This window comes from Lagopus muta, chromosome Z, assembly GCF_023343835.1.
Source record: "Lagopus muta isolate bLagMut1 chromosome Z, bLagMut1 primary, whole genome shotgun sequence".
NCBI lineage: Eukaryota > Metazoa > Chordata > Aves > Galliformes > Phasianidae > Lagopus > Lagopus muta.
The window spans coordinates 50,785,495-50,857,583 of record NC_064472.1 but is presented as its reverse complement, the minus strand read 5'-3'; the positions used below and the strand labels follow the sequence as shown (position 1 = coordinate 50,857,583).

At 37.8% G+C, this 72,089-nt stretch overlaps 1 protein-coding gene and 2 long non-coding RNA genes across 5 annotated transcripts in view; 1 reads left to right on the top strand and 2 right to left on the bottom strand.

The window, feature by feature from the left end:
* The window catches only part of LOC125687111 (uncharacterized), a 17,265-nt gene extending 6,780 nt beyond the window's left edge, over positions 1-10,485 (bottom strand). For 2 of the 3 annotated variants that reach the window (XR_007373978.1, XR_007373979.1), the window contains exons 1-2: positions 10,442-10,485; positions 2,196-2,305 (exon numbers count right to left, since the gene is read on the bottom strand). This is a non-coding gene — a long non-coding RNA (uncharacterized LOC125687111). Of the gene's footprint in view, positions 1-2,195; positions 2,306-7,638; positions 7,718-10,441 lie in introns of those variants that run through there. The other variant, XR_007373980.1, reaches the window with a different exon arrangement.
* Positions 10,486-32,991: 22,506 nt separating this feature from the next.
* On the top strand, positions 32,992-37,537 carry LOC125687112 (uncharacterized). Its single transcript, XR_007373981.1, has 3 exons — positions 32,992-33,043; positions 35,824-35,924; positions 37,469-37,537. It is a non-coding gene; the product is annotated as an uncharacterized LOC125687112 (long non-coding RNA).
* Positions 37,538-61,450: 23,913 nt separating this feature from the next.
* The window catches only part of ISOC1 (isochorismatase domain containing 1), a 23,588-nt gene continuing 12,949 nt past the window's right edge, over positions 61,451-72,089 (bottom strand). The window contains exons 2-5 of the mRNA XM_048931933.1: positions 66,685-66,804; positions 66,324-66,527; positions 65,810-65,926; positions 61,451-62,903 (exon numbers count right to left, since the gene is read on the bottom strand). Of these exons, the coding sequence (XP_048787890.1) occupies positions 62,757-62,903; positions 65,810-65,926; positions 66,324-66,527; positions 66,685-66,804 (588 nt within the window). The 3' untranslated portion in view covers positions 61,451-62,756. The remainder of the gene's footprint in view (positions 62,904-65,809; positions 65,927-66,323; positions 66,528-66,684; positions 66,805-72,089) is intronic.

The window sequence follows — 72,089 nt, the reverse complement described above, 5'->3', positions numbered from 1 at the left end:
TATAATGTAAGACCTCTGGTGACAAATTTCACAGATTATCCAAAAAATTATTTACACAAACCAGCAAGCTTCAAGGTAAAACTGGTGGACTTTAGTCTTATTTAGTTGTCAAAAACTCTGCCCAACCATCCCAGGGTGATTTAACACTGCTGCCAAAATGCACTGGAGATAACCAGAGCATAGTATTCCAAGGGCTCTCCATATAACCACATACATTACAGTATAAGGGTTCCCAGTTTATTGTGTTCGTATGCAAGTATTTGTACATGTTTAGGCTCACATACATCATCATATGTGTTTTGGATATGTGTGCCTTTTTTGGTATATTTTAGATACTCTTACTTCCTAACAGATAAATTTTGCATATAGTTTAAATTCATAGTTTTATAGTTTGAAAACTGTTATTTGAGTGCTAGAAAGTGACTGATGAACCCAATATTTAATTTCATCATTTAAGTTGTTTTACAGCAAGGAAAAATATAGCTGGTGAAGTTTATATACACATATATGCTTCATAAAATAATTGAACCCCAGTGCCCTGCCCTACACAGCCACATCCTCATTACTGCATGATCCTCACCACAACCAACTCAAGGCTCCCATCTATGTTTTCCTGGTCTGACAGCCAAGGTAGAAATAGCATGCACTGTGACTTGGAGAAAATTGCAGCTATGCCAACTGACCAGCAGCAATCTGTGAGTTGACTGCCTGGCTGATTGTTGTTCCTTGGCTGCTGGATGAGCCTAAGCAGAGCAACTCAACTTTGATGGATGAAACAAGTCTTCACCCTGAATTATGTCCCTGGGCAACATTTTGTGCAAGCCAATTGAAAGAGCTTAACATCTTTGAAACCTCAACGTCTTCATCAAATTTTGCTGAAACTGTCTACATTTGGGCACTTAATGGCATGCAATATTGCTCAAGGATGCAATGGACAAGCTGGTGCAGCAAAGAAAAAGTCTTTCTTCAAAGAGAGACAGTTCTAAACACAAAGGCAATAAGGAAGGACATGCAGAAATATAGTCACATGGCTTGAATAATTTGGAGGAGCAACAAGAACCTATAGAATATTCCCCAGGCCTCAGTCAACATCCTCCCTGGTGTGCAGACTCCATGGATTGATTGCAACAGTAAGTCAGAATTGAATGGGTAGATTCAGCCTTCAAGTTAAAAAATGATCACCTAAATTTGCAGTTAATAGCTGCACATTTGGTTATTATTTCTTGACTTTGCTTTTGCAAAGCTGACAGGAGTTCACTCAAATTTACAGTGAAAAGTAGTAAAACCCTTTGGAAAGTGTATCCCATCCCAAATATTTCATAGTGAAGTTTATGGATTTTTTGCCCTCTTTTCTTACGTAACACCACTGGCATTTGACAAGGGGATTTACTTCATGAACTTTTTTATTTTACTTTGAAATGCATTTACTTTGGTATACATTCTCTGATACGTACCCTCACACATATGCAGATGAATGCACAAAAGGTGAAAATACTTCAATTATTTAGATATCTAGTTTATTTGATAACCTGCTGTAACTTTGTAGGTACAAATTAGATAGATTCAAGATTTGTGTATTTTTTATCTGTCAGATTATACAGGTCTCCAAAGTCTAATTTTTGTGTGATTTTTAACATACACATTGCCCTTAGGTTACTGGGAGAACAGAACCATAAAGCAATATCTCAGCAGTCCTTTCATGTTCAGTCTACATGCCAAATAAACACATTTTTTTCTTTTGTTTTTCTAGTGTACCAATTTTCACTCAGCTGAAATCCCAATCATCTGAAAATTTTATGTACAGAAATATGCTATTAAAAGGAATTCAGAAAGCACTTGCAAAAAATGTTTCCCTATCATGAGCAACCGATTCATACTTGTAACAGCAGACTTTGAAAACCAGGAGTGAAATCAAAGAATAATAAACAATAAATTATCTTCAGAGAGCAGCATATCCAAACCTGCTACTGTGATAAAAGTGCTGAAAGTTTGTACTAGTTTTGACATCAGAAATAGACAGCAGTCAATTTTTGTATTAATAACTTCTTATTAGGATGCTTAAACTGTATGCTAATATTTTATATAGAAATTTCAAATGACAAGCTTTTTTGTGGTTGCTTTTTTGTTGTTTGTTTTGTAATTACACTTCAAAAAAACCAGAAACTGAAAAGAAATATGTAAACTGCCTAACATACCGATTAATCCTTCAGAGAATATCCTGTGATTACTGCTCCTTAGGAAGAGTAGTCTGCTGATCTTTGTAGGTGTCTCTGAAAGTAAATAGTCTGAAAGATTTCCATGGAAGCTACAAGAGATAAAAAGAGCACAGAAACAATTTGACAGAGCAAATTCCTAGATACAAAGCACTATTTTTCAGCATAATCACCACCATTAGCTATGCATTTTCACCAGTGATGAACAAGAACCTGCGTGCCATGCTTGTAATTGTATAGATGTATAGAAAACTTGTCTTTCGCAGCGCTGCCACCGAAGTTGAAAGGCACCACCCACTGCCTCACTGTGCTCACATCCACTGATTGGCCTCTACAAACATTCAGCAAATGTCAACGAGTGTTAGTGGGTGCCATTTTTTCCTCATGGAAGTATTCAGTAACACAATTTTTCTTCATATGCACTTCTATGTCAGATGCTGTTGTGTCAGACTGCCCCTCTGCTGCCATCTGTCACATGGCAACAAAATGTAATGCGATACTGGGGGGAAAGATTCAATCTCTACTGTCATATCACCAACATCTGGATTAAAACATCATGGGCCAAGATAATAAAACGACAGGCACAGCTTTCAGAGCAGCCCTTATACAGTCAGATCAGTTCAGTTCCTAAGTGATAGTATTTAGATCTCTTTAATATGCAAAAGAAGGATAAAAGCAAATAAACAGTTTTACAGCACTGGTTTCTGACCTTTTCATAGCCTGAGGAATAAAAATGGTAGTTGTGTAACCATCTGCTATAAAAGAAAGGCATCACTCTACACTAAAGCTTTGTCAGGTAAAACACTGTTATCATGTTTTGGGTCTTGCTTTAATTACAGTGAAGACATAGTTATTAGAAACACCTTTTTATTTCCATCTGATTTTTCTGACCTACTCAGTAATTTAAAAGTAATTTTTCCTTGATAACATTTCTGAAGACAGTGAATTACACAGAATTTGTATTTGTATTAGCAATAGTAAATTAGTAAAGTTTCTTTCAAAATAGTAGGATCAAGGTAACAACCAAGTACATCTACACTTAAAACTCTTAATTTATATTATTTAATGCCACATACAAATTGCTTAAAGCTATAACATCAAAAACGTTAAATGTAAAGCCACTTCTTAAGTACATTTGCTAAAATGTGCTGAATAATTACTGAATTCTGTTCACTATATTTAAATGATTCCGTCAATCATTCCAGTTACAATTAACCTGATAAAATTATCTACAAACTTACGCATAAATCGGCAGTGATTGTACAATATACTTCACCAAATAAGAGATCTAAGCATCTGTGTTCCTGTGAAACACCCTATGATTCTCTTTGAAACAACCAGTAGTGACATTCATGGCTTTTATGGGTTCAGAAAGTGTCTTTCATAAAAACCCTCGATGTTGTACGCATCTTCCTACTGGATGTGGAAGACCATATACAACCGTTGAGTATTTTTTGTAGATCTCCTGAATGGTTTATGGGGAAATTACTTTTTGATGTGTAGTTTGATATTGGATATATGTATCAGGAAAGAAAGAGTGAAAAGAACTCATCACCTTCTCCATCTCTTCAGTCTATCTGAGCTAATCATTAAGTAAGCAGAATACAGTAGAATCCCTTTTTCAGCATTTTACTGCTTATAGCTTTAACTGAAATTTTGAAAACAAGATCATAAAGTATAAATATGCACATAAAAACAAAGTTACATTCCTAACGCTGTTATGGATGCACAACCAAGCTCTTACAGGACTTGGATGTTGCAGAGCATATAGACATCTGACAGACTATAAATCCAGAATATTATATGTTATGTTAACACATATACATAATGTGAAATAACTGATTTCATAACACAGTGGTGTTTCATAAACAGCAGAATAAAAGTTGTTAAACACATTTTCCCTCAAAAAAAAAAAACCTGCAACATTTTTGCAATTCATCAGAGTTTCAAGAAGTAAGCCTGAGTAGAAATTTCTAAAAATAAATAAATAAATAAATAAATAAAATGGAGACAAAACGAGATTTCTTCTGTTTCATTGCTAGCCTTTTACTCATAAATACAAACAGCTTCAATGAAAAGTTTATCAGAATAAAGACTTCAAGACAGGAACATAAAAGATATTGAGTAGTAAGGAATGCTATTAGCACAAGATTGATAAACATGACTGATCTTGTGTAGTTACACAAAGTCTCTTCTGTAAACTGGATTAATCATTGTCATGAATGTTAGTATGTACATATTTTTAAAATAGTAAATGATTTTTCTTTGGCCAGAAAAATGCAGTATTTGTAAAGGCTTCGAAGAACCCCTTAAATATACTCCAAGTATTTTTAGAGCCATCTGTTAAAGCAGGGTAAAGCAATGTTCAAAAACGTCTAGCATTTCCAGATGAAATGGTGTTCTGCAAAGAAACTGATTGTTCTCTTCACAGATTTACTGAAGAAACACTGAATAACACAAGCAAAAATTTTAAAAATTTGGAGAATGGAAATATATTATACGTGTATCATTACAAAGGATCTTTAATTGTTAATCCAAGTAATGTATTTCTATGTGCTTTACATCACTGTAATCACGTACTTGGAATAAAAGTAATTCTGGAACAAAAGTTATGTTTGTCCTCATAAAAACTTTGTGTCTCAAGTAGAAAAATAGATGATTTTTTTTTTTTAAAGAATAACAGTCACAGCAAGAGATAAGCATGCTTTCTCACATTCTTAATACTGGAATAGAAATTGAGTTTAAATTATTTAACAATGCTTTTAAAAGGTATGCATTAGAGCTAACAAATCAAGTTTTTATTCTATACTCCTGGAGGCTAAAGGACATTAATATTTTAGGTCTATTTTCCTTCTGATACATAAAATAACATGCCTGTTCTTTAGTTCCCTGGAGATCCAGTAACTATTACACAAATATTAAATGTAGCTTGGAAAGCTAGCTGCTTTTGATATTTTAATCTTTATTTATATAGATTATATATTTTATTATTATATATATAAGAAGTCTCAAATATTGACTTTAAGACAATTATGCTGTTCCATAGCATAGAATCTCAGTGTTTACTGAAGAATGAAGTCACTACTACGTTAATTCGCTCATTAACAGTCAAACAAGTGAGCCAAATCACTTCAAAAATTCATGGGCGGCACAAATAAAAATTGTATGTGCTGATGAGAGTGTTTCAAATAATACAGACTGAAATGTATGTGTGTAATTCTTTAGGAGGATATTCCTTATAGCACTTTTTATACCAAGGTTATCTTTAAAACTATTTCCAGCTCTTGCAATTGAACTCAAGAAAAACAGAACAAAATAGACAAGATGGAAAGTGTCGTAAGTTATTGTAACATGTAAGAGTTTGGTTCTTGGTAGACAGAAAGAGCAGAGGTCAAGAAGACAGAGAGAACGCTAAGTAGTAGATGATCAAACATTACAAGTGAGAGAAGTTTCTTCTTCCTCCCTTCCAGTTGCTTTTTTTCTGAGGAAATACTAACCAGTCTATACAAGAATGCTTCTCAAAATAATTCATCTGGTCTGACACATAATCCGTGTGAGTTTTCAAAGACATGTAACCCTTATTTTCATCCAATCAACTGACCCTACCAGCTCCAGAATTCCTATAATGGAAAAACAATCCTTACTTAATATCTAAGTGAGAAATTCACTCTTTTCTCAATTGAAATAATAGGTTGCACACATTTTCTTCTGTGTGGAAAAATCAAAATTGTGAAACATCTCACTCCACTTCTTCTGGCCTCAAAGGAAAATAAGAAAAAGATGATAACACAGCTTGGCATTCCTAAAAGTGAGGAGGAAAAATATGTAATTAGAGTACTGCTTCATAAAAAAAACAACCTTAAAGTCTCTCTCATTGAAGGTAACTTCTGATAATACTTTGCATATACACACACAAGCACATTAGCTAATTCTTATCAGACACATCGGGAGAATAAAACCATGACCTCAAAAATATCAGATTTGCAAGGATTGGATTTGGCCTCAAGAGAACGAGTTCAACCTCCCTGCTAAAGCAGGTACCCTACAATACATTGCACAGGTAGGTGTTCAGATGGGTCTTGATTATTTCCACAGCAGGAGATTCCATAACACCTCCGGGCAACCAGTTTCAATATTTTGTCATCCTCATTGTAAAGATGTTCTTCTACATGCTAGTACAGAACATCTTTTGTTCAAGTTTTAGGCCATTACTCCTTTTCCTATTGCTGCACATCACCAAAAAGAGCCTGGCCTCACCCATTTGCCTCCCACTTTCCCTTAGATATTTATAAATATTTATCAAATCCCCCCTCAGTTCTTCTTTTCTCCAGGCTGAACAGACCTAGGTTACTCAGCCTATCCTCACATGGGATATGTTCCAGGCCCTTTATCATCTTTGTGGCCTTCCAGTGGACTCCTTCTAGGAGATACCTGTCAGGAGACCTGGACACAGTAGTCTAAACATGGCCTCGCTAGGACAGAGGAGAGAGGGAGGATAATTTCCCTCTATCTGCCAGCTACACTCTTTTTAATGGCCCCCAGGATACAGCTGGCCTTCTTGGCCACAAGGGCACACCTTTGGCTCATGGCCAACCTCTTGTCCACCAGGACCTCCAGGTCCTTCTCTGCAAAGCTGCTCTCCAGCAGGTCATCCCTTAACCTGTACTGATGCATGCAGTTGTTACTCCCCAGGCACAACACTCTACACTTGCTCTTCTTAAACCTCATCATTTCCTGCTTGCCCAACTCTCCAGTTTGTCCAAGTCTTATTGAATGGCAGCACAGCTTTGTACCATCAGCAAACCTGGGTTGACTCTATCCCTTCATCCAGATTGCTGACAAAGTTATTGAACAAGATCAGAGCTAGTGCTGCCTCCTGGGAAGCACAGCTAATTACTCCAACCAGACTCTTTGCTGCTAGAGACAACTCTCCAAGCGCTGCCTGTGACAACAAGCTCCAAGCTGGTCAGTCAGCCAGTTCCAAATTCACCTCAACATCTGTTTATCTATCCCATGTTTTCTAATGCTTGTGCATTGTCTTCTTGCTCTGAAGTTTGACGAGCAGATCCCAGTTCAGCCATGCTGGTCTCTTGACTTTTTTCCTGACTTGTTACACTTGGGGATAAAGACCTGAGCAAAACCTCTTTAAAGATCTGCCAGTTCTGCTGTGCGCCATTGACCACAAGGGCAGTTTCCCAGGACACTTTATTCACTAACTCCCTGAAGAGCTGGAAGATAACTTTCCTAAAATTTAGGATCCTAATTTTACTCTTCGCCTGTCTCATATCCCTCTTGTGTAATCGACAAGCATACAGATGTATATTTGACAAGTATACAGAGAAGTCAGGCTGGTTTTTAGAGAGCATATAGATGAAAATACTAGCACACTGAAAAGGAATAATCAGAAATGAATGCAAAAGCTTACCCGTATCCTAAGCTTGCAGGAAAAACTCCAAGAGAACCAATTGCCAGAGAAAGATCCTTCTCCAGTGGCAGTCAGCCCTTATATGGGGAAGCCCCCTTATAAGGGGACCACCCCTTCTGGCCACACAGCTGAATTGCCTTCACCTGTGCTCCTGTGGCTGACTCATTGCTTGCCCCAGGTGATCAGGGGTTCAGGCTGTGATTCAATAGTTCCCATACACATCTGGAGCATGAACTCAACCATAGCATGGTCACTACAGCTCAGGCAGCCTCCAATCCTGATATCACTAGTCAATTTATTTTCATTGGTGAGCAACAAATCCAGTATTGCTTCCCCTCTGGTGGGGCCATCTATTACCTGAATCAGGAAGTTATTATCTATGCATTGCAGGAACCTCCTGGATTGCTTAAAGCTCACTCTGCTACTTTTCCAGCAGATTTCTGGGTGGTTGAAGTCTCCCAGCAGGAAGAGTGCTTGCAATCACAATGCCTCCTTGTAGCTGGAGGTAGAAGGCTTCATCAACAGGCTTTGCTTAATCAGATGGCCTGTAGTAGACACCAATCACAAGGTCCTCTCTCCTGCCTCAGTCTCTAATTGTAACCCATAGGCTTTCAACTTATTCATGACTATTCTTTACAGATAGCTCTTCACATTCTATTCCTTCTCTCCCACTGAGAAAGGCAAAACCCCATCCTGTGCCCACAGACTCAATGCCATGTGGTTGTCAGAAAATAAACAAAGTTCTGGCAACAGCACAAACCACAGAGATAGGTATTTAAATATAAAATCCTTTGATTTCTTTCTATGTTCTTACCGAACAGGAAACAGAGAGGAAAAGATTATTTGTGCGTTTAGATCCTTCAGCCATCATCTCCAGGCCCTATCAAAATAGTCTGACATTAGCAAATTGAACTTTGTCCTGAAAGACTTCTTCTTAGAGGGAGAAATAGAACCTTTGAAATCACAAGAAAGACTTTTGTTGGCCTCTGCAAAGTCCATGGAGAGTAAGCCTCCAGCTGCCATGTAAATGAAGAAAACCAAATCACAATGATAAACTGACATTAACAGCTGCGCAATGTTTGCAAGTGTTATTTGCTCTTTTAAGCCAAATTTTTGTGATTTTTATATAAAATTGTAACATGTGTGAATAAACAACTCTTTAATGATAAATCCTTTTATTGTTATAAATGACAGAACGCATATTTCATGCTGATATATGACCTGGTGAAACAAGAGTTCTATCATCATTTGTTTCGGCCACATGTTCTCATTCACAATATTGCTTACAGAACTAAAAAATATTTATCTTATGGGTTATAATGTTGTTTTATAGCAGATTCCACAGCATTACATGATGCTAACGGGGCAAAATCATAACAAAAATATCGTACCCTCTTTGCTAAATCTTCTCACAACTCTGGAACTAAAATCTTTCTGAAGTTCTGCTTACTTGAGTTTCTCAATCACATCATTTGTTTCTCTACAGAGAAGGACAGAGACAGAGAGAAAGGAGGACATGCAAAGACAGAAAGGAAGACAGGAGGAAAAAGAAAAGGTGCTGGGCCATTTACTTCCATTCCAGGTGTTTTTCTTTTTGTATTTGTTGGGGACTTCAGATCCCCGTCATAAGAGGCATTTCTTAGATGTTCCAGAGTGTATAAGGTCTACACTTAAAACTTTTAAGAAGTAGTAGTTCAATCCTTTTCTAGATAGTAAGTTCTCTATTTGCATGTACCTTCAAGTTGCCACCAGCTCACTGACTCTTCAGGCACCAGCTAAGAACTGATGGTAATAGTGGACCTCTTCAAATCAAAACATAAGAGATTCTCTCTGAACATCAGGAGCATTTTTGTGCTGTGTGAGTGACTGAGCACTGCTGGACGTCACCCTGAGCAGTTGTGCCATCTCCTACTCGGAGATTTTCACAAGCAGTCTGGATGTGTTCCTCACCTATCCTTCTCCTTCCAACCTCAGCTATTCTGTGATTCTGTGATCAAGGAAAGAATGAAAGAAAGACAGCTCCCCTGGATAGCTGTGCAGCTTTGCACATAGAAGTCTGTAACTGTAGAAGTTCTTCTCTAAGCTTAATGGGGTCCTACTAACATAGTGCATGCAGTTATTGCACACTACAGCCCCCTTCTCCCCACCCTCGAACTTCCAATGGCCCCAACATCTGCTAGAAACTGTAATGAAGTGTGGCTTACCTCTGCTCTGACTGCAGAGATGACTGACAAGTTATGTATCCAGCAGGTGCTAGGAAGCTTACAAATGACTAAGATGAAATAAAGCAAGTAGAACTGAATGAATACACAGCTGCTCTTGTAGTGACAGTCACCTGGTCCTGTAGTTCCTTACTTTTCACCGAGAGAAGGTTGAAGTCCCCAGGTACCCCAGGAGTGTTCAGGGCTAATCTCCATTTCTCCTTTTCCCTCTCACCACACCCAGGAACCATGAGGAAAATGGAGGTTAGCTAACCATTTTTGGAGAGACAAAGGGGAGGAAGGAGGATACTTCAGACCCTGAAGATGTCACCTCTTGATCTGTACATTAACACCCAGTTATTGGAAGGCTGGCATGCATCTATGACAGTCTCTGATGCAAAAGGTATTTTTCAGCACAAAAACAGAAACACACAGTGTCTTTGATTACCAATGCTTATCTAGTACTTGTATAACCAAGATGTTATAATCACAATACAATTGTGTATAATCAATAGATATCAAGATGTTATAATTGCAATATAATCAAAAGAGTAAGGCAAAGCAAACAAGGATCACAAAAGAGAATAAGTAAAAGAGCTTACCCTTGGGTTGAACTCACTAGAAGATACCAAAAGAGGAGGATCTCCAGAAGAGATCCTTCCCCTCTGGTAGCCAGCTCTTAAATAGGTCCAGGAGGGCTGCAGCCTGGCTCCACCCCTTCTGGCAGCACAGGTGAATTGCCTTCACCTGTGCTCCTCTGGCTGACTCATGGCTCACCTCAGGTGATTAATCAGAGGTTCAGGCCGTGACTCAGCAGTTCCCATACAAGTACTTCATTAAACAATGATATTAATATTTATAACAGTGATTCATGGCTTTGCAAATCAACATTTTGAGGTAAATCACTGAAGATGGGCTATTTTTTTCCTTAGCTCCTTTGCAAGAAGATATTGTCTGAGCAAAGGAGTGCAGTGTTAACTTCTGAAATATTTTTGTTCTTGGACATAAGGAAACAACAGGATATAATGAAGCTAATTCTGTCCCCAGGCATAAATGAATTAAAAAAAAAGAGGAAGGAAAAAACTACCAAAAAATAACCAGCGGACCATAAGACTGAGAATCTCACTCCCACAGTATACCCAAGACTAACTGCACGATATGGCAATTAAGTCAAGTAATACGGTAATTTAACACTCAATAATCTCAATCAATCAATCATTCTGCCCTTGGCAAAGATCTTTGTTGCATGCTTGGTTGTTGTTTTTGCAGTTGTTGTTCGTTTGGTTTTTTTGTTTTGCTTTTTTTTTTTCACCAAAAAAGTGAAGCAAAACTTAGACTATATTTTGCCTTTTTTTTTTTCCTTTTTCACTCTTAAGACTTGTTCTGTAGATCCCAGGTGCACAATTTGTAAACCTTAAAGAGACATTCTGTTCTGATAAAGAACCACAAAGGAACATAAATTAAAACTGACACTGAATAAAAGGTGAACAAAGACAAATCATAGCAAATAGAAATATATTCCTTTGAAATTTCCACAAACTCGAATAAAACTATTTATAAAAAATCACTTTTATTTCATATTTATGACAACTTGAAAAGAATTGATTAAATCTGATAAATTAAACTGACTAAACTGAATTTTTTAAGGTATTCAGGTACCTTAGGACACAAAAAAAAATATCTTCAGGATGGATTCTTGTTCAATTACACTTCTGCAAATTTTAAAAATCTGAACTGACAGTACAGACATACACAATCTCATTTACATCCTTAACTGATTTGTATCCTTGATTCTTTCAATGTCATCAACAGGATTAACCACGTCTGTGTAAGACAAATATTTTTCTTCGATGCTATAACACATTTAAAATCATTCTTTAAGACGGATCTAAAGATGTTATCTTCAATATATTTAATGTTACTCTTAACTATTACATAAAATAGATTTTAAAAATCCATTATTTTTATACTTTGTACAGTTTCATATCTAGGAATGAATTTCAGGAGTTTCAGGTGTAGACTGGGAGAGATGGTGACATGATAATGGTTATATAATTACACTCTTAGTCTGGATTTTCATTCAATCACAAGTGTTCGGTAGTTAGAGTTTTGGGAAAAACAAACAGATACCTCAACACTGACAAATAGAAACAAATGAACTGATAGCACTATTATATACTCAAGGTTTGTCTTTTAATCTGTTACAGAGCTGTCCCTGAATCTTCTGAGTTCCCAAAACCTTGAAGGTGCCTTTGCTGTGTCAGGGTCCTTCCTCACAGTGCTGTTCAGCCATATGCCAACTGAATGTGCAACAGTACTGCAGACAGAAAAAAAATACTTAAACAAATAAATACATATAATAAATAATAAAACAAAACCAATTATTTTTGTAGTGGATTTTTAAAATCATCACTTCTTCAAAGAAAAACATACTATACCAGTTCAGTGATTGAATACTATTCCTAATGACTATTTTCAATGGCAGGAAATAGAAAAATAGGTAAGAATAAGATTATTGTTAATTATTCCTGAATGGTTAGATACTAGCTGTATAACTGAATGCCAATCAGCACTGAGCCTAGTGCCACTAGTGCACATAGGAAATATCAACATAATGAAGAATATACATGTGCAAATTATTAAAAAATAATTGCATATATGCTTTACACTTACACTTTACTTTCTTCTATACTAAACCTAAGGAACAAACAGATTCTGAGCAATTATTTCATAGTTCTCTCCAAATGTGTCTATTATAAAGTTAAAGACAGAGAAGAAGAGAGAGAGGGAAAAAGGAATTTTGATCAAATTTCCTAACTGCTAAGTATTACCTATTACTAGGCCATGACATGTTTTATTCAATGAAAAGAACCAGCTCCACATCTGTAAACCTGTCTGCATGAATGCTAACAGCTGGGTGGTAAAATAGAAAGGAGGAGAAGAGGTGAGCAGCTCAGACTTCTTTCAGTTGTTTATGCACACAAATGCAGCAGCCGAAGGGCCTGATCCAGTATTTAAGTATGTCTGCAGTATTTCGGATTGCTCTCCATACAGCATGCTAGGAAGAGCAGTTCTGGGGCACCATAACAAGCTCAGTACCTGTCCTGAGCACTAGAAAAAGTACGTGAAAGGATGGTAGAAAAGAAATTGTATAACCATCTCTGATTCATTTGCTTGGAGGAAACAGCTGTTTTTTAACAAAACAGCTCATGTGTTTTCTTGTGGCCAGTTCAGTGTTTTTCTTCTTCTCTCTGAGCTGAGTTTCAAGGATAGAAGGAAGATACAACCACAGCACTGTACTAAGTTAATTAGTAAATAAAAGTCTGGTTGTCAAACGACAGACAATCTAACCAGCTCTAAAGTTTATAGTAAGAGAAGACAAAAAGCTATTGCCTCATTATTTATGTATTTAATTGTTAAACATTATTTCAGATTGTTGTTGGAGGTTGATAACGTCTCTGCTATCCCCATAGTCATGGCCTTGGAATCCAGGGACACTGCAGAAATAGCAATGTCTAAATTGCTTGTTCTTCCAGCAAGTGTAAATTTGCAAATGTAATAAAACAGATGTTACAGATATGTAGTCAATTTCCTTCATATTTCACATGCAATGTTCTGGTAGCCCTTTATGACAGAAGTAAAAACCTCACAGAACTTCTTCAGATCTTTCCAGAAAAAAATACAATTAGAATAATGTGAATGAAACAATTTTTGAGGGATCTTAACAAGGAGAGCACTAAGCAGAATGAAGCTACTTTTCACCTATAAAAAATTGTTGCAAGCAATAAATACATTCAAATAAATTAATGGCAGATTTTTTTTCTTTCGTAGGTGTGGAGCTTCACCAATTCACTTATTAACAGAACTTCTTTATAGCCTTATACCTCTCCTGCCTGTCCTTTGTCAGAGTGTACAACTCACCGCCTGAGGAAGCACTCAGTGATTCTTCACTCAATAGCCACAGTTTCTGCGTGTCTTCACAGATGTAAAGGTGTACCCAAACAATGCAGACAAAAAACAGGCTGCACTAAAGCAGTCACAACATAGCAGATGTGCCTGTTTTGAGGCCACTGTGATGAACACTGCAAAAGAAATCTGAGGACGGTGTGACAGCTTCCTGTCGCATGGTAAATGTGAAATAAAGTACCACTTTCAGCAACAAGAAATACCAGAATTTTGAAAGACTCCACAACTCTACAACTATTCCTGGTGGACACAGGAAAATCATATCTAGACATGTCAAGTAAATACTCAACATCTGCAGAAGACTCTCTTTGAAAGCACAGGATTTTACGACACCTAATTGTGTCTCTATAGGCTTACAACACTCACAGACACTGAATGTCTGTTTTGAAATCTAGCCATCTCAGTGCTGGAGACTACAGTCCCCTAATGTACACTCCCTCAGAGTGGCAGAGATGCTCTTCCAGTATGCCTTCTCCTTACCTTAGCTAAAATAAATTGATTCAAAACTCATTTGTATTTAGTCAGTTTACACTAGCGGTTCAGATTTGAACTGAAGCAAGGTAAGTAGCCATTATAAGAGCAAATGAGTTTGAATCTCAATGCAAATACTACTGAACTTAGTAGTGAACATGCTTTCCTTTTTCACAAAAAATGGCAAGACAAGTGACAGTAGATGTGAATATAATCCTGTCATTCCTTCAAGAAGAACAGCAGTTTAAGATTCTTTACAGTAAATACCTATCAATGGAAGCAAAAATAATCAAAAAGAAAAAGTCAAGAAACTATCTTCCTCTTGAGATGTCTCCAGAATGTAAGTGGGCAAAAGAATTAAAAACAGGCTCTGTGTGTCTACAGTGACATCAGAAGTTAAAGCTGGCAAGAGAAAAATCTTAATCTAATCACAAGCAGCTACAGAAACTCTATGTCCCAGCTGCAACCTCAGGAGAGCCATATTAACATAAGGGTGTTGCTAAATGTATGTGTCCCAAATAGTTGAGACCCCTAGGGACCAACTTTTGATAATGAGCAAAAGAAGGCTAGCAACTGCTGAATACAAGCAAAAGTAACACAGCCATTCATGTATCTATCCCCATACCACCTATAAAACTTGAAGTGCATTGAACATAACATTCAACTTTGGCTGAACTTGATAAATAATTTGAACAGGGTAAGAAATGCTTAAGTAGCTTCTCCTCCTTTTTGTGCTAACCCACTAATAATTCAAACATATTTAGGCAGCCTTAACCACAAGACATCCTCAGCTCATCCTTAACCATTCCAGTGCTCAGTACTACCACTCAGCTCCACAACAGAATATATGCAGTGTTCCCAGTGGAATCAGTGCTGTAAATCTCTGAGCGTCTAGTGGATATTGTGTTGAACTTGGACCCAAATTTGAGATTAAAAAGACTTTTATGGAAAGGGGGAACTATGTACAAAACAGTGGTACAATCGCAAGTTAACAATATAGCTTGTATTTTACTTTATAGCAATATTTTGCCTAATTAATATATATATGTATTGTTTAAAAATATTAAAAGGCTGATTCATCTTGGGCTTAAACTTCTTACTCATCCATATACAATTTTGTCTAGTACTCCATCTTTGCAATAAATTGAAAGTCTCTGGTCAGTCAGGACAGCATGGTTGGCAACAAATTCTTGTGGAGAACCATTTCTGACAGTTAACAGGATCCAAGCACTGCTGATATTGCAAGAGATACATCTATGAGTATTAGTTCAACAGTTGATATTATTTCATAATTTGAGTGATGACGTACTGAAACTCATTTTAAAAAAGCAGGTTTTGTTTTATGGGTTGAAATAAAAGACAAAAAATTGTGAAATAGTCATTCTAAAACAATTTTCAAATATGTTTCAAATAATTTTGATGGAACACTTCTGTTTCTTTTCAGCTGAACAGATGACGTTAAGCAGTTTTAAGGCACATTGCTTGACTTTCTATTGATAAGAAGTGGCAGAGGAGATGAGTACAAACAGGAAGTCATTCTACTTGCTTTCCAGTTGTCCCCTGCACTAGCTGCAAGCAGGAAACCTTCAGTTGCCCAAGGGCTATGTATGTGCTACAAATCATTAAAGTGAGTGACTCGACTCTTGCACCAAAGTACACAAACAGGGACTGCTAATGCAGTCTTGCTTCTTATCACTCAGTGTCATGGCACTTTTCTTCCTCTTAGACCTGAGAGATTTAAGTTTTCATAAAGTAAGTGACTATCACTTGTAGACACTTCAGGACAAAATCTAGCAGATCTAACTTAGACAAAGATGTGTTTCAGTAAACTGAAAATTGCCAAATAATTTTTATTACACTACCTCGGTTACATCATTCCTTGAGAATTCAATGAAGATTGGCCTCACAAAGTAAGAGTTGCTTCTTTCCGAATTACTTGCAAGAGTTCCTGGAACAAGAGCCTGTGTAAATTCACAGAACTGGTGGCTTAATTCTTTCTGTTACCAGTAACATTTCCAGTATGGTATCCCTGTGAGGAGAAGAACACTGTTTGGAAGAAAATAACGAATCCATTCTATCCCAATGACCTGAATCTTCATTCTTTTCTCACATGTCAGACATAACTCTCCTGCAGTTTTGGAAATGTTTGTTTAAGTGTTTTCCTGCCCATTATTTTTCATTGTTACATACTTCTGCACTTGTGTAAGGGGAAGTTAGTGACAAATGAAGCAGAAATAACTGTGAAGTTACAATAAATAAATTATATCTCAAGTGTTTTCCAGGGAGTAGAAAAGTGCCAGCAAGCGAGCTAAGCTTTAGAGATCAGCAAATTAAATACAGAGACTTTAAGAGATGCAAAACATTTTTAAATAAAATAATTATTTTAAGAAAACAACATTAAACAGCTTTGAAATGTATGACAAATACTTCTGTTCACAGCAGAAGCACTTACCTCCTTATAAGGTTCAGGAGAGAATTCTTCAGCATAAAAGAAATGTAATGGTTTAATTTATATTGATCTAGACAAAGAAAGAAAATAACTCATGAGAAGGGCTAATTAATCTGTAGAAAACTTTTGATATAAAATTGGCTTTTTTTCTCAGATGAACACAATCTTTCAATACTTCTTAATATACAAAACTGCTTATGCGGTTTTAACACATAAAAATGAGTGAAATGGTCTGCTCAGATTTCAAAATTCGAAAGTGAACTCTTCCTAATAACAACAATGGCTTTGCTACTGATTTTGTATTTTCCCCTAGATGTGGAATTCTCTTTTTCTGGGCCCAGTTATTCACAGATGAGCATATGTTGCAGGCATTTTTATTTTGTAGAGAAAGCATGAAAAATACTCACCACTTACCTTTCTTCCTCGGAAGAAATTATGACTAACAAGTTTCTGCTGCATAATTAGCAATGCACTGTGAAAACAAATAGTGTTGAAAAAAGGCCCCTTTTTTGCAGATTCATTTGCAAACTTCAGCTTCTCTTTAGCAAATCATTCAGCTTTAGTATTTTACTATAATTTTACTATTTAACTATTACACTATAATTTTTAAGATGGCTGGGTGGCTTATGAATCAATTTTGCTGGTAACAGTGAAACAGGAGGCATCAGTTGTTCAAGAACGGGGCAATGCTCTGGAAAATGCAAATTCCACTCACTCAAAGTCACCTAAGTATTTTACAAAGTGTTCCCAGTTTTGCAATACAATTGTGCCTTTGGAACTCCTGGGCATGTTTTGGCGATAATGTGACGTGAAATTTATGAGCATCTGGACAAAGAGAAGTTGCTTGTACACAATCTGCATAGACTTGAAAAAATGACATTGTTGACTCAAAATTAGATCAATATGAATAAGCATGTGAGCTGTAGTGATGTTTTATAGTTCTTTTCTTTTTTTACTTCTGACTTCAGAGCAGCTTTCTAGAAGCTTGGGGCTTTGCTCACAGTGTTTCAGACCCAGAATCAGGAGAGACAATTCTTTTTTTTTTTCTTACAAATAGCAACACAGACAGATAAACAGACTTAACTGCCTTATCATCTAACAGTGAAGACTAATTCATAAAGATAGCCAAGAATAGTACTTTCTACTCTGCCCTGGTGAGGCCTCATCTGGAGTACTGTGTCCAGTTCTGGGTTCCCCAGTACAGAAAAGACAGGGATCTCTTGGAAAGAGTCCAACAGAGGGCCACAAAGATGGTGAAGGGCCTGGAGCATCTCTCCTATGGTTCACTCCTAGGCTGAGTGAACTGGGTCTATTCAGCCTTGAGAAAAGACGACTCAGAGGAGATCTGATCCAGGTCTATAAATATCTGAGGTGTGGGGGGCAGAATGGCGAGGCCAGACTCTATTCAGTGGTGAGTGGAGACAGGACAAGGGGAAACGGCCGTAAACTGCAGCATAGGAAGTTCCACACAAATGTGCGCAAGAACTTCTTTACAGTGAGGTGACGGAGCACTGGAACAGGCTGCCCAGGGAGGTGGTGGAGTCTCCTTCTCTGGAGATGTTCAAGACCTGCCTGGATGCCTACCTGTGCGACCTGCTGTAGGGAACCTGCTTTGGCAGGGGGTTGGACTCGATGATCTCTGGAGGTCCCTTCCAACCCCTACAATTCTGTGATTCTGTGATTCTGTGATACTTATGGCAAGACAGGACAAAAAAAAATTGCTAGAGATGGAAATATGATAGCAGTGGAGAATAGCTTCACCACAAGGAGAAGAGGGTCAAGTGTAGTTCTGAAAAATGAGTACAGAAATACCAGTGAATCAAATGGAATAACACACAGAAACAGTTATTTTCTATGCTCTGGCTCAGTGGCTAAACTCAAATTACTTACTCTCCTTTATCCCAACACAAATTTTTCCTGAAATGACAGTAAGAGCTAAATCCTGTCATTTTCCTCCATGCAAATATATTTTTTAAATGATGTAACAAAAAGTTTGCTTTATTGTATAAGGCATGTATATACATATGAACGCTGACTTGCATTATATATAGGCGTAATTACTATGTTTGTATCTTGTTCCAACTTATAGGCTATTTGCTGAAATGAAACACCTAGCAGAAAGATTATAATTCATTTCATTGCTTCATTTCTGTTATATTTTGGAGGGTTGGCAGCCACCTTCATATCTCAGGCCGAAGCCCACAGAACAGACTGTAGAGATACTTAACCTCTTAAATCATGTCTCTTATTTTCTGTTATCTTATAGTCCTAAAATTTCTTGGCAAAAGTATTGAGAGGATGACAAGAGAAGTACTTGTTTGTAAATTGTACTTGTATGCATGGCCAAAATAAGAGCCTTCAAATGCAGGTTTACGAACAGGATTCCTATCTGCAAAAGCATATCAAGTCCGATTTGTCCAGTTCCAAGTTTTTCAACACAGTGAACTCCTGATACACCTCATATTCAAATCTCAGTGTTGTCAGTTAAATGTGTCCTAAGAAATTACAGAGTTCTGAAGGATATTATATTTAACATAAAACCAAACTTTGTATTTGGGTTACATTGTCAAGAGTTTATAAATGTGTACAGGAAATTGTACAAGAAGCAGAAATACTTTCCAGTTCAAAACGCGATCGCACAAAAGACTAATGAAAATGGTCAATCTGCCTTAAAGAACTTCCCTTCTATGCACTTCAGGGAAAGCCTGGATTTTATTTTTTTTTTTTTTTAAGATAGAAGCACACACACAAACACAAAAGGGCGGAAAATGGAATAATACAACCATAGTACAACCAGATTCCTTTTAAGTATACCCTGACCTGTTGCAATTATCCCAAATAAAAGTTCTCCCCTAAAATTCTCCCCTGAAAGTTGAAATTGACAAAATTTGCAGTTACATTTGCTTAGATTTTAATCAGTATTAGAATATAGCATTTAAATGAATGTTAATAACCGTACTACTTACTTGAAATTGTATACATTATACCTGGAAAGCTAGAAATTTTACAAAAAGGCTGTAGATCCAACAGAGAATATACATTTAAGAAAGTTTAATTGATTTCCTTGAACTAGCTCTTAAGATCTCTCTCAAAATTCATGTTAAGTTTTGCTGTATTATCCAAATATCTATTTATTCTTTGACAGTGCACATAATAACTGTGAAGCCAAACAGCTGGAAGCCATACGTGGTGTATATGTTACACTTCATATGTTATTACTACCATTTCTGTTAACAAAGTACATTCTTTAACTAAATCCTTCTTCTCAAAGTGATATTTCTTTAAGTCTTTGACACAGTGTGATCAATGTTCTGCTACCAAAATTTTTAAATGAAAAACAAATGCTGAAGGTTTGGGAAATGGTGGCTAGTGACTAATACTTTTTTCAAATGTTGATTCAAGTTAACCACTTTTTAGTGGATATTATGTTATCATTTTATCTACATACTGAAAAAGCTTCACAGTAATTTGTCACTAATAGAAACACATAATATATCTAATACTGACCCACAGTGAACTCCCCAAAAATAAATTGTATACAACATTTTTCTTTAATTCTCTTATTATATAATTCTAAAGAGGAAAAATATACATATTTTTTCAAGCAGTATTATAGTGAACAACTGCACTTAGGTAGAAGAAATAGAAAGAAACACCAGTAGGAAGGCTCAAGAGTGTTGCAGTGAATCTAAATGCCTACACAGACACCAAAAATTCTGTCTGTTAAACATGTCTAAAAAGCCAGCAATTGCAGCATACCTACAAAGACTACCGGGCCTTCCTGCTTAAGGTTGGATCATGAGTTCTTGGTCAGTTCTCTTGGGAGCTTGAGACAGACCAAGTAACCAGGGCAATGAAAAGCAGTATCCAAGTTGTCCGCACTGCACCATTTTTCATGGAAACTTACTGTCAGTACTAACAAAAAAAAACATTTTAGGACAGAGATTATTTTTACTGAGTTAGATCTTCAGCACCTGTGTCAGTAATTCAAAAGAGAGTCAGAACTTTTCAATGACCTTGGAGAACAGAAAAGGTGAGGATTTTTTTCTGTTTTTTGTTTATACTAATAAAATCATTTATTTGAAGGCAAAACTGAGAAGCAGCATTCTTCATCAACAATCTATAAACAGTTTAGGATTGGGATTTAGATGGGAAATACTTCAGTGAATTACATGGCTATATCTTACAGCTGGAAGGTTCCAGCAGAATTTTAGTGGAATTATGGGAGATTGGGAATGGGATTGTTGCTTTTACATAGGTCTGTTTCACCACATGCTTCTCAATTTTGCAGTCTTGATGGTCTGTGACAACCTTTTTTCACAAAATGAGTAATTCTTCACCTGCTGATCTATATTCTCAGTCATAGTAAGTTTGCTTGAGAACTGCTTGTCTGATATGACCACGGCTCATTAAAGAAGTACCATATTCATGCTCTCTTCCTCACTTAATCAGTAGGAAAGAAACACAACATAGTTCATTTAGTAGATGCAAACAAAAAGATCAACTCCTTGTATGAAAATCTAAGGATTACAGTATTTTATATGGTTGACTTCCAGGTAGACTGCAAGCTAAATTTTGAATACAGAAAACGTAACAATAGCAACTCTTTCATGCTGTCTATTTACAACTATCTGGCAGAAGAGCCAAAATAAAGTCCATGGGTGAAAGGAAATCTGAGTTAGGAAACACGCATACTTGCAAATCCCAGGACCTGACCTCTAAGTAGCAACCTGCTTTGCACAGCTGTTTGTACAGGGCTAGATACATGGTATTTTGGTATGATCTCTAGAAAAAAGTGAAGATTCAATATTTTCAGTACATAAGGTTACTGCTAACATTCTTTACAGATTAAGTAGCAAAGGGTTTTGTTTCACTTTCTTTATTAGTTTTTCTGTCCTTGCAGTCCCGTATCCTAGAGTAGATGATTTTGTCTGTGCCTTAAGACGTGTGCAGAAAACTAAGAGATGAAAATGATTTGTGCGTGAAGTTTATAATTCTATAACAAATTTACATTATTTTGCTGGCTTCCACATTCTCACTTCAGTTGCCCTATGCATTTTCACTTTGCTATATAATGAAGAATATTGCTTGGAAAATCTGTGCAAAGGATTGATATAATTATATTTAAAAAATACTTAATTCAACATTGACAACTTCACCACATGAGGTCAAGATTTGCTGACATAATATCCCCACAGGGCATTTGGAAATAAAAAAGGCGAAGACAAGAGAATGGAAACAGTATGTAATACAGATAGACTGAACAAAAGGAACAAGAGACTGCCTTGTAGAAGTGATTTCCAGAGTTCAAAAAATTACTGCACATCTAACTAAAATCCAATTGTTCTCATCCGTGATCTTTAAAGCATTTCTGTTTCTCACAGAAAGTTACACAGAATATTTTTGTTTTCTGTTTTATAATCCATTAAATCAAAAACATATGAATGAGGTTTATGCAATGACATATGGAAATCATTAATGCTGCATTAGTCCTCATCTAAGCACCCTGTCCTGTACTCCTTAAAAAACAAAAACTCTTACTGAAATCACTGTGAGCTTTTCCTGCATAAAAAGGGAGAAAAAAACAACAGAGCACTAAATGCAATGATCTGTAGGCTACTAAAATTGCCCGTTGACCCCTATGTCAGTCCCTTTTAATAATAGACACTTTTTCACAGGATATAAATTCTCCCTATACAGTGAGTGATTGTTTTCTGTTCAACCAGGGACCAATTTGGCTTCCACAGAGTCAAATGCAAAACTCTGACTGACCTCTATAGGAAGCAGGATTAAGACTATTACATAGTTTTTATATAAGAAATTTTCTGTCTCCACTGGCTGTCACCTTCTCACCTAGTCGTAGATGTGAGTGAGCTGCTATATCAGTGTCAATCCCTTAGTTCTTCACAAAAGGAAAAACATACCTGATTATTGCAAGATAAAAACTACAAAAATCAAAGGCACTCAGATGCTGAGACATTATCTACACAAAGGCCCCTATTATCCTTTTAGGGAAATGGGGAAAAAAGAAACACACACATGTATTAGATATAAATGTAATATATATATTATTATTACATTTTTTAATGAGCTTTAAAGTAGAATCCATCTCAGTCTCAACTCAACCTTATAGAAGTCAACCTGGCACAGCTCAGCAAGGACCTGCTGGGCAAACTGAGGGCAAAGAAAGGTACATACAAGCTTTGGAAACAAGGATGTATTACCTGGGACGTGTTATACAGGGATGCCATCCAGACTTGCAGATGTGGGATCAGGAAAGTCAAGGCACTGGCAGCCAGGATTCTAATATTTCTTATGTCTCTGAATCCTGCATCCCTAAACATCTAATAAATCCTCACACACACCCCCACTGTAAGGGCAGAGCAAGTCTGAGACCGTCTCATGAGACTGAATGCGTACAAGTCTATGGAGCTGGATGCCATGCATCCCAGGGTTCTGAAGGAGCTGGCTGAGGTGGTTGCTGAGCCACTCTCCATCATATTTGAAAAGTTGTGGCTGTCAGGTGAGGTCCTGTGTGACTGGAGGAAGGGTCAGGTCATTCCTGTTTATAAGAAAGTGATCAAGAAAAACTCTGGGAACTATGGGTTGGTGAGTCTCACCTCTGTGCCTGGGAATATCATGGAGCAGATTCTCCTGGACGACATGCTTGATCACAAGAGCAATGAATCCACAAGAGGATTCTGAGACAGCCAGCACAGCTTCACCAGGTCAAGGTCATGTCTGACCAATCTGGTGGCCTTCTATGATAGGTTGGTTAAAAAATTGAAGGTCACTGATATGGCCTTTGACATGGCACATCCTTATTTCCACCACATCTTTATCTCCAAATTGGAGAAATGTGGATTTGACAGGTAGATCAACCAGTGGATAAGTTACTGACTGGAAGGCCACAGACAGAGGATGGTGATCAGTGACTTTATGTCCAAGTGGAGGCCAGTAACAAGCAGCGTTCCACAGGGGTATTGGGACTGGTACTGTTTAACATCTTTATCGATGACATCAATGATGGAATCCAGAGCACCCTCAGCAAGTTTGGTGATTACACCAAACTGAGTTGTTTGGCTCACACCGTGGAAGGAAGGGATGTTGTTCAGAAGGACCTGAACAGACTTGAAAGTTAGGCCCAGGCTAATCTAATGAAGTTCAACACAGCAAAATGCAAGATTTTGCACTTGTGCTGGAGGAATCCCAGGCATTTATACAGACTGGGAGGAGCAGTCCTGAAGAGTGGCCCTGCAGAGAAGGACCTTGGGGTAATGATGGATGAAAAACTTAACATGAGCCAGAAATGTGCTCTTGCAGCTTGGAAAGCAAAAGGTATTATGGTCTCCATCAGAAGAGGGGTGGCCAACAGGGACAGTCCCTCTCGACTCTGCTCTTGTGAGGCCCCATCTCAAGTACTGTGTACAGATGTGGAGTCTCCAGCAAAAGAAAGACAGGAAGCTGTTGGAGAGGGTCCAGAGGAGGGCCACAGAGATGATCAGGGGACTGAAGCACCTCTCCTATGAAGACAGGTTGAATGGTCTTGAGGGTATTGATTGATGCTCGGCTGAACATGAGCCAGTTGTGTGCCCACGTGGCCAAGAAAGCCAATGGCATCCTGGCTTGCATCAAGAATGGTGTTGCCAGCAGGAACAGGCAGTGATTGGATTTTCGGGTCTGGAGCACAAACCTTATGAGGAGTGGCCATTGGTTCAGGCTGTGACCTTGGAATTTCACTACAGGAGAGAAGATTTAGGTTGGATGTCAGGGGGAAGTTCTTTACAGAGAGAGTGATGAAGTGCTGGAACAGGCTGCCCAGAGAAGCTGTGGGTGCCCTATCCCTGGAGGTGTTCAAGGCCAGGTTGGATGGGGCCCAGGGCAGCCTGATCTAATATTAGATATGGAGGTTGGTGGCCCTGTATGTGGCAGGGAGATTGGAACTTCACGATCCCTGAGGTCCATTCCAATCCGGGCCATTCTGTGATTCTGTGATTCCATGAATGCTGATGCTTCTCACTGCTCATTAAAAACTTTTAAATGTGTAGGATGAACAAAATAATTGCTTGGAAATATTATTGTGCCTTGCATTCACAGTCAGCACACATTAGGACTCCAACAAGTAAACTTTAATTAAAGGTAAATTTTATCCAATTGCTTTTTTTATCATGAAATACTACAAGGAGTCTATATATCTATAATCGTTATCTCTCTGATTGAGCTTCCTTGGCAAAATTGTGGCAGCACTGTAATCAGCTGAAGCTTTTCCACTGTCACCACTGGGACAGGGAATTCCTTCTCTTTCTTGCCATGCAGTAAAATTAAAGTGGAGGAAGCATTAGCTTCAGGACTTGTATGATGGCAGTGTCAGAAATGTGCTTAATATGCTTTGTTTTCTATTGCTTTCATTTGTATATAATACACTATTTCTCAGATGTTACTGATATGAAAGAGTAACTCTTGTAATGATTAAAAGTTTTGCTTCCTCTCATTGTGGTGAAAAGAGAATAAGTGCTTTAGATATTTAATTCTTACATCTCTAAAAAATACAAGTTAATGGACAACCTCTGTATCTTTCAGAAACATCTAGCCAATATAGAATCAAAATTGGTTTTCTTTTTCCTTTCCTGCTCAGAAATAGAAAAGGATTTCCATTTGATTAATCACTGACTTCTTGGTCAGTGTGTGGCCTTCACACATATTTGTAGGTTAATATCATAAACCAGATCATTTTTCCTTCTGTGAAAGATATTATTGTTGAACTGTACTTGATCTGTTCTTAGCATCTGGAAAACAAAACAAAACAAAACAGAACAAAAAAACTGGTTTCACTTTTTCCTGTCTTACTATCACAATATTGAATTCAGCATGATGGGGGGGAAAAAAAGTAAGCAGTAACTTCTCCGTGAGGTTAGAGATTGGACTGGACAGCCTCATATCAAAATATCTCTGTCAGCAATTACCTTTAGTAAGGTTTAGTAAAGTTAAACAGGCTGCCCAGAGAAGTGGTGGGAGCACCATCCCTGCAGGTTTTCAAGGTGAGATTGGATTGGGCCCTGAGCAGCTTGATCCAGCACGTTATTTAGTGGTTGGCAACACTGCCTGTTGCAGGGGAATGGAATGATGAACCCTGAGGTTCCTTTCAACCCAAGCCATTCAATGACCCTGTGATTCAGTGATTCTAAGCACAAAGATTTCTAAAGATTTCTCTGAAGAGTTGAAGAGGGCAAGGAAGATAAATCATTTATGGCCCACCAGAAGTAGTGCAGGCTCATTCAGATTCTCAGAATCCCACAGATATTACCTAGAAAAAATTTTATTCATACAAAAATAGTGCTTTTTGGGATATGCAACTACGAGAAGTATAACAATAGAAAATTCAAAGGAATTGTACTTTGGAATTGTGTAATCTGTGGTGTACTGCTGCGCTAGTGCTGAAATAGCAAGCACAGAAAATCCAATGCTACATAAAATTCTGACATTCAGAATTGAATTTCCTAAGAATTCAATCAACATATGATTAAGCAATCTGCAAAATCACTTACCAAGTAAGTTGAAACAAATCAGTTTATTTCAGCTTTGGAGACGATGTTCTTAGAATGAGTGGTATGCAATGTCTCCCTTTTCCCCACTACACCCCTCTCTAACATTTCTCATTTTCTTTTTCTTTCCCTTTTTCTCTCTTATCTTTCTGCTTCTCCCTTCTCCTCCTCCTCCTCCTCTCCCCTCCATTCCTTTCAACTCTGCTCTTCTCCATTTCTCCTTTACTTTTCCTTTGATTTCCTGCTTTTCACCAAGTTTTGCAATGAATTTCTGAACTACTTGAAAGCTGATGATGAATGATCAGAGATACGAATCTTCAGTAAGTTCCAAGGAAAATAGTGGAACAAGTAATCATTGTATTGCAAGAGCATTATCTCAATACTCCTTTCCTGTTTCTAAGAACAGATTCTACTAAAAATAAATAAATAAATAAATAATGAAAAAAGAATTTAAATTCTCTAATGGAAGACCACAAAGTCTATGTAAGTTCTATATTCTTCACATATATTTTTATCAAAATACAGTATTACATCACAAATACATAGATACTGAGTGGAGAAGACACAAATGTCAGAATATCATATATTTCTATTTAGTTATTTTCACTGGAAAATATTTCTGGTCTTCAGTTTCCATCTTTATTTTCTAATGAAAACAATCTTGTTGTTCAGAGAAAACACCAAGGAAAGCTATTTGTGTAACAGTGTGAAAATACGGAGTTCCAAGTAACAGGGAATGTGAGCAGAAACTGACGCAGAATTCAATTAACAATATCCCTGTCATTATTTGGGAATTAAAATGAAAATTCCAATCAACAACTTCTACTTCATAAAGGAAAAAAAAAATTCTGAATTTGCTCATGTTCTGAATCCTGCAGCATCAAGTTTCTTTGCAATTGAATTCATAGAATCACAGAATTGTAGAATGGCCTGGGTTGAAGGATCATGGATCATGAAGCTCCAATTCCCCTGTCACATGCAGGGCCGCCAACCTTCCAATCTAATACTAGACCAGGCTGCCCAGGGCCCCATCCAACCTGGCTTTCAACACCTCCAGGGATGAAGCATTCACAGCCTCTCTGGGCAGCCTGTTCCAGCACCTCACCACTCTCTCTGTAAAGAACTTCCCCCTGGTGTCCAACCTAAATCTTCTCTCCTGTAGTGAAATTCCAAGGTCACAGCCTGAACCAATGGCTGAGCTACATGAGTACGTGAGTGTCTGGAACAGACAGAGAAGGGTTTAGAGCCACCCCTTCTGTCTCCACAATACTTCCCATGCCATCTGAGTCTGCATGGGTCCCCCTGCTCCCCCACCCTTCTTTGCTGTGGCGCAATGGTACGAATGGGGGAGGGTCACATTCCACAGCTCGTCCTTTTCTCCAAACTCTTACTGGGAGGGGTGAGTTAATTCCTCTTCGATATCTATTCCTGTAGCAACTATTTCTCAAATAAAGGCTCTGTCATGCCTTCATTTGCTCTATACCTTCTTCAACTTAAAACCATTTCTCCATATCCTGCTATTATCCACCCTCTCAAAGAGTTGACTCCCCTCTTGTTTATAGGCTCCCTTTAGGTACTGGAAGGCTGCAGTGAGGCTGCCCTGCAGCCTTCTTTTCTCCAGACTGAACAAGCCCAGCTCCCTCAGCCTGCCTTCATAGGAGAGGACATGAGAAATATTAGAATCCTGGCTGCCAGTGAAGACTCAGGCAAAGAACCCATTCAGTACCTCAGCCTTGGCATCTGTTGAAGCAGCTCTCCTTTAACATTTATTAAATGAGGTACACTTGCTTTGGCCTGTCTGTTCTGGCCAGTGTACCTGTAGAATGTCTTCCTACTGCTTTTCACATCCCTCGCCAAGTTCAGTTCCGCCGGTGCCTTGACTTTCCTGATCCCACATCTGCAAGTCTGGACAGCATCCCTGTATAACACATCCCAGGTGACACACCCTTGTTTCCAAAGCTGGTATGTACCTTTCTTTGCCCTCAGTTTGCCCAGCAGGTCATTGCTGAGCCATGCTAGTTTCTTGCCTCCTCTGCCCACTTTCCTTATTCAAGGGGATGGAGAGCTCTTGTGCTCTCAGGAAAGGCATCTTTGTCTTTAAGCATCCCAGGGGATCTTGGCCATCAATTCATTGAACAGCTTAAAGTTTGCTCTTTTGAAGTTCAGGATCCTGATGCCACTCTTTGACAGGCCCACATTCCTCAAGATCATGAACTCAACCAGAGTGTGGTCACTGCAGCCCAGGCTGCCTCAAACCTTATCGCCTTTAATGATCTCCTCCACATTGGTGAGCAGCAGGTCCAGCAACGCTTCACCTCTGATTGGTTTGTCCAATACCTGAACCAGAAGCTTATCATCAATGGATTCCAGGAGCCTCCTGGATATCTTGCAGCTCACTACATGGTCTTTCCAACAGTTATCCAGATGGTTGAAGTCCCCCCAGGACGAGAGCCTGTAAGCATGATGCCTCCTGCTTCTGAAGCAAGAAAGCCTCGTCAACAGTCAACAGTCTCCCTTTGATCAAGTGGCGTGTAGTATACCCTATTACCAGCAGGCCTTCATTAGTCCTGTTCCTAATTCTAACCCACAGGCTCTCAACCTGTTCCTGACTGTTTCTCAGAGGGATCTCCTCACAGTCTATCCATTCTTTGACATAGAGGGCCACCACCAGCTTCTTTGAACATCTGTAAATGAACATTATCACCATTTAGTTGAACTAAAATTAAGTCCCAAAACCATGAATCGGAATGAATTGGATAGCACCTATTTGATGGAGCTATCCCACTGTTCAAGTCTGTAGTTATCTTTTTGTTTAAACAGACATAAATATATACATGCATGTATAAAAATGTGCGTGTATGCATATAGATACACAGATACGTATGTACTTGTATGTGTGCATGCATGTGCACATGTTTTACCTGAACCGCTAGGAAACTTTATGGTTTTGGTAATTTGTATCCTCAATTTGTATTTCCAGGATGAAATCTTCAAGAACATAATGGTGTTGTGGTCTTTTACAGACTAGAATAATGAGATTGGGTTTCCACTGTCCACTTACATAAAGGATAAATGATACTTAGTACCCAGAACTTGAATAATCATCACTGTGTCTCATGCATCAACTCCGTACTCTTTCATCTATGATTACTTTATACCCAGCATTTTTTCCTTTCCTCATATTTTCTAGATTGGCAATAGCAAAGGTATAGTCACAGTGAATACTTTGTAATAGTAGCTACTACTGAAAACCTAGGAAGCATCCTGCTTCTCACAATTAAAACGTATTTCATGACATAAGATTCAAAATGAAACCAGGTGAAAGCAGAAATCTTGTCCTATGTGCTAACAAAGATATACTGTTAAGATTCTAAGATGCCATCAAACTCATTCAGCATGCTTTATTTGACATATTTTGTAAAAATATGAAATCATTTAAAAAAATATGAAATCATAAAAAAATCATTAGGGACAAATATCATATATCATACATATATATGCAGAAGCACGAAGTAGTTGCTGTAACTATTGGAATGCATGACACACCGCAAACACATGAATTCACCCATAAACGAGTGTTTCCAGTTCTCATAAATTTAGCAGTGCATGCATCCAGCTCAACTCAATGTCATCAATGTCGTTTATCCCCCCCCCAAAAATCATGTAGAAGATATTTAGGCAATGTAAAAAGAAAGGTCTGACTAATAGTTGTGTGAGATGCACAGCAGTCAAAAGGTGACACAAAGCTGTAAATATTTTCAGCAAATACAAAGGTACACTTGAAACACTTGGATCATAGGCACAAACTTATCTATGCACTGAATCTGCATAGATTACGGTAGATGGCTTATGAGACATATGTTTAAAATTGCTTTCAATACTTATTTTAAATGACTGAGATGATTATGTATGAGTTAAATCTAATGTAATGCAGATGTTGGATGTGTTAATATTAGACTTTTTCATTCTCAGTTTCTGAACACGTTGTCAGTGAAATTCAATTCACATTCAAGAGTTAGTTGTCAAAAGAAATAGCATCAAATATAATGTAAGTATACAGCTACAGATAGTTCAATATTAAGATTTCTTCAAAAATTCATAACTGATGAACAATTTCCTTGTTTATGCCAAAAAACATCTTTATCAGTGAAAGAGATATCAAATATCTTCTTCTATCAGAACTGTTTTTTGCTGAACTTTATGGGTTCTACATTTTCTTAGCAGCCACCTGCCACGAGGCATGCAATTCAGAGTACCATCCTTTTTCCTGAGACCAGGTCTGTCAAACATTTTCTCTGTACAGTGTATTAGTGACTGAAATGACTGAACTGCAACACGAATTCCCTCCTACCAAATCTTATCACAACATACATCTACTAGGGATCTGTTGCATAGTCATCTTCCTCCATTAAAACTATGAGGAGGAGTAAGAGCAGTTCTGCAAGTCAAACAAAAGAATTTGGAGTTGGTGCAATTTTTATTTAAATAGGAATTCCATCAGGAAATACTTTAATGAAATTATATACTTATTATAGTGTAGTTATACACTATAATAATTATAGTTTTATTTTTTAATTATATATATTAATAATTACTAGTGTAATCATACACTTAGGATTATCAATCAGAGAATTACATATTTTACATTTTTTCAGCATGAAAATAGTACTTATATACTACAGAATTTCCAGATGAAACAAAAATAAAAGTTCTACTCCAGTTCTGTGTTTGCACAAGCCAGTAAGATAATGCGTTTAACGAAGTATTGCACATTAAGCATATTTAGCAAAATATATTTTTAAGCTTAAAGAAACCCACTTACTCCTTCATATTGTGAATGTAATATAAGGAGTTAAAGGCAGCCTTAGCTGATTGCCTCCCTCACGTTTTTGTCTCTATCTCAGATCAATTATGAACTTAATTCCTTTTCCCTTGCCCTGCCAGATCAAACTGTTGTTAATTTGGAGTTTGTTTTTTTCTTTCTCGTAACACCACTCATTCTCCGTTTGCTTACTGAGTAATCCCATTAAAGGCAATAAAGACAATCCCTTTAACTTAATCTGCTTCCTGAACAACGATTTTATCCATCGCCCTCTGTGCCACAGCCTGGAAGTCATGTCCTGCCTAGGAAGGGTTGCAGTGTAAGTCAGAGGTCACCAGGTGTGCTAATGCTGTAAATATTCTCCTAGGGAAAATCTGGGATTTGCTCTCTTTTCTCCAATCACAGAAGGAGCCTGTCAGCAGTCAATGCCAATTTTCTTGAACATAAATAAAAGCAAGTATCCTACCTATGTGCCCTTTGCTATCTCTGTCTTTACTTTGGCAAAGACTAATTAAACCAAAATTAATTGGTAAGAGATAATTAAAACCTAAATGAGTCTGATAATTTAGAAGTACTGTACCATACTTTCCAACTCAAAATCAGTGTAGTTTCAAGAAAAAAACTAACTCGTTCCTGGGGCAAAAAAAAAAAACTTTTCCCTGTTAAAGGACCAATTCCATTTCAAATATAGAAAAACGTTTCTGTAATCCAAAGGTACCTTCAGATATGGGTAAAATATTGGCAGAACAAGCCATATGCACGAGTGTGAGTTATTCTACAAGAATCTACATGATTGCATTTTAGCAAACTAGACATCTGAAATAATTGATGTCTGCTATTTAGATGCCTTCCAGCCATATAACTGAGTTTGTGCTCCTGATGATGTGAGACCTTAATGGAGAATTACAAGATGCCAGCCCATTTACTCTCTCCTCTGCAAATCGTGATCTATGAGCTGGGAAACTACGAGTTTTGTCCTTCAGTGTGTTTCCCCCAAAGCTGTTAAAAATTAATGAACCATTCAACAAAAATCACATGTTCACCATTCAAGATTCTGATCTTTACCCACAAATTTAGTGAAGCTGGTTGGCTTTATCTGCCCTGAATCCTCATGGTATCATGCACAGGTCCAAGAGAGCAAAATCATGTTCAGGACTGAGCCTCCTGCAGCCTCTCTCTAACATAAGTCTTTATGTATAGATGCTGGGACTGGTTTATATGCTTAGAAATCCATCTGATTGATATAACTGTCAAATAAAATCCTTTCTGTGCAAAATTGCAACCTCTGTTAGGTTGAGAGTAATACTTGAAAAAGACTTCTTGATTTTTTTCTAAATAAATGCTTCTATATGTCCTTATAGTTTGTTTTGAATTTTTTAAAGCATGAAGAGATGAATGGAGGTACCTCCCGCACGCTTTCACAGCACCACACAATCAGAAAAACCACAAGGTAAGAAATATCTCTATTCTTTTCTAAATTCTCCTGTATTTAGTATTAGTTATCCAAGTATCTATTGTCAAAGCATTACAAGGCTCTGTTTTCATACTCAGTATTCTGATGTTCTGGTAGGAAATAGGAACATCACAGATACTAGACAGCAGTGCAGGCTACAGGGTAAAAATATTCTTTGCATTTATCCAACCCATTTATTGAAGTGATCTTTTGCATTTGTCAGACCAATTCCACAGATCAATTTACAATGTTAGTGTCATTATTCCATCAAATAGATGTATGGGAACTGCTGAGTCACGGCCTGAACCTCTGATTAATCACCTGAGGTGAGCCATGAGTCAGCCAGAGGAACACAGGTGAAGGCAATTCACCTGTGCTGCCAGAAGGGGTGGAGCCAGGCTGCAGCCCTCCTGGACCTATTTAAGAGCTGGCTACCAGAGGGGAAGGATCTCTTCTGGAGATCCTCCTCTTTTGGTATCTTCTGGTGAGCTCAACCCAAGGGTAAGCTCTTCCACTTATTCTTTTCTTGTTATCGTTGTCTGCTTTGCCTTACTCTCTTGATTATATTGCGATTATAACGTCTTGATATCTATTGATTATACACAATTGTATTGTGATTATAACATCTTGGTTATACAAATAGAATACCAGGCCAAAGTGCTTTCAGCAAAAACAAGGAAGGAAACAACAGAGGTGCTATACATGCTTAATAGGTAGTGCACATTGAGTGAAGGGAAGTAGCAGTTCATCCAAGTATAAGCAGGAATCGTTTCCTTGAAATCGCTAGAAAAATTTGTCTTTTTTGCAATGGAGTTTAATTTAATTTGAGGCACATAATTATTTTGACACTATGACAAGCAAGCGTTAGGATGATCAGATAGAATAATTGTTGGTTTGCTACATGATGTAGTTATTGTAACATAATAGTTCTCAAATAAACATATTTAATTACTGTAAAAAAAAAGTTAATTCAATTATGATTAAGTTGTTTTTTGTTATACTAATTATTAAAATAATATTCATCTATAGTCATATAGTCATTTAATTAAATAAAATAATTAGTATTAAAATTATGACACTATAATACTTTTACCTCTCAGTTAACAGTACTTAATTACTGTAAAGCAAATTAATTTGTTCTATACTTCAGTTGATATTCTGAGCTAAGTACATTGCAATTATTCTGTTACGAGCAATCCCATATTTTAAGCCTCTGATGAAATTTGCAGTTAATGGAGAAAATGAGTCCTGCTGGTCAGTGTGGGGGGCTAAGTGTTTTCAGATAAGATGTAATTCTTTATGGCAGCTGTAATGTTGTGCTTACTATCTCTTGTAAATATCAGTAATTATTTATCTGGATGATTTATTCCAGTTTTCCTAACATTTATATACTTCTCCCTACACAAACATCTTCAGGTTCTACCATCTCCAACTACTTGATAACTTCTCATGCATAGGCCAATATTGAAGTTTTAAATTTAATCACGTAAGGAGCTGATCATTCCCTGTAACTCAGCTGCCTTTTACCAAGATTTCCTAGTGGGATTAGTCAGATTAATCATCTACTTCTGTTTTCCAGTTCTACCAGCCCTTCTTCCTGGCCCGAAGTGAGTTATGTGATGAAAAACAAAACAGAAATGGAAATAATTCAGAATACTGGTTTTTGTTTTTCATCAGAATGTCAAATTTAACCAGCTGTGTTTTCCATGTGCCTCAGAAGAGGAGACATGGAGTCACTGGGAATATCTGAGATGTTGATCTCATCTGATAAGAAGAAAGTAGGAGGATGCTGAGGCTCTACACAGTTGAAGATTAGAATTACATCATTTCTATTGTGAGATGAAGATCTTATCTATTGTCCCATTTCTACATTGGACCAGGAAAAATAAAATAAACTACTGTTACATAATTTGTATTACTTTCCTCTAGCACTTTGTTTCAGCCTCATACCTCAAAGGTCTGCAAGGATAAGCCTGGCATCTCTGCAGCTCTTGTAATCAAATGGGCCTTTTACATCAGCCTAGTGATCGCTGTAAAGACTCTCAAAAATCATGTTGCAGGCATTTTCCCCTCAATGAAGTTGCTTTAAATTTCAGGCAAATTATCTCTTCAAGTATTGTAGAGCTCTGTAGCCTTGAGAATTGCATTGGATACTAAATGTCTCAGTCTCAGCCATTTGAAGACTGATAGCACTGAATTTCCCTGTATTTACTTTGAAGAAAAAGACTCTTTGAAAAAAAAAAAAAAAAAAATTTCTGCAAGCATAAGGGAAGTTTGTAGAAGCAATTCTTCTTAGAGTTCAATCAGATTGATTTGTAAATAGATGTGAAAATTTGGACACTTATATTATGTACATTTCAGCCACTATGAGGTTACTTACTGAAGTTATTTCCTTATTTATTGCAATCTCTTAATTTGCAGTCTTTATTCCAACCTGAGGAAAATATTTACAGAAGACTTAGTATCATAGGGGAAAAAAAAGAAGAAAAAAAAAAAAAAAGGTTGGGTTAATTCTTACGCTACAAAGCATATCGTCTTGGATCTTTGTAAGGAATTCTCACAGGCATCAGTAAAAACCAGGAAAAATGAAAAAGTGATTTACATAGAATAATATAACAAATCATTGAAAGAACCAGAGTTAGCTGTAAATGATCAAGATTATTAATTTTGTACTCTACCAAGGTAATGCTGCATTATAATGGAAAAAAGCTCCATTACTATTGAAAATATGCCCAATAGTCATGCATTTATACTGAAATAAATCGATTTATGGATTTAACTAGAAGTTCTTAAATTTATAGCTGAAACAGTCTAGTTTGTACTTCACACACAGTAGGTAAAAGCTAATGGGACATTTTCAGACTTAAAAAAAGCACAGGACATTAGTGTTTTTGAAATCAATCCAAGCTCCAAGTGTTTATATAGTAGTTGGTAAACTGTAACAGCTGGCTTACTGCTGAACTGAACAGGATACCTGGTCTAGACATTTAGACACAGGTGACAGAGCCCTAAATTATGTACTGCCAGTATATATTTTGCATGTGTCATGCATTTAAACTGCCTAAGTAGATTTTAGCCTGCAAAAATGCTACAACTACTCATGCCTTTTTTCAATGAAATTTCTTCTTATAGCACTCTCTTTATCTAAAATGGCTTTTTATAGTGTTGTGCATAGAGAATCCTTAAATAATAATCTTTAAATACCACACTACGAAACTGTAGAGAGTATGCTATTTTATTTTACACTAACTTCAGCTAAGTCCTGTGTTTTCCTCTCATAGCAAACAACCCCTAATGACTGTGAGGATCTTCATCAGGGTCGGAGAGCTTAATGCACAAACCTGTGCTCTGTAGCAGAAACAGACAGGAAAAAGCACCTGAGGTACCTTTCTGTTCAGAAAGTTTTACTCGTGAGCTATAAAATATTTTAGCACTCTTTCGGTTAGTTTGATGACACAGAATATTTTCTTAGATGTTTAATAAAAGTATTATTACCTGAGTTCAGAATGGAGGTTGGATTGTGCATTCATTCAAGATGGGTATCAAGAGTTGCTCTAGTGAAGATTGAATTAGACACCAAACAGACTACTTCAAAATGAACTACAGCATAATGATCAGAACGCCTTTCCTGAGGATGTATTTTAATGTTTATTTTCTGACTAAAAGAGAGGGAAAATACAGAAGTTATCCCCCCTTCAATCAGTTAGTCACCCATTAGACAAAGCAGTGGGGATGCTGGCCCACAACAGAGGCAGGTGTTGGTGGAATGGCAGTAGAGACTGAACCTTTCCACCAGTATTCCATTACATTTTATTGCTCTCTGACAGATGGTAGCAGAGGGGCAGTCTGACAAAATGATGTCTGACATGGAAGTGTGTGTGGAGCAAAGGTGTGTCTTTGAATTCCTCCATGCAGAAAAAATGGCACCCACTGACATTCATTGACACTGAACAGTGGATGTGAGCACAGTGAGGCTGTGGGTGATGTGTTTCAGCAGTAGTGACACCAACAGTGAGTCACCTCTGCTGATGTAAATGTTTATGAGTACAGCACACAGGCTCTTGTTCATCACTGGCAAAAATGCATAGCAAACAGCAGTGAATATGCTGAAAAATTGTTTTATAGCTGAGAATTTGCTCGATCAAATAGTACTATTATATTCTTGTGTTGTAGTTTCCATGGAAATAAATAGGAGACATTACTTTAGGAGCAGCCTATGTAGTAAAATATAATAATATAGAATAATAAATTATAATATAAAATAGTTTATTAAATATGAGTATAGATATTAAAAATCTAGTCTTCTTTCCTTGGTTCTTGTTTCGATATGTAGTATTTTGCTAATCATTGCTATTCATTGCCTTGTAATTATCAGCTTAATTCTCTGTTGGAGAAAAAAATTCATATATTTTTGAAAGTCAGTAATACACAGCAGCAGACACGCAAATACAGTGGAAGAACTTTATTAGCTGATTACAACTGATTAGCTTTTCACATTACAATCTCTGTAGGTAATCTAACCAGGAAGTCAGAATGATTTCCCAAAACAGCAGAGTTAAGTTATGAAATGAAATTTTACCGATTTCCACATTTAAATGAAGGTAACATTTGCAAAGGGAAATGAAATAACAAGAATTGATAACATAGAGCTTGAAAACAGTGCGGGTGATTACTGAAGAGGAGACTGAGCCTTCTCCAGGCTTCCTGAATTGATATTCTGAAAAATTAACAGCTTGTGAGATTTTAAATGTTAATATTAAAGGTATTTCCACTGTGGCATTTTTTTCAGTAGCTTCTTGTGCTGTAATTTATGAAATACATTAAACCATTACTTTGTATCTGATTCATCCATTAGTCGAGTTTATAGAGTTAAATGACATACAGTGATTGACTACACCATCTGCAGCATCTGATATGCTTTCTTAGGCTGTCTGAGAACATGACATCCCTTTCTTAAACAAGTCCAGGTGCTACATCACAGAAGGAAGACAAATGACTACTCACAGCATATTGTTCAGGACTTCACTAATAGTCAGGTGAGTTGGACAAATGCTGAGACTTCTTCATGTTAATGTATGCCCTGAGATTCCTTTCCCATGAATCAGCAGAACAAGCAATTCACCTTGTTTTCCTCCCTTCATAGGATCTCAATATCTCTTTCACACTGGAGGATAATCACCTACTACATAGATGAGAACGACCACAGAAACTTGGAAGAGTATTTTCATAGCTCTTATCTTAGTAAGACAGCTATTATGTAGACTAAATGGATTACAAATACCTGGCATGCCTTCTGCATAAAAGTTCACTCTGTTTTTCAAGAGTAAGAAACTATGACAGGAAATTAAAAGAAAAGCTCAAAAAAGATGGTCTTACTGTGATTGATAGGGAATGCCAATATGGCATTACTCATTTTTATTTAGTCACAGCAGTACACACTGCTGAAAAGAATGCTGACAATGGAAATAAAAAATGTTTGGGGGATTAATTTTTGTCACAGAAGCTTCAGAACAAATATATTGTGAATAAGACAAATTCTTACAAACTCGAATGACACAAATGTCTGTCCTTTGGGTATGTGTTTTCTATGCAGCATATACTTTCAAAATACTACTTTAAGCATGTGAATATTCTGCTTGAATGGAAAAGAGAATCCTTGAAAGTGTTTATTAGTTGTCATTTTAACATATTTATGAGTTTCAAAACAGATAATAAAGCATCATATTTAAACAGTGCAAACTTTAATTGCTACAATTATTTTTTTAATAGTAAATATGAGTAAGACTTGTTAAAAGACTATATAAGGTAAAGAAAGACATTTCTGAATAGCTGAATCTTAGATCAAACACAAGCAAATGGTAGAAGCCTACTTGTCATTTCAGAAATGCACAACCTCACTAAAAAAAAGAAGTCAAATGACTAAACCTTTCAAGTAATAAACAAGGAAAGGCCAACTGGCAGTGTCAATTTAAGGCATGTTTCACTGTAAAGTGGTATGGAAAGCTGATGGCTTTCAGAAATTGACATGCAACAAGTGTGATTAATCATACAGAAGGATAAAATTATTGTTACTTTTTCCATCAGCAATTCATAGAATGAGGCTATGCTTTTCTAAAAAGAAAGGAAGTTGATTTTTATATTAAAAAACAGAAGCAGTTTTTTTTATATTCATGAAGCCCATATACAGAAGTAATTTTTCAAGCCCTCATACAAATCTATGTAAAGATAAAAGTCTTTCCATGCATTGAAAGAGATTCAGATCAGACCTTTGGTTTATCATGAATGAACAAACAGGCATGTGAAGAAGTGAAAGGAACACAAATGTCAGTTAATTTCACAAAAATTACTGCTGAATGATTGTACTCAACCTATCTTTTAAAATAGCCTACATATTATCTATTACTCACTACAAGATTGTCCAGCTTTATCCATGCAGAGCTTTGCTACAAATAATACATTTGTAAGATATATAACCATATACCACAGGTAGTTCTCCACAGGGAATAAGACAGGACTAGTTCAGACACAACGCAGCCAGCCTTGGCACACCTCAAGAGGCAGAGGAAAGTCCTTAGAGAAGAGGACTTTTTGCTGACCGTATTCTCTTTTGGCAGTCTCTTTGCAGCCCCACACCAATGAGACCGTAAGATTGTATCTGTCTTTCAAACCTAACACTAAATCTAAAACAGGACCAGGGATGGAGCATATACACTTTATTTCAAATATTACATATGTCCAAAAGTAATGCTTCCTGTTTATTACCATGGAAACTAAAACATATACAAAGAGCATAATAATATTTGATAGAGAAAATTCTCAGCTATTTTTCAACATAGTCACCACAATTAGCTATGCATTTCTGTCAGCAATGAATAAGAGCCTGCATGCCATGCTTGTAAACATCTGCACCAGCAGAGGTGACCCACAGTTTCACAGCTGCTATGATGGAGTCATTGCTGAAATGATGAAATGATTCCCACCACTCACCACCTCATTGTGCTCACATCCACTGTTTGATATCCATAAATATTCAGCAGACATCAATGAATGTCAATAAGCGTCATTTTTCCACTGAACAAGCAGCAAGAGGCCTGGCACTATGGGATCACAATCTGAGATACCCATTTAATGCTACCTTGGCCACCTTTAGCTATAGAGAATATCAGTGTGAAAGATTTGTAACTAATTCAGGGAAAAGAAAGAAAACGAACTGCATATTGTGACAAAGTGTCCTAACTCTCATGGCAAAACTATATGAACAGTTCAAACAAATGTGAACTCATTTCCTGTAGCCCATGCTGGCCCAAAGAAGCCAGATCTTGTCTGGAAGTTGTACAGCTGTGCTGTTCAACCCATTTAACCTCAGACATGATGTACTGACATTTTTATACACAACCGCTAAATTGCATTTGAGGAGAATAAGCTAAGCTCATCTAGTCCTCTTGCCAGTTATTTCTCAGCAAACTAGAAAAGGCCACACATGGCAAAGCAAAAATGACTTAGTTCAGCATTTGCCTACAATTACAACTCTCAACATACTTTGTGACGTTTTATGTAATCAAATATTTAACTGAATCTTACAGTAATTAATAGCTCATCTGTTTTTCATACACCCACAGTAATCTATTTTTCATATTGTTAATACATCCAAGGCAGTAAATACTGTTTCATTGATACAACTCACCATCAAATTTATGCAAGAAAGAGAAAATGTGTCTAGGGACTCCTTGAATCAAAGATCAACTGATTACTAAGCATTCATCAAAGAGAACTACGTAAGGAAACAGTGGGAAGAAATAAAATAATTTCTATAAATTCCTTGTGATAAGTGAAAAAGAGGAAGTTGGGCTCCCAAGAATGTGGTTGACCTTGCCAAGACGAACAGCTCTTGGCAGCTGTATCAGTTTTGTAGATCGTAACTACCTCTGAATTACCAAGAACACAAGAATCTCTGTTTCTTTAAAGATGCATTCTGTTTAAGTATTGAGAGAAACTATGCATCCCTGGCTGGGAATTGCAAAATTGAGCTATACCACCATAGATATCCATTATCTATTTTGTTAAATCCACCTTATATATATATATTCTATCCTAGCACATAAAAAGAATCATACTAGAATCATGTTTTGTACTGATTTTAGTGCCAGCATAACTGTAGAAACAGTTCTTGTGGATGCAATGCTTGTGCAGGACAGCTGTATCACTTTAGCTGAAGAAGAGCCATTTTCTATAAATAAGTAAATACATCTTGCCGTACAGCTTGACCTTGTTAACTGGCAAGTGAAATCACTAGACACATCACAGAATTAAACATCATCAGAGTCAAATATATTATTTTGAGACTCCTCTATTTGTCTGTTGATAATCTGCATTAGTTTATGGTTGAAGTATTTTGGCGGTATTGTGTTATTATTAGACCATTCTCCATTTCAAGTTGTGACTCAGACCTGCTGTTTTTTTCTGGCATTTCACTTTCTTTTTTTTTTTTTTTTCACTATCTTTCTTTTTATTGTGTGTGTTTGCTTTTCTTTCCCCTAAAATTGAAAGGATGCAGCTACACGAATAAGTTTATACTATTTTGAAGTATACTGAACGTTGTTCTCTGTTTCCATCACAGTTACATCCTAACGGTCTTGCTTTTCCTCCCATTTTGTGAGATTCTGGTTGCCAAATTTAGAGAAGAAATCAGTAACATAGAAAGCAAGCTCAGATATCACCACAAAATTTAATGCTGTGCAATGCTCAGTATACTGTGTATACTTCTTCCTAATATTACAGTGATAGTAGGCAGTCATAGAAAGCATGATTAATAAAATTTGAATATATTAATCTTTACTTCTTAAAACCATGAAATCTGGAGAAATGTGTTTCCTTTCCTCTGACTATCAGATGGAAAAATCCATACCTATATGTATTAGTAATTTCAACATAATTATGTAGTTCATAGTTATTATTTAGTATGGATGAAAATTTCTTCTTTAGTCAGAGTCACCTATTGAAGGATAGCTATTTTGCTACAGTGTACACTTGCACATTTTCATTAACAGAAATCTGCCTTGGGCATCTTTCAGGAATGAACTAATTGTCAACAGGTTGCCTGTGTCACCTCCCCAGACTATCTTATTAACACAGATCTCTTGATCTGAACGTTTTTTGGAGAGTACAGAATTCAGTGCTTTTCTATCACCGGAAATTATTTATTTCTAGTACAGAAAGTAATTTCAAGGAAGTGATAGCACAGAGTACATTTTTCCTTTGACTGTAATGACAACAATAATGAACACAAAGTAGAATAAATAGAACAAAAATGTATTAACACTGAAGTCAATATGAAAAAAAAAACAACACTAATATGAACTTGTTCAAAACATTTCTATATTTTGCAGATGAAGAGGAAGCAGTAGTGAAATGAGAACTACAGTGCAGACAAAGTATTAGGCCAATAACTCACCTGCTGCCAAAATAAAGCCCTATTAATCTCATTTTACCATTATCTTGGACACCGAATAATCTTTGAAATGTCACAGAGATGTCAAGTAAATATCCATCCATCATCAATGAAGACAGAAGAACCTGACAATGAAGATAAACTTGTAGAGACTGTGTGGTCTCTACTCTGAAATATTGTATCTGCCTATGTGCTAGTAACTTGCATGATTTAATATGCCATTGATAGAAATCTTAAACACTGCTACCATCTACTGGATAATTTATGCTTGGATACAATATCTCACCAGAAAAGAAAGAAAAGGAAAAATGAGAGGAAAAGCATGTACTGAAATATTATTCACAAATCATTTAGCTTTGGTATTCACATAATCTAATTCAGCACTCTTCTATTGTTCTAGATGAACAATCTCTGTGTCACAATATGTACACTGCTTTTATTTCTGAATTATTCACAGGAGGAAAAAAAGAAAAGAAAAAGTGTAAGAAAAAGTGGCCTGCAATATTACTTTCCTCCGTTTTCATTTTTATTTCCTATAGTACTTCTTGTAACTAGGTCACCATTGTCTGCTGTGTAGACTCTTCCATGTTGAAAGAGGGAAGTGTGCCAGTGCTGCATATTAGTGCTTTACCAGCCAAGTTAGTGTTGAATTCACTTTTATAGTGTCTGAGATTCAGGAAGAAAAAAAATAGAAAAAAAAAAAAAAGAAATCTCTTGGAAAGTTGCATTAAGTGGCAGCAGTAATTGCTCTCTACTAAAAAAGTTGCCATGACAACTGAAGCTTGCAGAATTTTGACAGGAAAAAATCTTACCCTTTAATGTTCCTTAAAACTACGTCAATCTTCTAATTTCAAGTTTGAAAACTGAGAGTATTTACCTTAGCAGTGAACATTTTAAACAGAAAGGACACTATCATCACTGAAAAGTATACTGTATGAATTGAAAACTGAGGAAAATTAGAGGATACTTTTCCTAAAAATCTTTCTAACAAAGCTGTGATATTAAGTAGTTTCATTAAATATTACACAAAAGTATTAGAACTCTGTGTTAAAGTGTCAGCTTGGGAAGCAGTCAGCCAGAAGTGTCTGACAGTGAAATGCACAGGCAAAAAATGATGATGAATCTAAGCTAAGTTGTTTGGAAGAAGATCTCCTGTCCTTCATGTTTCCTCTATTTTCAAATTTAGGATTATGCTCCAATCTAAATTTCAGGTTCACATCAGGATGTCTCTGAGCTTCAGGATGATTCCAGACTCTATTAAATTAAGTAGTTGGTCAACTATGAAAATAATAAACAATGGTAGTGATCCATGTTTCTCATCACTAAAGAACAGGATCACTGCATATAGTAATTCACTGATAACATTAATTCTTCTGAGCTTTATCTAGAGCTGTTTAAAAAAATTCAATGTGCCAAGTTCTCAAATTATTCTAGATTATTAAACATTTTGTGCAAGGTTTTGCACCTGAGTTGCAACAACACCCACTATCAGTACATGCTGGGGGATGAAAGGTCTGTCAAAAAGGACTTAGGAGTACTAGTGGACGAGCCAGCAATGTGCCAATGTCCCAGCCCAGAAAGCCAACCATACCCTGGGCTGTATCAAAAGAAGCAGCCAGAAGATCAAGGAATCATAGAATCACAGAATCTCTCAGGTTAAAAAGACCTTCAAGATCATCAAGTCCAACCGCAACCTAATCATACTACCTTAACTCTAACAACTTGCTGCTAAATCATGTCACTGAGCAACACGTCCAAATGGATTTTAAACACATGCAGGTGACTCAACCACCTCCCTGGGGAGCCTATTCCACTGCTTAACAATCCTTTCTGTAAAAATGTTTTTCCTGATTTCCAACTCAAATGTACCCTGGTGCAACTTAAGGCCATTTCCCCTCATCCTGTCACCTGTCATCAGTGAGAAGAGACCAGCCCTGCTCTCATGTAGGCACCTTTCAGATATTAGAAGAGAGGCATAAAGGTTCCTCTCAGCCTTCTTTTCCCAGATTGAACAGTTCTTTCAGTCTCTCCTTGAAGAATATTCTCCAAGCCCTTCACAAGCCTTGCTGCCCTTCTTTAGACCTCAATGTCCTTTCTGTACTGGTGTGCCAAAACTGAACAGAGTACACGAGGTCAGGCCTCACCAGTGCCGACTACAGGGGCAGGATGACTTCCCTAGTCCTGCTCACCGCACCATTCCTGACACAAGCCACGATGCCACTGGCCTTTTGGCCACCTGGGCAATCTGCTGGCTCACATTTAGCTGACTGTCCATCAGTACACCAAGGTCCCTTTCAGCCCAAGATCTTACCAGCCACTCCTTCCCAAGCCTATAAAATTGCCTAGGGTTGTTGTGACCAAAATGCAGGACCCAACTCTTGGCCCTATTGAAACTCATACAGTTTACCATCACTCCCATCCATCCAGTCTATCCAGGTCCCTCTGTAGTGCCCTTCTTCCCTCTGGCAGATCCACACTCCCTCCCAACTTGGTGTTGCCTGCAAACTTACTGAGGATGAACTCAATCTCCTCATCAAGATTGTTAATAAAGATGTTAAATAGAAGCAGCCCCAGGATGGAGTCCTGGGGGACACCACTTGTGACCAGCCACCAACTGGATTTAATTACACTGACCACAACAATTTGGGCCTGGTCATCCAGCCTGCTTTTCACCCAATGGAGCGTATGTCCATCCATACCAGCTTTTCCATGAGAATGTTGTGGGGGACAGTGTCAAAGGCTCTACAGGAGTGCAGGCAGACCACATTGACAACCGTACCTTCATCCACTAAGCAAGTCACCTTGTCGTAGAATGAAATCTGGTTTGTCAAACAGGATCTACCACTCGAGAAGCCATGCTGACTGGGCCTGATCCCCTGGTTGACCTTTAACTGGTCCATGATGGGGCCAGAGATTATCCATTCCATAACCTTCCCTGGCACCGAGGTGAGAATGATACATCTGTAGCTACAAGGATCATCTTTCCAGCCCTTTTTGAGGATGGGTGTCACATCTGCCAGTCTCCAATCTGCCGGGACATCCACGGTTAGCCAGGACTGTTGACGAATGATGGAGAGTGGCTTGGCAAACGCATTCACCAACAAGTGAATGTCCCATCCCTGGAGATACCCAAGGTCAGGCTGGACCAAGCTATGAGCAACCTGATCTAGCTATAGGTGTCCCTGTTTATTGCAGAGGAATTGGACAAGGTGACCTTTAGGAGTCCCTTCAAACTCATATAATTCTATAATTCTATTATTTATATAAAACACTAGTGAAAATTCACTGACTAGTACTAGCCCACTTTTAATGCACTATAACCAAGTACAGAATTTAAGCCTGTAATTTTAGTTGAAATAGGAATAGGAAATTGTGACATCTATATTTTCCATATTCTCAGAAAAAAATAGACTAATTTTGGGTTGATAAACAAGTGCATCCAAAGATGCTTAGAAATGTGCATATACATTTTTGAAGCACTTAAATACACACTTTCTTCTACCTCTGTATCTTTTTATTTTAGTGAGGAGAGGAGGAGAGACATTACCAACCAAGAAAAAAAAAAAAAAAAAAAAAGAAAGAAAAAAGTGGCCTTTGCTCGTTCCAGCTGGACTATAACCAAGATATTATGACCACCATGTACAAATGACTCATTGACTTTGTAACATTGATAAACAATCTTGCAGACAAGGGAGCTCTGACCAACCATTTATTTTTTATATTCAACTTAACAGGACTCTCAGATTCTTGTTTCATTAGTCAGTGTTGTCATAGGTACTGCATAGGTACTGAATGAAATTGCATGCCTGTGTCCTACATTTCCTTTTCTAAAGAATAGCAATCATATTTAAGAATGAAGTATCAAATAAAAAGACTTCAGCTATTGAATATTTCTGGCCAACTAATATGAGGAGCAAGTGAATTAAAATAGAGCATGGTAGAGAAGCGGAATGGGGTATGGGAGAAAAGAGGAATAATGTGGGGTCACAGGAGGTAGAAGATATATTAAGAATATAGCAATGAATATAGAATATAGCATTAAGAATAGCAATGTCAGAATTGACGTATTTTTGCTCCAGCTTATGTCAAAGGAGGCAAAGTAAGACCAGTGCAAAGTCTTTTGGAATTCCTACCACTGGGATTGAAATACTCTTTTAACATAGTAACCAGGTCTTTTGTTTTCTCTTTTATCAGTGCTAACATCAAAAGAATAGAAACAAGAAACAAGTAAGGCTATGTAGTTACCACACCAAAAAAAAAAAAAAAAAAAAAAAACCCTGTTCTGATTTTATACTCTGTGGCTTATTTTTTTGGGCAGTGTCTGAATCTAAAACTAGAAGTTTCCTGTCCTATATTCACACATCTGCACAACTAAAGGATCCAGCAATTCCTAGGCCACATGGGAACTACTTTCTGTGCAGAACAGAACAAGATCCTAGAAAGGAATCCTTAAAACTTTAGCTAACGAGCCAACCATTTCTCAGCTGAGCTAGTCAGAATATTTTTTATTTTTTAAGATTTTTTAAGATATTTTTTTAATTTTTTAAGAAAACATAAAAAATAAAAAAAGAGCCTTTAGAAATCAGCCTAGCATATAAATGATGCTATTTTACTTAAAGCAAAATCTCAACACTTTGTTTCCTTAAATAAATCTCTCTCTGGCATAATATGCATATATCTGATTACCACAACATCATTTGGCACAGTGTGGTACAGTTGGCAGCTTTTGTTAAGAGAGGAGCAGGGTTGGAACTAAGAAGGATATCACAAGCCATGCTGAGGTGCTTTAAGAGTTACATGGACAGGATTTCACAGTGGTTTCTTGCACCATGTCTCATCCAAGCCATTGCTACTAGTTCCTCACTTTCAGGAGCACTGAAGCCAAGAAGAAAAAATATATGCGTGGACCTAAACATTTTCTCACTCCATTTAGAGTTATTTTGCCTCAATTTCACTTAAGAATTAGAATTTTCTACTTCCTGGAGGATTATTTCAAATTATAGTCTCCGTAATATAGAAAAATGAGTGTGTTTTTGTAACTAGGTAGTCAATATTAGCATTTAACACTTTTTCCTTGTGCATTCTTCACAGCCCATTTGAATGAAGTCCTATCTAAGTCATTTCTAAAGTTATCTTTAGCAAAAGTTTGAAAGTTGTAAAACAAATCCCATTTCTAGAGGAAGATATATATGTATATATATATCTGTACATTTTTATTATCTTAGTATGGAAAGAGGAAAAATCAGTAACAATGTAAATTCTACTAATTTATTTAAAATAACTCACATGAGGAAAGACTACTGCAGAGATTCAGGCAGCAGACCATAATTTGTCTATGCCTGAAGAGCAAAAAGAAAAGCGTTTGCCAGTGAAACAATTCCAACACCAGTGTTGCAGCACCACCTGTTGCCAGTTTGCGGTTGCACAGACATGTAACGAGCTCTTACACAAAATTAAAATTACATCATCTTTTTCTCCAAATTGCACACTGGCCAGCATGCCAAGTTTGCCATAACTTTACTTTCCAGAAAATCCTATCTAATCTCTTTTACAAAAACAAGAGACCAAAATAAAATAAAATAAAATAAAATAAAATAAAAAGTAATATTTTAATATTAATTAATCATATAAAATTGTATTAATATTTATTAAAATATTTCATAATATCCAATATAGATTGAAAAATCCTTATGGATGCATTGTAATTTAATTGTGTTTACATTTTTATCCCACTCCTGAATCTTGCTTTATACCACAGTTAATAAGAGCATTACAGAACATCCTGAGACTTTAAGAACAGAGGGAAGGTTGAAAACATTAGGCATAGGCCAACAGAATACTTCCCACAGATGATTCAGCGTGGCCATTAGAAAGCGCAGTAAATAACGTGAGAAGAATTGGGATTCCAAATATGGATTCAAAATGCATTAAAGGGATTTGTGCCATACAGAGTGAGATTCAGTGTAAAAGCATTTTAATATTTGCAGCTTCATGGAACTACTGCACATACACACACAACAGAAATTTAGATGAGAGACGGAACTGTTTCTAGCTGATAGTAATTCTAGCCCTCTTGGAAAATAAGTTATGCACACCAGCACACATGTACCAAGATACTTCAGTTTTTTCTCCACTGATGAGAAAAATCTCATCAGCCTCACATCTGAGAAGACTGACACGCTGAGGAAGAAAATGCAACAGAAATGCCCATTCCTGCTTGCTATTCTTGAGAGGGTATTTGATGTTCCACGGTCTCCTGACTACAGGGGATTTCTACTCCACTAGCAGCACAGTTTTTATTGGAAAGAATTTTCTGTCTTTCTCAAGAATCATTAAAAAATAAAAAGATGAGCTTCTTAAATGCAGCTAAACAGGCTGTCTGCCTGTGATAATTAATAAGCAGTAAGCAGAAGCAGTTCCTCGTCACTACAGGAAATGAAAAGCAGCTTATATTAATCCAACTCAATAAGAGCACGTCTTTAGGAAAAAAAAAAAGAAAAAAGAAAGAAAAAAAGAAGTGCAATCTGTACTCATTTTTACTAGCAAATCATCTTCCATTCAATTTTTTCTAGCTCTAATATAGTTTTATTCAAATTCATTTCTGAACATTTTCATCAGTATCTACATGCTTTTTGTTCCAGCTTCTGGACTTCTCTCTAAATATCTAGTTTTAAATGTGTGTTTTTCTTACTCCTATCATTACTCATCAACAACTTCCATGCTGTAGATTCAGTGTTATTTTTCTTCTACAAATGCAACAGAGATGTCTTGTCAATCAGACCCTGAAGGAAGACATGTTTTATAAGTCATTGCAGAAGATACTTTATTTCAAAACTTGTTTTCCAAGTAATATTTGCTTATTAGAAATCGTTGCAGTTGTTTTTAAAAATGTCTGAAATACAAACTACCAGTTCAGAGATCAAATATTCCTCTATGTTTTAAAACATGTTCATCTCTGTGTTATCAGTAATAAGGAGAATAGCACAACAGGAGTAATAGGGAGGGACACAAAAATGTGTTTGTTTTCAGATTCTTTCTATAGTGAAAGAAGGTTTATTTTAAGTTAAAAAAAAAAAAAAAAAAAAAAAAAAAAAAAAAGTCCATCCATATAATACTATAGTAGAGTTAGGAGAAAAAGCAAGAAATTTGTGATGTGATAGGTAAGTAAAATGACCTAAAAGTGTGCACAAGTGTGCTGAATGAACTTAACAAATCTGTAAGACCAAGAACCAACGAAAGAACTGCAGAAACACCTGATTACATCCACTGTGTGTATAATGAAACTCGAGATGGAAGTCGGTGTCAATAAACATTGGCTGATCCTTACTGGCAAAGAAAACAAATAAAAAGGAAGGCTCAGAAAAGACCCTTACCACTTCAGGAAGTGAATCCTGGGTTAAAAATGAAAGCATTCAATGAAGGCAGTATCTTCTGCTCAGCATGGGTCAAAATAAGCAAATAAAACAAAAAAATATATTACTGTGCCACCACATACATTTGTGGTTCCATTTGAACGCTCTATGCGGTTCTGTTCCCCTCTTTCCAATAACAGCATTTTAACACTGAAGAAGTTCTAAAGACTGGAATCATGATCAAAAATATGGAGTAACTTCTGAATGATGAATTGTGGAGTAGGTTAAGAAACTTCAGATAGGAAGGGATATCTTAGGATAAGATACTATTACAGATCCATTAAAAAGTCAAGGTGCCTAGGAACCAGCTGCTTACTGTCTTTTCTGATGAAGAAATGGCAGGCAGAAAAGAAAAATGTAGAAGAGTTCAAAACCATACAAGGAGGTAGTTGTGGTATGGAATTGCTTGAGGATACATTTGGATCCAAGAGACAGGATGTCTCAGGAGCAGAGGCAAGCAAACTACACACTCAGAGGAGCACAGAGGGTTACTAGTTTTATTCAGTATACACACATTCACACACACAAGCATCCACTTTACATAATCCCAGTAAGCAGCAAGGAGAAAGTCCCTAAGCAAGCACGCTATTACTTTCTGACCCTTGAGAGACAATGAAACACTGAAAAGGAGAGGGAGATGGAACATGCTGGCAGCAGATTTCATGGGTAATATCATCAAGCCTTCAAAGTGCACTTTTCCTCTTTCTCCACCACAGCTTCTCTCCTGCTTTCATTCTCCCTAGGGTCTTCAGGGCTTTTTCACTTTTATGCTATACCTGCATGGCCAACATATGATACAGAGCCCAAGAGGAACATCTGATTGCAAAACAAGTTCTTGCAAATCAAAATAAACTATCAAGGTCATCTCTCTCTACAAGATACAAGATATAAAACAAGATTTGTGGCTACAGCTGCAAATATCACTTCCTTTAAAACTGGCAGAATTCTTTGTTCCATCCCAGGATCACTCTGCAAGCAGGGGCCTTTAGGTCTCCAACACAATAATAAAAGGGGAGGAGGAAATTTTGGATGCTAAAATTTGTACAGGATTGCCATGGTTTTATGATTTTTGGTTATCGGTATTCCACATCACAACATCATGTAGTGCACTGGGAGTTACACAGTTAATGCTCCAGTTCCAGGAATCTGTCCAGAAAAGAAGAAGAACTACATAACCCAGAGGACTTTGCGTTTACAGAGGAGATATAACTGCTGGCAAGGTCACCTGATGTCTCTTTTTTCCTTCGGCTTTCCTTCCTTCTGCTCGCCCCAACTGTGCATCTCACCTCAGCATGTGGTGAGGCCTTCAGTCTCCCAGACACTCTTTCACTCATTGTATTTGATTTATTTTTTTACAATTTTTTTACTTCAGTGTGTGAGGAGCTGCTTTCTGATTGTTCAGCATGTGTGTATATGTGTATATATGTGCATTATATACACACAAAGATTTCACTGTATCACAGCAAATGTTTGTTGAAGTAATTTTGGTTCTTTTATTTCTAAGTGCAGATATAAGGGCGGCCTAAGTTTTCTTGATGAGGGTACCAGCTTTTCATTAAATGTTAGTGTAAAACTCTGTGTTATAGATACAGCAAGTGCAATTCCTATACAAATAGAGCATTCCTAGAAATGTTTTCTAGGACAACTCCACCTCAATAATATTACTACACATCTGGTTGAGCATCTATTAGTTAGTGTTTTTTTGAAAATCCTACAAGCACTGCCAAACATAGTAATAAAAAGAAACCTGAATCTTCAAGAAGTTATACGTGAGCTGTGATGACCAACTAGAGAATTAATACAGGTTTTTGCAGCAACTTCAAGGGATTGTGTATACAAAGTATTAAGAGACACCTCTGCACTCTACCATAGTTATCTGCATTTTCTGAAGTGGCAGTTCCACAGCTACTAGACTGCTGGACTAAGAATGGTGTACAAAAGCCCAGCCTGTTCACCAGGCCTTTCTCTCAACTATCACTCCACTGTATTTGGTTCCACTTCCCTGAAATAAAAGGTTAGTTTTTCAGCCTACAAATAAATACATACAAAGGTTTTTTGTAAAATCATTCCAGGTACAAATGTCATTTTTGAGAGTTCAGACAGTCTTGATTAGTTTAATGTGTGCTCAATTTTGAACACCATTTTGAACCACTTTGGGAAAAAAAGAAAAAAAAAAAGCATCTTGAGGTGTTTGGCTCCATAACTCAATGCTTTGAGATGTCACTAAAAATGCACTTTCTACTGACTGCTGTGACAAGGTCATATCCACGATAGCTGCAATTTCTTCATGCTCCTGAGCCCAGCTGCTGGAGGATCCCCCTTTGTCCACACCTGCAGTACTACTGGTCACAAACGGACTGCCTCCTGCTCAGCCCAACAGGACAGTACGGCAAAGTCCTTTGTGCTACATTTGTGTGAGCTCTGAGTGTCTGTGCCAACATGACCATCATGTAACAAGTGTCTGTGATACCCATGTGTGCCCCACAGCCTGCACTGCTGGGAATACACCTGCAGCCTCAATGCTGGCTGGGTCTGGAGACAGGGAGCAGTAGCGGTGCCTCATGTGCACTCTTGATGCTGGCATCACATAATTTTCTGTAACCAAAATTTTTAAGAAGTTATATTAGAATTATTTCTATGCAAACAGGTCACTTAGCTATCCACACAAAAACAAATATTAATTTATAACTTTAATACTTATTTAAAGACAAACCTTGAGCCTAATTAGGGCACATGGGTTCAGCAAAAAATATCAAGACTGATATTTTTTTTTCTCATAGAAAACTCAATTTGTCGGCAGCTTTGTTTGAAACAGGTCTGTGGTCTTGACACACCAGTGATTTCAGTGCAGCTTTGAGGAGGCCCGCCAGACTCAGCTGCTCCATGCATACACAGAGTGCTCATTTACATGAAGTGTAATGCTTAGAGTTCAAATCACCATTTACACTTTTACCAACTCCCTACTGTTGAAACTACTATACCTTTTACTCCTGTTTATTAACAAGAATTGTTGCACATACTGATTCCATGCTAAACCATCTAGGTTTTCTGTCACTATTCTTGCTGCAAAAGTATTTCAGAAACACATTCCTCTGATAATATCCAATTGTCTTTCATTTTAAGCCTGAATCCATTCCTGGCTGATCCACTTTTCTATTGTAATTACAGCTTTCTTAAGTTCTAATAGTTTGGGGTTTTTTCTTCCCTACTGTTTATCTCCCGGTGCTCATATCAAGCAATATTCCACTAGTTTAAATAAGCCAACCATTTGAAAATTATGTTCTTACTGTGTATTTGGCCAGCTAAGCATCAGCTTCTCCATTTGAAAATGACAGCCAACAACTGAAAAGTGGTGAGGAACTGCTTTCTAAGCAGTCTCTTAGCTGTAACTCACTGAGATCCCCATTTCAATTCAGTTAAACCTTGTTAGACTGAACCCTACTATGCTTCTGCGCACAAGGTGTAAATGACTATTAAATAATTTCCTCTATATTCATGCCTCTGATTCTTGTGTGTTATCTATTTTTCAAAGGATGGGTTGTGAATCACTTTAACAGGTTGCTCAGAAGGTGGTGGATGTTCTATCCCTGAAGACATTCAAGGTAAGGCTGGAAAGGGCACTGAGCACCTGATGTAGATGTAGGTGTCAGGGGGGTTGGACTAGATGGCCGTTAAAGGTCTCTTTCAACTCAAATCATTTTATGATTCTACGAAATGCAGTGTGGTATTGCTGACATGATCTTTCTGCCTTTTGCCTCTATAAAGGATTTGGTGCTAATAATAATTATTAAGAAATAATTATTATTTTAAATTGTAGATAGAATGTGATTGTTTCTCTTTATTCTACATGTTCTTCAGGCACATATTATAACTTATGCTCCCTAGGAAAAAAAAAAAAAAAAAGCTGTAAACTGTGGAAACAGTGGTAGATCTCATGGAAGTGTGATAAGAGAGGCAAAGCTGCAGCAGTAATAAAGAGTATCTCAGCTTGTTGTCTGGAGCATATGGTGAGACTACTGCACCCCAGGAAATCATAATTCTCTTTGTAACAATTAATTAGTTTGTCAGATCATTAGTCTAATTGAACTGGGATCATAAGAAAGTACATACCAGAATAGCTAACTCCAGTAGTTTCAACAGGAGATAACTGTCCAACATGGAGACCCCTTAACTGCGCTATAGAACAAAAGATGACATGAAAATAAAGCTACTTTCATTATAAATGCATAGAGCATAAAACATAGAGAAAGAAAATGTTATATTTTTTAAAAATTACTGATGTGTATATGCTGGTGATACACTTGGAATATTGATGACTTGAAGACAGTTTAAAACTAAATAGTTCAAAACCCCCATGAATTATTTTTAAGGCATCTAGATGAAGATACTTTTCTCATCTACAAGCGGTTTTATTTTTTATTAAAGGTTCAGTGTGTATTTGGACTCATTGCATTTAAAAAAAAAAATTATCCTAATTATCTATCACTGTATTTATTCCACTGGGATTCACAAATAAGTTGTGGTGCATGTTAAAACTATATGAAGCTTTCCCTAAATGCCCAGAGAAAAAAAGCTGCTGAGAAGAATTAGTGTTTGTGCATTTTTGCATTTTGTTTTCAAAACGCCCTTTCACTCTGAAGTTTGTTTTCTATGATCTAATTCCCAGAAAGAATCATCTCCCATTGCTCCCTTTATACATGCAGAAAAGAGAATAACATTTTAATTGAAAGTTTTTATGGGGTCAGGTGGTTCCATCACATACCAAACAATATTATGTTTGGTAATGAGGTTTCATTAAGAACCTGTATTTTGTCTTAATGTCACCATGAAGTGATGATTGCTTCATGCTTTTTTTTCAGGAAATACTACCTGAATAGTCACAGAATCATAGAGCCATGGCATCATTACATTTGAAAAGACTTCTAAGATCATCAAGTCCAACCATTAACACGTCTTTAGCATGCTCATTAACCATGTCCCTCAGTGCCACATCCACACAGTGACTCCATCATCCCCCTGTGCAGCCTTGTCATGGTTTTATGATTTTTGGTTATTGGTATTCTACATCATAACATCATGTAGTGCACTGGGAGTTACACAGTTAATGCTCCAGTTCCAGGAATCTGTCTGGAAGAGAAGAACTACATACCCCAGAGGACTTTGTGTTCAGAGAGGGGATGTAGGCTTCAATAGACACCTGACCTACCCTTTTTTTTCTGCTCTCCTCCCTGCTGCTTGACCCAACTGCAGGTCTCACCTCAGCGTTATGGTGAGGCCTTTCCACCTTTCAGACATTCTCTCATTATATTTGATTTATTTCAATTCTAATTATATTGTAATATAGTGTGTTACCTTGCATTCTGATACCATATTTAGTAAATTAGTTTGTTTCTCCTCAGATCATTGCCACTGTTTTTAATTATTCAGGGTCCCCTGTTTCCCTTTTCTGGGGGCACAGATCTGCGGATCCCTCCACAATGCTAGTCACGGAACTGGGCCAAACCAACCCATAAACTGCTGACAACCCTGTTCCTAATGAAAACTACTGGTAATTAGCACTAGAAATATAGATAATCTTCTTCAGCTAGCCTGGCTTAGAGAATATTTTGTCACCACAAAAGAGTAATTTAAATAATCTTTAAACTACTGTCCCTTCATTACAACAGTAGATATCTTCAGTTTTTATTTTCACTGTTACACACCTTCAGCTGCTTATAACGCAATGCATTTCAAGAAACATTTTCTGTCATTACTCTTTGTGTGCTTAGAATAGGTTTTTCAGAGGAAATTATTTTAGAGCATCACTTTAGCTTCTGTTGTTCTGCTTTCCATTGGGAATGCATGGCTTTTCCTATTGAATGATGTGGAACACAGCTACTTTCACTCTTCTTTCACAGACAGAAACCATTTGCAAAATAATGAACGTAGAGATTCCCTAGATGTATTATCTATCTTCAGCAAAAAGTCTACTTTGCCAACCTGCTATATGTAACATTATTCTTTTTGTTCCTGCAGGTTATTAGTAGTAGGTTTGTTGATAATATTCAGAAATCAAACAAAATTACAAATCAAACGTTTCATTTTAAAAGAAACAATAACAGTGAATTCATAGGATAAATCATGTTTCTTGGATACAAAAGTAAGGACAAGCATTTCTTAGAATACAGCAATCCTTGCAAGTCGAGTCTAGCTGGATCTCATTTCACAGACTGCAGCATGGTACACCTTCAGTATTTCTCTAGCACAGTACTTTGAGTTGTCATGCAATGCATTTCTGAACCCATTCTGCAGACTGCTCGAGTATCCTCCTGGGTACTCATTAAAATAAAATAACTGTCTGAAACAATACAGTGCTCTTCCTCAGGTTTTCAGTTTCAGCCTTTACTTGACCTCCACATAATTGTGAGAGGATATGTTTATTACAGAGAAGGGAAGAGTGATTCCTTGGCAGACTTTAGCCTCTCTTCCCTTTGATGTCACCCCAGTAGAGAGAGATGCATCTAAGCATTCAACTACTTCTGATTCCCAGGAGGAAACCTGCTGTTTTGCTCTCAAAGACTTCTTGCAGTATTTCCCTACAGTGACTGATACCAGGTATTGTGTGTCTAAGACTATGCATGATCTCCTGAAGCTAGCAAAGCCTTTTCCAAGCCTTGAGATGATCCTGGAACTGGTATTGTCAGCTTCTGCCACAGCCAACCAGGAACACCATCAAGTATCTCACTATAAAGGAGCAGATTTACATTACAGACAGTCTTCAGTGGTAACAGCAATGTAATGGATTCATGACCTGAATCTGACCATTATGCAGATTAGATCAGATTGCCCTAGCATTCCTGAAGTGCATTAAGCAAAACTCATCTACTTTTTAATTTGGAGAAGGGAAGGAGATTGTCAGAGAGAACAGGGATTAGGGAAAAACAACAACAACAATAAATGATTAATAACTTTAAATATATTTATTTTCACTGTCAACTTATACCTGAAACGTATCGACATTAGTTAGTAATAAAAGATGCTACCTGCTACCTGTACATGGCAGGACACTGATTTCCTTTTAATTTTACAAAAACTTACAACTTATGCTGGTTTTGGTGGGCCACCCAGACCCCAGCTAGTCATTAGTCACAGGACCAGCATTAATAGGCCTTCTGGACAGAGCGTCTTACCTTGAGGTTTCGCCAGATGTCAGGATTTGCCAGAGGAACTAGACCAGTGAAGACTTAGCAGCACCATCAGAACCAATAGAACTGGTGCCAGCAAAGCACAGAACCACACACTGAGCTTCAGTTCCACACAGCTAAGCCAGCATTCCATACATCGGACACTTTCAATCAGAATAGAGACTGAAAGCTTGGCACAAGTTCAACAGTGAATGTTCCTCACTCGTGAGGTTTTGCTCACATATAACTATTTATATACCTTAAAGATTTCTGCACATTAATCCTTGAACTTGAAGACATAGGACTAAATTTTTTAAAACCATGTGTTCTCTTTGGTGTAAGAAATGTTTACACTTAGGTTAACATAATAACCTAGTTCACCTGGTTAGCAGGATTTTACTAGATTGAGCAGCATATCTCCTGTGATGTTTAATTTCTCATGACTTCAAGTAATTTTAATGAAACTACTAATTTTAATCATATTTAGTATCCTAAAAATCGCTACTGATCAGTAAGTAATAGGAGTGTGCATGTACTTTGTATGTGTACACTCAGTTTTAGGCTTTTTCCCAGTATGAGTTAAGATGCTTAAAAGTTGTAAGCAGAAAACAAGTCCCCCAGCTACTTCCCTCCCTTCCCTACCTCACACAAAATGTCTGAAAAGACTGGATTTTTGGTTTTATTTTTATTTTTATTAGTTCAGCCAGAAACATAAAGTGGAAATACTGATATGATACGTTGGCTAAACATGCTGATGAACAGTTAGAGAGCTTATGCCCCTGACACTTCCCATCAGCAATGTGTTCCTCCATTATGACTTGGAAGATTTGTCTTCTCTGTCTGTAACACCTTGATATAAATCCCACTAATATCAGCAAGATACCCAGTAACATCTTAACAGGCTGGGTCAAAAATCCAGAGACCAAAAAGTCTAGCATGCTTTACTGGGGCATTTATAACACAATCAGGTATATACTGCAATTTCACAATCATTGTATAATGACATTTAACAAGCTCCCAAAAATTGTGGAAACAATCTAGAAATCACCTGTTTGCCTTTATAGGTGCCTGAACAATCTTATAAAAATTCAGCTACAATAGTTCAACTAAGCTAAGGTTCTATGATAACATTTGCGAACCTGATTCTAAAAATCTTTTGAAAAAAAATGCCTAAATAATCTCAGTAGGATTAACAGCCTCCCTCCATGGTGACACTCCTCTTCTAATGGATTTTGGCCAATCTAACAATCCAGATCCCTCAGTAGCGTGCAAGATGTGTGGACAGTAAGTTAGCTCTAACTCACTTCGTTCTAGACGTACAAAGATTTTCTAGTTGTAAAAATCTATGTCCTAAATAGGTAAAATAATTCCAATTTTGATTAGCTATATTTTCTTCAAGTATCATTTGTGTATATCCCTGCTCTTGAATCCACAATACGGGTAACAATTTACATTTGCCTGAGGGATGTCAGTGCCAAGTATGTGGTAATCTTCAACATTTGCTTTCGTTTTGACATTTTAGTTGTAGTCAGCAAATTTTATGATTCTCAGCAAGAGAAAGCTTAGCAGTCTTATTTTTGGACAGCTATAAGGTACAGAAAATACAGTACGGTGAACTACAGCTTTTGAAAACTTCAGATGTATTTCCATGTTAGTAAGCGATGCTTAAGTAAGGTTCTCAACATTGCCATGAAAAATACAACCATTAAAATACAAAAAAAAAGCACTTTTTTTGTATTTTACCATTGCACTTCACTATCTATTCTCTATTAAGTGTCCCCTTAACTTCATAAGGTTTCATTAAAAGCAAAGCCTAACACTGTCAATGGCAATGACAACTCTGATAGTCACGTCTGGCAGCAAGTCTATTAAGCTGACCTAGGCATGCTTAAACTTACTAAATTACACCTATTCACAGCAGTTCTTTGTAAATACAAATTCATCTCTTACAAATAAATAAACAGACAAACAAACTAAATTATGTAATTCAGGTGAGTAATAAAAAAGTCTACCTTTACTAGATTATATATATATACAGTTCTGTCCTAAGAGAAGCAGCAGTATATTGTCAGCTGTTTCCTCTGTTGTGCCAGAAGATCTTCAGATGTAATCTCAAGGTCTAATGTCAGTTCATGACAATTCTCCATTTCAGAGATTATTAAAAGAAACCAACTTTTCTTTAAGGATTTCCTGCTATAGCCATTTTGCAGAACAGATGTTCTAAACCTATCTGAAAGACATCTGTTACAGCCATTTACTATAGTTTATCTCAAGTTTATCCAGAGAAAAGATTCTACAAATCACTGACATTTGCTGTCACTGCCATAGCATTTAATATGGAAGAAGATACACTAAAGAATGATATTCACAAATGAATTACATAACAGTACTAGTCAGCATGACCACTTATCCAAGTAAAATTTTTCATCTCCCTTACTTGCATTCGTTTTCCTTTGGGGCCCTTCAGATTCAACTATTACTTCATGTTTAAGTGACACAAGGCTTTTAAAGCAACAAAGCATTGAACATGCATCTCTTACATAAGAGAACAAAATTGTTGCAGTAGGAATTTTACTGGTTGGATAAAAGTTTTGGAAAATCTATGAGGATTCTAAAAAAAAATGGTTATTTCTGAAAAGGAAAGAATGGTCTTGATTCTTACCTCCTAAAAGATTAATGTCATTTTTTAGTTAACATGATAATACTGAGGTGGGAAAAGGAATCCTAGTGTCTAATAGAAAACATAATCCAAAAGCAGCATGATTTACAGAAGTGCACATTTACCTGAGAGACAGCCTCAGGCAAGTGCATAAATGAAATGATGGAAGAGCAGTTCCACTTCTCAGTTGTTTGTGATGCATCACTTCTCCAGTTGTTTGTGATTATTGTAGTAACAAAGATCATTAGAAAGAAAAAAAAAAGGACTACAGTTCTATGAGAAGACAGCATAGTATTTTGTACTCAAAACTAAATGGTTCCAAAAAGAATTAAAAAACCCACTACTCATCTTTGTATTAAGCACTGGAACAGGCTGCCCAGAGTTGTGGTGGATGTCCCATCGCTGGAGATATTCAAGGTCAGGCTGAAGCAGGCTCTGAGCAGCCTGATCTAGCTGTAGGTTTCCCTATCCATTGCAGGGGAGTTGGACTAGGTGACCTTTAAGAGTCCCTTTCAACTCAAATGATTCTATTATAAGGGTTTAGCAGAGAAAAACTATCCCACGTACTCAGATTATAACATTCGCATAAAATTTATACATCAATTATTTGAGAATTAACAGCTAACATCTGTATTAACAGCTTTGCAGAGATGCAGACCTCTTCCTGAGGTCATGCAAACCAACCTTCTCCATAAAGGATTGTATTTCTGCTTTCCTGAGAGCAGAGTTGGTGAAGCCAACTACATCAGGAAACCTGGCTATTGCTTAGCTGTAGCAGCAGTGAAGGCTTCAAGTAAAGGACAGCTGGGCACTTAGGCAAGAAGGAATTAAGCTTCTTCAAAACCACAGTGTACTCCCTAAGCAATTCTCTTCGTGGCTATCTTATTAATTTATTTCAGCCTGACTGGACAAAACAATACTTACACTAAGTACTGCAACTATCTTTTTGTGAACAGTACACAGCTTGTTGAAAGGTTTTATTACGATGAAAAAACCAACTCATCCTTTCACATCAAGGGAATAAATCATGAAGGTGTTATGCTGAGAGGAGTAGAAAATCAGCTCAACATTAGTTTTCAAAATTTCCATGCCAACACAAATCAAGTGCAATTTGCACCCAGAATTCACAGGAAAAGCTGACAGTTAATCTTCAGAGATGATGTTTATCAGAAGCTCTGTTAAAGACAGGCCTACAGACCTCTTCTTACACAACTCAGTTTCGATGTTTTAACACATGGGAACCCCCACTTGTCAGAGAACAGGAAATGTAGCCAAATAACACATGAAGAAGGAAATTCTCTCTGTTGAATAAATGCAGCATACAGAAAAGAGACATGACAATGACTTTTCTCTTCTTTTTAAACAGATGATCTTAAAAGCTCATTTGGACGATGTGTGTGGCGTTGATTAATGTAACCACCTAACGTAACCACCTAACATTTCTGCAGTTTTATTTTTTAAGTTTGTGGAGAAGAAAAGCAACAAATTGAGAACACCAAAAAATATATTTTGCCATAGAAGGCTATGCAAATACATATATATATATATATATATTATATATATAAATTTAAAGATTCTTTCCTAGTGTCATCTTGTAAGTAATACCTCTTGTGATGACTTAGCTAGTAAAGGACTGCATGTACAAAGGAACTCATAACATCTGGCCTCCAGTTTATGTTTACATAAAAATGGTAATTTTTTAGAAACAAATGCAATGACTTCTTCAAAAGAAATTTGTATTTGGCACTGAGGAAATGGGTACTGTTCTAAAAATGGTCATCTTTACTTATGTTAGTTATTCCAGGTATCTTCACCATGTGAGTAAAAGCAATAAAATCATATTCATAAGAAATGCATAGCACTTTTTTGCACAGCTGCTGATTTATATAAGTGGACTTCATTCTGCTAGGCAGCATGATTAATATACCAGAAAAGAAAGTAAAAAGTAGGTCAGTGATGTAGGACAATGGTTCTTCAACTTAACTTCCCTCCCTGCCTCCAACTTGAAGCACAATGTTCATTCCTCAAGTTTTGGAGCACTAAATATCACTGTAACAAGACACAGAAGGCAAGAATTATTAGACGTTTTCCATCCTTGATCTTTACACAAAATTCCCATGACATCTATAGGAATTCCACAGCTGCACAAAATAGAACAAGGTCTATGGCAAGCAAACCTTTTGGGATTTGCTCTTCAATAAATATCACAAGCATAAGAGAGACAGCAAATGTTAATGTTTTATTTATTTTGAACATATAAAGGTTATAACTCTCAAACAATTCTTTTAGAGCCATCTTGTGGGGAAAATATGCAATTTAAAGCCATACATGTACTGTAATTAGTTTTCTACCAAAAAGATCAGCGCTCAGTATAACATCCCCTTTTTCTTTTAAAAAAATAAATGTCTCAGTCACAATGTAAACTTTTTATAATATTGTTTAAACCACTAGAGCACGAAAGAAGTGCCTTTATGAGCAATCATGTGTTAAATGGTTTGAGATAGAAAATATATTTTATATCAATAAGTTACAGACAATATTTCACGGAAGTATGCTTTCACATCAAATTCCATTCAATCTCCACTCAGCTGTAGACTACAAAAACAAACACAAACTTAGAGAAGCTGACGTTTGTTTCAAAGCTTGCTTTGTCAAATGGATCAGATGGAATTATTAAATCTAACTAAGACAGGGTAAAACAAAAAACAAAAACCCTTCTAAATATAATAGTAGATTTAGCACTCAAAGTTGAAAAGCTTTTGCTCTTTAAACCCTTAGCACTGCCAAAATGCTTAAATTTATGGTAATCTTAATGATTCTATGTCAGTTGTTTGCGAAGATCTCATTAAATGGCAGACTTTTGTATGTATAAATTATACAGGGCTAGGCATTCAATTGCAGGGCAATCACAAATTTCCGTGCAAGCTTCAGCAACTGAAAGCAATCAGATATCAGAAGTTGTTTGATCTATGCATCTTGTTTACTAAGTAAAGCGTTTATATTTTATCCTAATGAACAAATGCACATATGTATTCCAGGCATCTTAGTCCTTTCTAACTTATGTCCTATTAAAATATTTCATTTACATAGAACATTAAAGCATATCACAACACATTTATCCCACATGTATTTATCTTCTAATACAAAAGTAAAACAGTATCACAGAATATTTCAACAAAGTGCACAATCAAGAAGTTTCACAGAAGTATGCACTTTCTTTTGAGCTGTTACAATCAGTGAATAGGATAACAGGCACCTCTCTTAATTTTTATTTTCTTAAATTAAGTACAAACAAATTAAGTTTGACAACAAAGGGTCCTATGGTACGCTAAGCCTCTGACAGCTGTGACTGAACAGAACACTGTGGCACCCAGAAATATAACCAGACAATTTTTGCTAAGGCAAGCACAGGTATTTCAATTTTTAATTTTACACTTCTGCCAAACTTAGTGTGAAAGAAGGTGTATGTGTGTGCTTGAGCTTTCCACAATCCTTAAAGACGACAAGGACATTTACTTCCTCCACATGCTCTTTAAACTTTGGAAAGGAGGCCTGACTCAGGGGCACTTGCCTTAATGAGATTTTGGATTTCTTTGAATTTTGGGTGCTCTTTATCAGCTACCAGCTGCAGCAAAATAGCTTCACTAGTAGTAACTATGATTCCAGTACGAGCAAGACGCTGAAACAGAAAAGAGCAGAGGAAAAAAATGTCAGATCTTCGAAGCATGAAGGAGCATACACTGCATGAAAGAGATGGTTGTTATTTTTAAAACTATCTACTATTAACAAAGGTATCACTGGCCGAATTCCAGTACTTCCTAACAACACCATTTATAACACTGGAATGGAAATTGACCATTGGTGGACTTGGGAAAAATGCTCTACTGGGTTACAAATAAGGCTTCCAAGTTGGACTGGATTTTTTCCCCAAGATTTAAAATGTAGTAGACCAACTCTCTCTTCTATTAACACCCCATCCCCTTGTGCACTTGAGCAGATTAGCTTCCTTAACACTCATACAGACTTGAAAGGCCTTAGGAAAAAAGAATTGGGAAAAGGGAAAATACCTAAATCCAAGCAAAAAGAATTAAGCAAGAAATATAGTTGTACCAATTTTTCTTTCTGGACTTGTTTACATGGTAGTATTTTGGTCTTTGGGCTACACAGCACACTCACACTAATAACCCCCAGAGACAGAGAAAAGCTTTTCAACAGAACATATACATCATACTAGTACAGTAGTAGATGGCTTTAATGGACATCTCATTACAGCTTAGTAACTCCCAAGTTAATTCTGAAAGACTACAGAATTAAAAGCACAGCTACATAAAAAGCAAAACTGAAAGAGGTCTGCTAGATCTTTTATGTGTATTAAACAGAGCAATTCTCCGTGCAGCCCAAGCCATATGACATACTGCAAAGTTTTTACACTTCTAATAGTGTGCTTGTTGCCTGTATAGCAGAGTCATCCTTAAGTAAATGCTGCCCACCTACCCGCTCGCCTTAAGTCTCCCAATAGAACATATGCTTTGGCAGTAAAACTCCTACTGGATCCATCTTTCCCTCAGTCATACTCTGCCCATCAAATCTAATGCACCTACATGGTCCTGAATTAACCAAAGTAAAAGGTAAAAAATGTCTTCAGTCCGGTTTCTACTGCAATTATTAAAGAGGTGCTCCAAACTTTCTAGAGAAGACATAAATCACTGCAGTTAAGTTGTTTATATCATAAAGTAATGATGAGAAAAATTACTAATTTAGGGGACCACTAAAGTGTGGCTGATCTTCAAGGAAAGGAAATGCTTTCTTAGATCACTGCCTTCCAGAGGAAAGAAACAAGCATACGTTCATCTACACCAAAAGAATAAATTAGAACAGATGAGGAAGAATAAAGAAATTCAGCAGGAACAGACTCAGCTGCCTTAATTCAAGACCAAATAGTGACACAAGGCTTTAGCAGCAGACAGGGCAGAGATCAAGAACGGCCACAATCTTGACCAGCTGGGATGAATTATTTCAGCAAGTTCTCATGAAAAGACTACTTAATACTCACTAATTAAAAGACTCCGACTAGCAGCTGTCAGCTGTACGTTAAGACTAAAGACCTCTTTCAATGCTTTGGTATTTTACCAATTTTCTAAGGAAGCACAAAGCCATGGTCAGTCAGGATCACTGACATTCTCCCTGGTTGTGTCTCCTTCTCCTGGTCTCCTGCTCCTTATTGTGCCCAGATTTTGTTTATTCTAGCCCACAGCCCCCAGTTCTACAGTACGAAGAGAAGACAGAGTTCGCAAGGACAGACAGGGAGAAGAATTCCCCAGATCATACTACAGTGCTGACTGCTTCACAGTCCACAGCAAAACGTTTTTCTTTGTGAGAAAATTTTGAAAAACCATACTAAAAATTTCCTTAATACTCATCAGTTTTCTTGAATTACAGTTTTTGCAAGTTTTGCAGTTTTGCTTTTGAGATGATCAATGCCTTTTTGACTGGAAAGAAAAGAAAAGCTAGCTGCTGAGTAATTCAATCTCTGTTGCACTGAACCAATTTCTATGTTTGCAAACACACTGTAAGTGATAAACAAATGTACAAAGACATAAAAAATGGCAAACAGATTCCAATGTCAGTTTTGTCTGTTTCATCTGCTACTGCTACCATCACAATACAACATTCACTTAGGAACTTCATGATTTCAGTCATTTCTACACTGTGTGTGTGATTATGAAGTATTTGAGAGATGACATTTAAGCTTCCACTTAATTCAAGTTTATGAGAAACAGTAAAAATTATAACTCTTCTTCAATTCTATGAAAAAGAGTACAAAACAGTAGTTATTGTTAGCTTCAATTTCCAAATAAACACAAAGGCTCAGGACAAAACCTTCAAAAACTACATATCAGTTTTTGACGTTCAGCAATGGAAAGTTAGAGCACACCATAGAAATTCCATTTGCATAAATTTTCTAGCACATAGTTACTTTTAAACTATCCTGTTATATTTATCTCCACTTTCTCAACATGTATGTTAAACTACTAAATCTTTGACTAAGCCCCATGAAGGGGGAAAGAAAGTCTTTACTATAATCACAGTCGTGAGATTAAGCTTTAATTTTCACTGATGAAGAAGAACAGAGGGAGGGACAGACAAGAATAAGTTTTGAACAGAAACACTTATTATACTCCTCTACATTTCAAGGATTTTCAGCAGCAGAACAAATACTGTTTGGAACAACAAAAACAAAAGCTCTGTAGTACTTTTATTCTGTTGTAAACACTGCTTAACAAAATGTCAAGAAATGCAAATGGTTATACAGAGAAAACCATACTGCATGAAACAATCACTTTTCTAATCCTAATATCCCAAAATGGTTTCTACATATTACATCAAAATTTAGGGTGGAAAAATAAAAAAAATATTTCTCTGCTGTGGAATTGTTCTGAGAATCACAGCATCTTCCTCTTCTTAAGTCTGCATATGATTACAGTCAACTGTTCTGAGAAACTCCTTGTCAGAAATAACAAATACAGAAATTAGCATAGAAGCTGAAGGGATAATAATCCATTAATTTTTGCCATTAAACATTACCTCAAGAGCAAACATTCTGTCCATCATACTTCTTGATGAGGTGGCATCAGCTACAATATGAACTTCCAGACCTCTGCCAATTAATTCCAGTGCTGTTTGCTGGATGCAGACATGAGTCTATAGGAGAGGAAACAAAGGCCAAAAAAAAAAAAAAGATGCAAATAAGTCACTACTCTATCATGCACTATACTACCTGTATAGTACAGTGCCAAATTAAATCACATAATTAATTAGGGTTCAAATAAGCATTTTTCTATGCATTACATTACTAGAGAACTGGGTTTCACAATATGGTTTTTAAAATGCCAACTAAGTTAAGCTTAAAAACATCTGTTTTCAAATTTTATGAGATAATGTCTTAGAGCAAAAGGATAATCCATTTCATGGAGGATATATGAATTATAAGGTCTATGCAAAATAAATTGGCCTTTTTTAATTACAGAAAGCAATGCTACAACTATTGTAGGCCAACAGATAACGGCACAGAACAGTATAAGAATGGAGAGGCACATACTTCTACTCCAAACAGGACAACACTGCGGACTCCAGGAATCTCTGCTAATGCTGCTTCAACTTCTGGCAAAACCATTGAAAACTTTGTTTTGGGAAGCACAAGTTTAGCTCCTGTTAAATCAATTTCTTGTACAGTGCTGCCAAGGCCTTTGGGATACTGTTCTGTTACAATGACTGGAATTCCTAAGAGCCGTGCACCTTGGAGCTGTCAGGGGAATGGAAAAGAAAGAGACAAAAATAAATGATCAAAGAATGACAAAAGCAAAGAAATGCCTATTATTTGAAACTGAATAATCTATAAGCTAGCTATACATAGCAATTTAAATATGTCATCAAAACTTAATGGAAAACAACCAACATACCAGCCGTTGACCTACGCTGATGATATCACCGAAGTATTTTATGGCAGGACGGAATCTCTCTTGCATATCACAACAAAAAAACACAGTGCTTGATGGTGTCAGGTTGCCTAAAGTAGTCATCTGAAAAAGAAAATGATGTTTTTAATGCTAGTGAGAGCCTTTCTGAAGAAGCAGCAGAACAAGAAGTCTGGAAAGCTGGTGTCCTAGAGCACAAATAGGCACCACGAAGATCCACCCACTCCTGATGTAGATTTTGTTTGCTGTAACTAAAGCATTATGCCTTGCAAGAACCATTTTCCCTGAGCAGGGTTCCATAATACCTGGCCTCATGCTCTTGTGAAGCTTCTGTGCATTGACTCAAGCACTGCTGAGATTAGCTGACTGGCCTTTGTGGAGCTTTCCCATCACCCAAGCAGTATGTGACTCAGTCCTCTGCTCTTGCAGAGACTCTTTCTGCAGATCAGTGTGCCACTGTGCCTGCACATTCGGTCCTGAAGGGGAATTTTCTCTCTATCACCCTCATTCATTGGCCCTACTCATTGGGCCCCTCACTGCAAGAAAGACATTGAGGCCCTGGAACGTGTCCAAAGGAGGGCAACAAAGCTGGTGAAGGGTCTGGAACACAGGCCCTATGAGGAGAGGCTGAAGGAGCTGGGAATGTTCAGCCTGGAGAAGAGGAGGCTCAGGGGAGACCTTATTGCTCTCTATAACTTCCTGAAGGGAGGTTGTAGTGAGCTGGGGGTTGGCCTCTTCTCTCGTGTCATTAGTGATAGGACCAGGGGGAATGGTTTCAAGCTACGGCAGGGGAGATTCAGGCTGGACATCAGGAAGTATTACTTTTCAGAAAGGGTGGTCAGGCACTGGAATGGACTGCCCAGGGAGGTGGTGGAGTCACCGAGCCTGGGGGTGTTCAAGGAAAGACTGGATGTTGTGTTGAGGGACATGGTTTAGTGAAAGCTATTGGGAATAGGTGAACGGTTGGACTGGATGATCTTTTAGGTCTTTTCCAACCTTGGTGATTCTATGATTCTATGCAATTATATGATTCCTCATGCAATGATTCTGCAAAGCCTCTCTTTCCTGACTCAAGCATCATGGTACTTGGTCCTTTGCTCTTGCAGTGCTACTAAGCCCTGATTCAAGCCCCACTGGTCCAGCACTGGCCTTTGAGAGCTTCCTTCCCTTCAACTTGAGCCAAAGAGTCTCACCAAGGGAACCTCTTTCCTCTGTCTCAAGGGCTGTATTATCTGTTTCTCAGACAGTGCAAGCCTTGCACCTCTGTCTAAAAGCCACAGAGAGGGGATGTGTGCTCTTGCAGGGCATCTAGGCCCTGATTCAGGTGCCCTACAACACTATGGAGCCTTGCCTACTGCCCAGGCAGCACCTGTTGTCACAGCAGGGGAATGAAGTCCTTGCAGGGCACCTTTTCTGTGAGCCATGGGGCCGGACCCCAGGGCCATGAAGAAGGAACACGTGGTCCTGCAGCATTTCCGTGTCCTGAGGAGAAAGAACTCCACAGAGCCAGATATGCTCAACTCATGCAAAGCCTCTACACCTACCTTTGTCTGCCACAGGGTCTGGATCCTGCACTCGCAAGGCACCTGAATCAGGACAAGAGCCACATCTGAGGCCCCATGGTGCTCAGCTCTAACAAATGAGGCACAGAGAGAGCAGAGGACAAGGCCTGTGGTAATCTAGCAAGGGGAAAGAAGCCAGCCATACAAAGTGAGCAGCAGTATGATAGGCGTCTGCTGGCTTTCACACCAAGAGCTGCTGCTCGATCCTACATAAAGATACACGCGTCAATTGCCACAGACACAGCTGGTCCTGCAGGCCTCAGGCACAAAGTGGAAATCAGGGAAATTCTGAGCTTGGTAAGGTTTCTGACACTGCAACTTCTGGAAGTCCTTGCACATTTGGGAAACTCTCTTACCTTTCACACTGGCAATGCTTTATCTTCCTGGACTTCACTGTGCATCCATCCCTTAGGCTTGTGAGATTTATGTTTTGGATTAGTCCATGAAGGTCTTGAAAACTTCCACACTCAGGGCAGCACTACCTTGCTGAATAGCTCACTTACTGTTTTTTCATTTTTCCTTTCCTCCAGCCCTAAACCTCTCCAGTCACAGCTGATATGACCGTCTCCGCTTCTCCCATCTGGCACTGTTGTGAAGAGCCCGTCCCGTTCCCCACAGTCCCTTCCCCACCAGCACCATGTAGTCCTCATCAAAAACACATCCCACTCACAGAGCAAGTGCTCCAGCCATACTGCATCACTGCTCCTGAAACACGTAACCCTCACTGCTCATATCCAGGCAGGGCGATACCCAGCCAGCTCCTGCTCACAGTTCAGATGAGCAAGGTCTGGAGTCAGGAGCATTAGTTGCCTTGGTGCTGGTTTTGTGTCCTGGCAGTGGGGGCGCTCAGGAGACACAGACTCACAGCAGCAGAGGGAAGCTGTGTGTGGCACACTCCATGGAAAGCTGGCAGGGTTTCCTCCTTCAGGAACATCCCCCCCTCTCCAGGTCAGGATATGATGTGGCCTGTCTTTTCCAGTAGCACCTGCTGCAGCAACACAGAATCACAGAATTGCTCAGTTTGGAAAAGACCTTCAAGATCATCAAGTCCAACCACAACCTAACCATATTACCCTAGCAACTCTCTGCTAAATCATCTCCCTGAGCACCACATCCAAATGGTTTTTAAACACATACAGGAATGGTGACTCAACCACCTCCCGGGGAGCCTATTCCAGTGCCTAACAACCCTTTCTGCAAAGAAGTTATTCCTGATTTCCAAACCAAACGTACCCTGGTGCAACTTAAGGCCATTTCCCCTCATCCTGTCACCCATCATCAGTGAGAAGAGACCAACCCCGCTCTCACTGTAAGCCTTTCAGATATTAGAAGAGAGAAGTAAAGTTTTCCCTCAGCCTCCTTTTCCACAGACTAAACAGCCCCTTTCTTTCAGTCTCTACCCATAAAGCACATTCTCCAAGCCCTTTCAGAAGCCTTGCTGCCCTTCTTTGGACCTGCACCAGCAGCTCAATGTCCTTTCTGTACTGGTGTGCCAAAACTGAACAGAGTACACGAGGTCAGGCCTCACCAGTGCCGACTACAGGGGCAGGATGACTTCCCTAGTCCTGCTCACCGCACCATTCCTGACACAAGCCACGATGCCACTGGCCTTTTGGCCACCTGGGCAATCTGCTGGCTCATATTTAGCTGACTGTCCATCAGTACACCAAGGTCCCTTTCAGCCCAAGATCTTACCAGCCACTCCTTCCCAAGCCTATAAAGTTGCCTGGGGTTGTTGTGACCAAAATGCAGGACCCAACTCTTGGCCCTATTGAAACTCATACAGTTTACCATCACTCCCATCCATCCAGTCTATCCAGGTCCCTCTGTAGTGCCCTTCTTCCCTCTGGCAGATCCACACTCCCTCCCAACTTGGTGTCGCCTGCAAACTTACTGAGGATGAACTCAATCTCCTCATCAAGATCGTTAATAAAGATGTTAAATAGAAGCAGCCCCAGGATGGAGTCCTGGGGGACACCACTTGTGACCAGCCACCAACTGGATTTAATTACACTGACCACAACAATTTGGGCCTGGTCATCCAGCCTGCTTTTCACCCAATGGAGCGTATGTCCATCCGTACCAGCTTTTCCATGAGAATGTTGTGGGGGACAGTGTCAAAGGCTCTACAGGAGTGCAGGCAGACCACATTGACAACCGTACCTTCATCCACTAAGCAAGTCACCTTGTCATAGAATGAAATCTGGTTTGTCAAACAGGATCTACCACTCGAGAAGCCATGCTGACTGGGCCTGATCCCCTGGTTGACCTTTAACTGGTCCATGATGGGGCCAGAGATTATCCATTCCATAACCTTCCCTGGCACCGAGGTGAGAATGATACATCTGTAGCTACAAGGATCATCTTTCCAGCCCTTTTTGAGGATGGATGTCACATCTGCCAGTCTCCAATCTGCCGGGACATCCACGGTTAGCCAGGACTGTTGACGAATGATGGAGAGTGGCTTGGCAAACACATCCACCAACTCCCTTGTTAATCTAGGGTGCAATTCATCAAGCCCCATGGACTTGTGAGCATCCAGCTTCAGAGCAGGTCCAAAACCATCTTACTGTGGATCGTGCAGGGCCTATTCTGTTCCTCATCCCTATCTACCACTGCAGGGGGCTTTGTGCCCAGGGAGTAACAACTCTTACTACTAAAGTCTGAGGCAAAGAAGGCATTAAATACCTCAGCCTCATCCTGATCCTTGGTCACTAAGTTGCCCTCGGTGTCCAACAAGGGCAAGATCCTCCCTAGCCCTCCTCTTGCTGTTGATGTATTTATAGAAATACCTATTGTTGTTCTTTACCTTAGTTGACAAGCTCAGTTCTACCTGGGCTTTGGCTTTTTTAATTTTCTCCCCACACAGCTTCACTATGTATCTGTATCTCACCATAAGTAGCTTGCTCACTCTCCCAAAGACCATAAACTTTCCTTGTGTTCTTGAGGTCCAGCTAAAGGTCTCTGTTCAGCCACTCCAGCCTCTTTTGTCCGTTGGCTTATCTTCCGTGACTTGGACATGGTCAGCTCCTGCACCTTCAAAATTACTTCCCTGAAGTATTCCTAGCCTTCCTGGGCCTAGACTCCCATGCTCTCCAAAACTACCTCCCAAGGGCCCCTCTCAACCGTGATCCTAAAGAGGTTAAAGTCTACCCTCCAGAAGTCCAAGGTGGCAGCTCTGCTGACTCCCCTCCATGGTTCAACAAGGATCGAGAAATCTACTATCTCATGATGACTATCCCCGGATGGCCTCCAACCTTTACATCCCCAACAAGATCTTCTTTGTTAACAAACAGCAGGTCCAGGATTTTGTTTCCCCTTGTTAGGTCCTTCACCAGCTGGGTCAGGAAGTAATCTCCCACACACTCTAGGAATCTCCGGGACCGTTCTCTACCTGCTGTACTATAAATCCAGCAGATGTCTGGGAAGTTGAAGTTCCCCACAAGAACAAGGGGAAGAGACAGTGAGACCTCACCCAACTCTCGGTAAAGTGTCTTGTCCACCACTTCATCCTGGTTGAGTGGCCTGTAGAAGACTCCCATGATAATATCAGTCCTATTGGCCTTCGCTTTTCTTCTGACCCACAAGCTCTCAACCCTATCATCACCATCATTAATTTCCATACATTCACATTCTCCCTTTACATAGAGGGCTACACCACCACCTTTCTGCCTTGCCTATCTCTTTTGAAAAGTCGGTAGCCATCCATCACAGCACTCCAGCTGAGTCATTCCACCATGTTTCCATGATGGTGACTGTATTGTAGCTTTCTGACCACACAATGGCCTGCAGCTCCTCCTGTTTATTACCGATGCTGTGTGCATTAGT